We start from the raw sequence: 66,282 nt of genomic DNA, 5'->3' as shown, positions 1-66,282 counted from the left end.
AAAAAGAATTGAAATTTATTCTTCTTGCTTTAATCCTCTCTCACAGTTCATTTTTTTTTTTCTTTTTCTCTTTTTAATCCACAAAAACCAACCAACCAACCCAGAAAACTACAAGATGAAATAAAAATAAACCACCCAGGGTAGAATTAACCAAAGGAAGGTCATGGGTTGGTGTGAGACTCTTGCATCAGCCAAAGCCCAGACTGAAATATCAGAGGCCCTCCAACACCTCAGTGCCTGAAACACCTCAGATTTAATACTGGGAGAGCTTCAATCCTGCTAAGGTTAAGAGGATTTAAGGCAGAAAACCCAGCCCCAATGCCTGGAATGAGCCCCTTGGCTTGGGACTTCGGGCTGCAACACTCAAAAAGTTTATAACAAAAAAAAAGAGCTGCTCATTATGTAAAAATAGCAATGGGGTGTTCCTTTTGTGAGCTTTCACTTGCAAAAAAAGCACTTTAAATCTTCCCTCAGTGTTATACACTCACTATTTATAAATGGCTGATAGAGAGAGATCTTCAGCTGAGGCTTTGATATGGTGATTAAAGCAGCCATGATAATTTGATTGATAGGTTGATGGATAAATTGATAGAGCAAAGGCATTATCCATCCTGCAGAGCAGATTCTATCATTTCCTCTGTGACACATTTCTGAGCCTAATTCATCAAAAGCTTTCCTGATAACCACCAATCTCCTGTGAAATTCCACTCATGCAAACAGTTTGATGACTGCCAAGCTGAAAGTTCATTTTTTTTGCAGGAATTTTCCCCCCTCCCTTACTGAAAAAAAAAATCTGTCCTCAAGTATCCTTCTCGAAGGGCTGCCACTCTCAAAAGGCTCATGGGGCAGGAGATGCTGCTGCAGCAGCAGATAAGAATCTGAAAAATGAGCTGCTCAAAAGGAAATTGCAAAATAAGCCCCAAATATCAGCAGCTTCTGTGCTGAGATGGGTAGGGTGAGATGGAGGCGCTGATACAGGGTGGGTATTGAAAAATCTGACTTGAGACAGCAGCCAGTGAGAGCCTGGCACCAAATGGGATTTTTTGGGTGTCTCAGGGAAATTCTGACAGCCTGAAACCCCCAGGATTTCTCAAGAAAATGCTGAAATCAAGGTTTGCAAGGAGCTGCTCCTCGGCTGGGCAGCCAGGGAGGTGCCTGAGTTCTCCCAAAAATGAGTGAAAGCTCCAGAACACCCCAAATTATTTTAACCCAGCTTGAGCCAGGCCCAGCTGGAGTCTAGAAATGCAGGGACGTTTCTCTGTCTCTTCAATTCTTCAAAAAATACATCAATCATATATAATACTGACAGAAAGGCTTCCAAATATCCCTGAGCAAGCTAAAGTTTGTAAGAAATTAAATAGAAAATAGAGAAATGTTTATTTTATCACTGAGAAATATAGATTTTAAAAGGGTTGCACACATGGAGTAAAGATGGAGGAAAAAAGGTGAGGTTTTTAATCCTTCCTCTTCCTTCTCCTCCTTGCTTCTGCAGTTTTTAGAAGCACAAAGAATGATTGGTTTAGAATTAGTTGAACTTTTAATTACGTGAATAGATATATTTGTTGAGATATAATAACAATACACGTGTCTGTAGTTAATAGGGTAAAAATTGGTATAAAAGTGAAAAGACAGCGTGGTTTGGGGGCATTTTGTATCATCAGAAGGAAATGAGCCAGGCTGTGGTGATTTAGGCTTGTGCCAAGTTTTTGTAAGGATCCTTCAATAAAGACAAGAAACCAGAATCTAATGAGGCTGGGAGTTTTCTTTTAATAATAAGGAGATAAGTGGGATTCCCCACGAGGGAGGATCCCAGGGGAATTCAGCCCAAAGGAGGCTGAGAGAGAGAAAAGTTATATTCACTGAGAATTCAGCCCAAAGAAGGCAGAGAGAGAGAGAAAAGTTATATTCACTGAGAATTCAGCCCAAAGAAGGCAGAGAGAGAGAGAAAAGTTATATTCACTGAGAATTCAGCCCAAAGGAGGCTGAGAGAGAGAAAAGTTATATCCACTGAGAATTCAGCCCAAAGAAGGCAGAGAAAGAAAAGTTATATTCACTGAGAATTCAGCCCAAAGGAGGCTAAGAGAGAAAAGTTATATTCACTGAGAATTCAGCCCAAAGAAGGCAGAGAAAGAAAAGTTATATTCACTGAGAATTCAGCCCAAAGGAGGCAGAGAAAGAAAAGTTATATTCACTGAGAATTCAGCCCAAAGGAGGCTGAGAGATCAAAGTTACAGACTGGAGCTCAGGGTGGCACCAAGATGTGTCCAGGGGGATTCTCAGCCCAGTTCTCCTCCCGCTGTTCCCCCTCTGCTCCCGCGGCCGGAGCGCGGTGCCCAACGCGGATTTACCTGGGGGTCAGAGCTCTCCACACCGTCCCTTCCCCACGGCTCTGGGGCAGCTGGGGCTGTGCAGGCAGGATTTGGGATTTGGGGTTGTGCAGGCAGCAGGATTTGGGATTTGGGGTTGTGCAGGCAGCAGGATTTGGGATTTGGGGCTGTGCAGGCAGCAGGATTTGGGATTTGGGGTTGTGCAGGCAGCAGGATTTGGGATTTGGGGGTGTGCAGGCAGCAGGATTTGGGATTTGGGGGTGTGCAGGCAGCAGGATTTGGGATTTGGGGCTGTGCAGGCAGCAGGATTTGGGATTTGGGGCTGTGCAGGCAGCAGGATTTGGGATTTGGGGCTGTGCAGGCAGCAGGATTTGGGATTTGGGGGTGTGCAGGCAGCAGGATTTGGGGTTGTGCAGGCAGCAGGATTTGGGATTTGGGGTTGTGCAGGCAGCAGGATTTGGGATTTGGGGGTGTGCAGGCAGCAGGATTTGGGATTTGGGGCTGTGCAGGCAGCAGGATTTGGGATTTGGGGTTGTGCAGGCAGCAGGATTTGGGGTTGTGCAGGCAGCAGGATTTGGGATTTGGGGCTGTGCAGGCAGCAGGATTTGGGATTTGGGGCTGTGCAGGCAGCAGGATTTAGGGCTGTTTCAGCAGCATTTTGGCTGCAGAGCGGGGTCCGGCGGTGCCGGATGCGGTCACGCTCTACGCCCAGGTCAGAGGCACCAAGGAGCGCACATGAGGTTCCATGACGCCTCCTCTTTGTCAGTGGGCTCATTTAAATATTTTGGGGTGTTTCTCTGCTGTTTTGCAGCTCTTTTGCTCCTGCACCCCTCCATCAATTCTTCCTCTTCCAGCAGCTTTGTCCCAAAATTCAGCTGATCTTCCTTGGAGCCAAGCGGTGCCGAGGGAGCTGTGCCCAGCTCAACTCAGCTGCCACCCAAACCGAGCTCGGGGTGCTTCCAAGCAAACATTTTCCATGGGGATGAAGGATTTCCACCACCTGGCTCCGTGTCTGCTGGGGGAGGATGGGCCTCCACCTGCCCGCACTCAGGACGATGTTCTGCAGCCTTTGGGGTGCGAGCAGCAGCCTGGCAGATCCCATCCTGAGAGTTCCCAGGAGGTTTGGGGAATCCTGGGCTGCTGGTTCATAAGAACTGTGGGGTTTGTAGCTCTGGAGGTGTCCTGCAGCAGCCCAGCCTCTTCCCTGGCAGAAAGAAACAAGAAATTGCCTTTTTTTCAAGGTCCCTGATGCTTTTAAACATCTCCACCAGCCCAAATCCTGTCCCAGGGGTATAACATCCCAAAGAATCCCTCTGGATTATTTAAAACAAAGATCTCAAAAAGCATCACCTACCCCAGGAGCTGCATCACACATTGGGGTGACTTTCCAAATTCCCCTTCCTCCCTGGAACTGCTCCCACCATCCACCAGCTCCACCAGCACATGTTGGTCCTGCTCTCCTCACAGCTGCTGAGCCCCAGGTAAATATTTTGGGGTTTATTTAACTGAAACTCGCTTGTTTGTTGTATTTTTTTTCAGGTGAGAGTTTGCTGCTGCAGCGCTTTCAAGTGCTGGGTGGTGGATAAACAGATTAACAGGTGGGAGAAGTGTCTGATAAAGGGACTAAAAATGGGTTTTGTAGAAAACCCAGCTGATGCCAATCAGATGGGGCAGGCAGTGGCTCCCCTAAAGGAAATGTGTGAAAGGAAACACAGATAACACATTTTTAGCCTGAGAACAGGTTTTTTAAAGGAGGAAAGTGCTTCAAACAGAGCTGGTAAAAGATGTATTTTCCACCCAAGGGAAAAAACCGATTTCTGATGCACCTAAGGGTAGGTGTGTGGCCCTTCAGGGGTGGGACACAGCTGGGGACAGCCCCTGCCTGGCAGAGGTCATTCCTCTCTTACCTGGAATATTCCAGGAGCTGGGGTCACCTTTCCTCAGTTTCCCCAGAGCAGCACAGGCTGGCCCTGCCAAGCTGAGGGACACCAAGGCTTGGAAATTGGGCATTTCTTACCTCTGCCTTCCACACATTGAGGTACAGCTGAAATATGTATGAAACAAAGCCTTGTTGACCCAATTTTCCGTGCAAATCCAGCCCAGTTGCTCCCAAAACATAGGGGGAAAAAACCCCACGTTGTTCTACTTGAAATAAAAATTTTGAAGTGCCCCTAAGAGTTGAGATTTTAAAATTGCTTCTGAAATAACTCAAAAGTCGAAATAGATTTGCTTAGCTGCAAAAATTTCTAAATGAAAGGTCTGGCCTCGTTATGGCTTTCATCTTCCTATTTTAATGCTGAATCTGCTGCCAGGAGTTTGCAGATTATGATGATCCAATTGGGGAATCTTTTCCACAAAATAAAGTATTTCACTTAAAGTGTTTGGCATGTCTGTGCTGCTGCTCACCCTCACATTTATCTCCAAAGCCCAGTGACCCTTCAGGCTGGGTTTTCTGATAGGATTTTTGGGTTATAAACCATGTCTGGAACAATCCACTTGCTGTTTTTGGCTGATCTGGCACTTGCTGCAGCTGCTTTTGTTTTAGGAAGTTTCTTTCTAATCCATGAATATGTGATTAGGATGAGGAGGGAGGATGGTACATTAAACTGCATCTCAAAAGGGGAAATAGAGAATAAATTTGTATAAAAGTCACTGGGTTAAAAAAGAAAATTGCAGCGTGGGGGAATGCAGGGAATTTTCATTTGTTTAGGAAAAACAGCTTCATTTGCCATCGGCATCAACTGTGCTGTGCCCAACATTTTCCTGCTCACATTGAGAAATATTTGATGGATTTTTTAAAGCTTAATCTGCCCACAAAGCTGGGAGTGGAGGGGCTTGGCAGCATCTCCAGGGATGGGGACACAAGATCCCGGTGACAGCAGGACGTGACTCAGCTGTCCCCAGCCACCCTTGCTACCTGTGTCTCATGGATTTAATTTCCTGGGCGAGGGCTTTAATTAGATAAAATTTAATTAGATAAAACAGGCTCGCTGGGACAAATAAAAAATCGATTAGCACAGTGCTAAACCCCGTTAATCACGTGAATGGGGCTCACTGAGCAAAACACCCCCTTCAGCACCCGCCATCGGTTGTTTTAGTGCCAAAACCATGGAAAATGAGGAAAACTCAGCATCATCCCAGGCCTGGGAGATGCTGGCAGCAGGAAAACCCTCGCCTGCCCCCACTAACTCCTCCTATATCTGAAGGCTTTATTTGTTCATCAGCATTTTCTATTTGCACTCACAGAGGCTTTAATGAGACGCCCGGCCTGGCTTAAACAAAACTCACAGGGGATGAGTCCATTAGAGCCTGCAGAGCACCAGGGAGCTGTCTCCCATGGAAAGCTGCTCATTCCCGGCCTTGGGAAGGGAAAGCTGAGGATTCCCGAGTTCATCAGCACTAATTAGTCTTTGTCTTTTAAAATGAGGTCGGTGGCTGATGGTACAAACACATGCCTGCAGCTGCTGGGGTTTGGGGTACCCCATGGCCACGGGGCTGTGGGGCCAAGGAGAAGGGAAATGTTCCCCTAAAGCATTTTGGGGGGTTTCCACTGCTGGATAAGGGGCTGGTGCTGGGATGGGGACCCCATCCAGCTCCCTCTGCGGGACCTCCACTGCCCCAAAATCAGCCCAAGCCAGTCCTGCTCAGCTCCCACGGTTCCCCCAGCACCGTCCTCACCCAGAAAAGCAAACGTGACCCCGGGGTGCCCCTCAGCCTCGCCTGGGCCGTGGCCAGTGATTCATCGTGCTGCCCGAGCCCGCTGTTGACTCTGGCAGGGCCGATATGGAGGTTGGCACCGCGGGTATAAGAGCGGCACCGCGGCGCTGCCGGAGCGGGCACAGCCACCGAGCCACGCCATGAGGAGCCTGCTGCTGCTCGCCGCGCTCTGCCTGGGCCTGGCCGGAGCCCTGAGCAGGTAAGGGGGACCCCAGGGTCTTGGGGATTCCTCTCCAGGGCTGTGTTGGATGGCAGAGCTCAGCCTGGGTACCCCAGGAGAGATGGCACCATGCTGGGATTTCTGGGGTCTCCATCCCTTTGGGCAGAGCCTGGCAGCAGCAGGAGGGGTCTGCAAAGGGGTCTGTGCAAGCAGGGAGGGCAGAAAAAAACAGCCTGGCCCTGCTCACCCTGCCCAGCATGAAGGTCCTTTCCCTCAGTGACAGAGCTGCCTGTCCTGTCACTGCCAGGGCCTGGATGCCCTCCTGCCAGCTCTGCCCGTCATTTCCTGTCCCCTAAAACACGTCTAGTGCCCCTCTTCTGCTGTGCCTTGGCTGGAAATTGTTGCAGTGGGGGGATGTGGGCTCTGAACCTTCATTGTGGCAGTGCTGGGACCCTCAGGGTGGGCACAGGGACTGCAGGACAAGGGCAGCACCCACAGCAGTGACCATGGCCCTGAGGGTGGACACAAGGACATGAACAGCACCCACAGGAATGACCAGGGCCCTGAGGGTGGGCGCAGGACATGAACAGCACCCATGGCAGTGACCAGGGCCCTGAGGGAGGGCACAAGATGAGGGCAGCAACCACAGCAGTGACCATTGCCCCCAGGGTGGGCACAGGACAAGGGCAGCACCCACAGGAATGACCAGGGCCCTGAGGGTGGGCACAAGGACAGCACCCACAGCAGTGACCAGGGCCCTGAGGGAGGGCACAAGATGAGGGCAGCACCCACAGGAACGACCAGGGCCCTCAGGGTGGGCACAAGGACAGCACCCATGGCAGTGACCAGGGCCCTGAGGGAGGGCACAGGACAAGGGCAGCACCCACAGCAGTGACCAGGCCCGTTCTCGGCAGGGTGGCCCTGAGCCGGCGCCGCTCCCTGAGGAAGGTGCTGCGGGAGCGGGGGCAGCTCTCGCACCTCTGGAGAGCCCAGGGAGAGCAGGACATGAGCAGCGAGGCCTGCGACGCCTTCTTGGAGACCAACGAGCCCCTCATCAACTACCTGGATGTGAGCAGGGGGGACAGAGGGGTGGGAGCAGCCTCGGTTTGTCCCAGCAGTGCCCAAACGCTTCCCACACATCCCACGGCTCCAGGCTGTGCCGGGGCTCGCCGCCTGCCCGGCCCTTTGTCCCCGGGAATGGAGGATGGGGACAAGGGAGGATTCATGATTCATGGCAGGCACTGCCTGCCCCCTCCCTCCCTCCCTGCTGTGCTCTGCCCACCCCCCCAGAGACAGATTTACTCCAGAATTCAAGTTACACTGAATTTTGCCCCCTGCTTTTCAGGGCAGAGCCCACCACAGAGCATGGAGAGGTGAAGGGATTTCCCCAGGAGAATCCCATTCCCCAATTCCCCTGTCCCCCAAAGCCCCTGCCTGGTGATGAGGGTCCCCTTGCCTTGCCAGGAAGAGGCAGGGACCTGTACCTGCCCTGCCTCGAGTTATAGGGTTCCTTTTATTCCGCAAATCACTGCCTTTTGTCCTCAGTTCCCATTGCTGTTCCTTAAATATTTGTCTCCTTTATTGCACCTGGCACGGCACAGACCAAACACTGAGCCCCATCTGTGCCCTGCAGACACCCCAGGCTCTGTTTTGCTGGCATTTCTGCCTGTGTTGGTGGCTCACGGTGCTCTTTTTGGCAGATGGAGTATTTTGGGCAGATCTCCATTGGGACACCCCCCCAGAATTTCACCGTGGTGTTCGACACGGGCTCCTCCAACCTCTGGGTGCCCTCTGTCTACTGTGTCAGCAAAGCCTGTGGTGAGTGGGGACCCCCTGACCCCAGAAAGGCCACAGGCCACCAGCCCCAAGACCTTGAGGACCCTCCTAAGAGAGGTGACAGAAATGCAGGGGTGAAAGCAGGGGGTGACAGCCCAGCAGGGGACAAAGGTGGCTTTTTGGAGCTGTCAGTGATCAGCCAGCCCCAGAGAGCCCAGCTGTGGGACCAGAGCAGCCCCAGAGCTGCCCCAGAGCCCAGCAGGAGTTGGGACTGGATCCTGCAGGGAATTGGGGAATGGGGCTGGATCCCACAGTGCCTGTGGGGCTGCTGCTGGCTGTAACCAGGGACAGCAGTGCTCATCTCGGGACTCATTAAATGCTGCTGATCCTGTTCCCCCTAACAGCCCTTGCACCCTTAATCAGATTGAAAAATGGGAGAGGTTTTCTCTCCCTCACAACTCCAGCACATCCCTCAGCAGAGCCCCCATAACCAGGAGTTTTTATGACACCACGCTGCACCATCTTTTTGCCTCGCTGGGGGCTCCTGGCAGCTGTGGCCATGCAAAAAATTGACATTTCTGGTGACAGATCCCATCTCCTTCCCCAGCTGAGCACAACAGGTTCCAGCCAACCCAGTCCAGCACCTACCAGGTGATAGGGACCCCCTTCTCCATCCAGTACGGCACCGGGAGCCTGACGGGGATCATCGGATCCGACCAAGTGTCCGTGAGTGACCTTTGGGTTCCCCTGCTCTGGGCAAAGAGCCTGGGACTTGCCCATGGGCTCAGCACCCCCATGGAACCCCCTCCTCCCTGCAGGTCGAGGGTCTGACCGTGAGCAACCAGCAGTTTGCAGAGAGCACCAGTGAGCCGGGAAAAGCCTTCCTGGATGCTGAGTTCGATGGGATCCTGGGGCTGGCTTATCCCTCCCTGGCCGTGGATGGGGTCACCCCTTTCTTCGACAACTTGATGGCCCAAAATCTGGTGGAGCTGCCCATTTTCTCCGTCTACATGAGCTCGTACGGACATGGCTTTGCTCTGGGATGGTGCTCGGAGTCTGGAATTGCTTTAGGGAGCAGGAGGAGATGTGAAAATACAGATATTGTACTGAGATAATGAAGGGGGTTTGGTACCAGATTGAGCATCACAGACTTCTGGCCTTAGATCATTTGTGGGGAGAAAGGTGGGGTAAATCCATGCTAAATGGATAAAAACCCCTCATGTGTCCTCCTCCTCCTCCTCCCTGCAGGAACCCCGAGTCCCCCCAGGGAGGAGAGCTGCTTTTTGGGGGCTTTGACACCTCCCGCTTCACAGGGACCCTGAACTGGGTGCCAGTCACCCAGCAGGGGTACTGGCAGATCCAGCTGGACAAGTGAGTGGGGCTGAGCAGGCAGGGAGGGCAGGGCTGGGCTGGCAGAGCAGGATAAATCCCTGCTGCTCCTTCTCCCCTCTTCCAGCATCCAGCTGGGTGGGACGGTGACTTTCTGTGCCAACGGCTGCCAGGCCATCGTGGACACCGGGACGTCGCTCATCACGGGCCCCACCAAGGAGATCAAAAAACTGCAAAACCTTATTGGGGCTGTGTCTGTGGATGGAGAGGTGAGAGCCAGGGTGGGGACAGGAGGGGACAAAGCCCTGGGGACCCTTCTCTGCTGGAAGGGACCCCCTGGGCAGCCCTTGAGCCCCCGGATGTGTTCCAGTACTCCGTGGAGTGCAGCAACCTCAACGTGATGCCTGACCTGACCTTCACCATCAACGGGCTGCCCTACACGCTCAGTGCCCAGGCTTACACCCTCATGGTATGGCTGTGGCTCCCTCAACCCCAAATCCCAGCTGCTCCAGTGGCAAAAGTGGCCCAGCCCCACGCCGGGAGCAGGCAGTGTGTCCCCAAGGGTGACAAACCCTGCTGGTTTCTGCTTCGCCACCGTTCCTGGGTGTTCCCACGTGCACGAGGCTCACGGCTTCACCCCCAGCTTTCCTCTTCTCCTCCCCCAGGAGTACAGCGATGGCATGGCCTTCTGCACCAGCGGCTTCCAGGGGACCGACATCCCCCCTCCCACAGGACCCCTCTGGATTTTGGGTGATGTTTTCATCCGTCAGTTCTACGCTGTCTTTGACCGTGGGAATAACAGGGTGGGGTTGGCCCCTGCTGTCCCTTAGGGCTGTGACATCCATGGGGCAGGAGAGGAATGGACCTTGGCAGGTCAGTGGATGTCACCACGTCCTCCTCGGTGTCTCCAGGGGGATGAAGACTCCCAGGGGTGCAGCTGAAGAGCCCAGCAGAAGTTCAGTCCACAACAGGACACTGTGATATAGAAATGTCTCGAGCAGCTCTGTGATCTGCTCTGCACATTCTCTGTTTTTAAATCCTGAGCCAATAAAAAATTTAATAAACCCAAACTTCTCATGCTTCTGTTGGCAGCAGAAATCCTGCACATCTCAAAGGGCTGCTCTGGGGGTTAAATCCTCCTTGCCCATGTCCTGCCCTCCTCCCTGGGTGACCCATGGCACTGCCAGGGCTGCACTCCCAGCGTGGCCAGAGCTTCCCTGGGATTCCCACAGGGGCAGAAAGAAGAGGATGCTTTGCTCAGGTGGAGCAGAAATCCCTGGAGGTGGCTGTGGCCATCCCTGAGCATCCCAGGGGCCTGTGAGCAGGGCAGGGGCCGGGGGAGCACTGGGGATGCACCTTTCCTCAGCTGGTGCTGGTAAACAAGAAGGTAACGGGGACTGGAAAGCCCCAGGGGCTCTTTCTGTGCCACAAAACTCCTGGAGCAAGCGGTGATTTCCAATGAATTTCGCTTTGATTCCCCTGGGGAGTTTAGCACGACAACAATGTGCTTGGTGGGTCCTGGAAGGGCAAAGCAGCTGCTGAGCCCTGGGCTGGGCTGGGCTGGCTCAAAGCCTGGGGGGCTGCAGAGGGGCTCCTGGCTCTGGGGGTCCCCGGGGGGTCACAGTGACACCCGTGCATTGCTGACGGGAGTGTGACACTGCACGAGCAGCTGTGGCTCACGAGGGATGCACCCCGAGGCAGCCAGAAAGGGAAGCACAGAAAAAAAGGTTATTTTTATCCCAGCCTTTGCTCTGTTTTCCTCACTGACCCTGAAGCGAAGCCAGCAGTGCCAAGGCCGGGGTGCTGGAGTGTCCATGTCCCAGGCCAGGCTTGGTGGCTGCTCCATCCTTCCCAGAGCAGAGCAGCCTCCAGGGCTGGGTCTGGGAGCTCTGGAATATTCAGATCTGGTTGTAAACTTTGCAGCTGAGCCTCGTGGTTTGCAATAAAAGGAGATATCTGCCTTACCCAGAGGCACTGATTGTGCCGCTGACCAGTGTGGGCTCTGTGACGTTTCCTGTGTTGACTTCACCCCTGCTGCAGCCCCAGATAAGGTGCTGGGGCAGCTGGACAAAGGTCTCCTGTCCCTCTTCCACCTTAACCCTTAGCACACCAAGGTGCTGCTGAGCACGAGCCCGGGGGCTGGAGGGAGCATCTAGCATGACAGGGGCCACTCAAGTGTCCCCAGATGGCAGCTGGCACTGAGAGCTGGCCTGGCCTGGAGTTGCCCAGGACTGCTCTGGTGTTGTATTTTTGGGATCTCAGAGCGTTCTTGACAGGTTTGGGTGGGAAGTTGCTCAAACAAATGTGAGCACCCCAATAAAGAGCGATCCTGCTGTCCCCCAAGGAGGCTGAATGTCGCAGGGAGAGCTTGGATGCCCTTTGCTTCCTTCCCTTTCCCTCACTCCCCCAGCCCTGCAGGGCACAGCCCGTCCTCTCCTTGTTCCCCTCAGCCTTTCCCTGGCTGTGTCAGCCCCAGCCTGGGTTTCATCACCTTCCTCACAGTCACAGGCCACAAAACCCACGCCTTTTCCTCGGAAATGCTGATGTGGGGGAGCTGCCAGGACGGGACTGAAGCTGTGGTGGCTGGAGCTGCTGAGTGACACCTTGGCCATCACCTCCTCCCCACCACTGCTCCCACTGCCTTCATCCAGGCAGGATCTCAGCCCAGAGCGGATTAGGAGAGCAGGAGCTTTGGGAAAATCCCTTTTCCTGTGAAATCACACAAAAGCCAGAGCTGAGGCTGACGCACCCTGGTGGGTACAGCCTCCCTGGCCGAAAGCAGAAGTGGCCGTGGGCATCAGCTGCAGTTTGGGATTGACCACAAAGCCCAGCAGCGTGGAGAGGCTTTGATCATCTGACAGGGTGAGCAACCCCTGTCCCACCAGGGACACGCGAGAGGAACGAGGGCAGAAGTTGTTGCAGGGGGAGGCTGAACAATAAATTCTCTCTGTGAGAGCAAAGGTGAAGCAGGATGGTGAAAAGGGGCTGAAAACAGGGATTAGGAGAGAGCTGCTCTCTCTCCTATGGAAATTTCAGCTTTTTGCCCCACTGGTGAGAACTGGCTCAGGTTCTGCTCCCTCAGCCCAGCTCCTCCCAGCGCCTGCCCTCTGGGGGGGGAAAACAGATTTTTCTGGCCAGACAGGTCCTAAAATTACATCTGGAGAGGAGGGGGAGGAGGGTTTGTCCTGCTGAGTGCAGTGATCCTCCCTGAGATCCCATCAGGGTCTGTGAGGGGAAAGAAAAGTCTACAAAAATGCTGGAAGTGGAAAAGCAAAAGCCAGAAGTCTTGGAGGGATCCCGAAATCCGGGCATGGGGACCACCAGGAACTGGGGGGCTGCAGGTTTAGGATGGGGGAGGGTTCAGAGATGGGGGACACCCCACTCCCAGTGCAAACCCCAGATCCTACAGAATGCTTGGTAAAGGTGCAGGACCTGCCCTTGCACGTTGGGGAGCAGAGCTCTGCCTTTGCAGCCGTGGCCAAGCAGGTTTTCCCACTCCAAAGAGCCCTGGGCACCCGCCTGCTGCTGGGATTGCTCCATGGGGGCAGCTGAGGTCCCCAAAATCCCATTTACTGATTGAACACGTCCTCCTGCAGACGTCAGCAGCTCTGGCCCCTCTTTTTGGGGTGTTTCTGGGCTGTTTCTGGGGTGTCCGTGCTGCCTGTGGGTGTTGGCTGGGACCCCTGGGGGCTGCAGGGATGTGGCACCGAGGGGCTGGAATCGCTCCTGATTCCCACCCTGCTCCTCTCCTGCCTGGAAAAGGATCCTCAGAGGGATCCCAGCCCCTCCTCACCCCTCCCCAGCTCCCAAATCCGCTTATCCCACCCCACCACATCGGAGCAAAGTCCGGGATGGCTCCGGGGATGCTGCCCACAGCCCCGCCCGGCTTTTATCCTCATCCCTCAGTAATTCCCCAGCGGGGACGCAGATAAAGGGTCCCGAAGAGGTGGCAGAAAGGAAACGAAGGAATTCTGAGCCAGAGGAGAGGCCAAAAGTCAACCCCAAGCTCCAGCAGAGGAGGAGAACCTTGTTCCCCTTCCCCATCGCATCCCGAGCCGGGGACAGCGGCAGAGCCCCGGAATCGAGGGAAAATCCACGGAGATCCCAGCGCCCGCCCGAGGCTCCTCGGGATCGCGGGATCTCGGCCCCTTTCTGCTGATGTCACGGAGCGGGGCCCCGCAGGCGCCTTCCCCGGGAGGGCAGGGACCGGCCGCCCCTTCCCGGATCCTCCTCTCGCTCCTCTCCCCTCCCCGGCCCAGCGGAGCCGGCAGCCGCGGATGCCCCGGCAGGTGAGCGCTCCGCAGGTGAGTCCCGGGGGCAGCCGACACCCGCCGAGCGAGGGGAAACTCCATTTTCAGTTTAAAAAACATCTGGCCTCTCTAAAAGCTGGCGAAAGGGCCGGGAAGTTCGTGTGCGCTGAGCCACGAGGCTCTGCCGGTGCCGAGGATGCTGCCCGCGGCTGGGCACGGGGGGCAGAGCGGCCCAGGGGGGCTGGACCCCACCGCTGGGAGCTCCCCGCTGCTGTTCCAAGGGGGAATGGCGCAGGGCTGGCCAGCGCATCAGGGAAAAATGCAGGGATGAGGCTGCCAGTGTTCCCGTCTGTGCCTCGCCCGGCGGTGTCGGACGCTGCTGCGGGGATGGGGCTGCTGGAGGATGCTGCTGCCGCATGGGGAGGGGGTTTCGGGGGTCCTGGCCGGGCTCAGAGCATGTGGGGACGCTGGGACATAATGGGGACACATCCTGCGGGGAGATTTCGGGGTGCTCCTGGGCGGGGATGCTCCCTGGGCTGTGCTTGAGGCACCCAGGAATTCCGCCTGGCTGGGGTCTTCTTGAATAAATTTAATTTTCAGCAGGACCCCAGACGTGTGTGCCAGGCCTAGGGGGAGGGACTGCGCTGGAGACGGGGTGGGAGAAGCAGGGAAGTGGCTCCTGGAAGTTTTGAATGGTGATGAAGCGACGGGTCCGGGCGTGCTCCGGCTCCTCGGGAGGGATGTGGGCCGGGCTTGGCACGGGAGGATTTCTGTCCCCACCATGCCTGGAACACAAGGGCTGGCATGGCACGGGCATGGTGACAGCACGGTGAGGACACAGCGACATCCGTGCTGGGAGCAGGGACAACACCAGAGCCATCCCCACAGCCGTCCCCACTCTCCCGTCCCACAGGGCCTGCCCATGGATGCCAGCAAGAAGGTGGATCTGAAGATCATCATCATCGGAGCTCTGGGGTAAGGAGCAGGCAGAAAAGCGCCCTGAGGGTGCTGGGTGTCCCCTGGCCCTGCCCACCCCCGGGTGCTGCAAAGCCTCAGCGGTGTCCCTTTGCTGTCACCAGCGTGGGCAAGACCTCTCTGCTGCACCAGTACGTGCACAAGACGTTCTACGAGGATTACCGCACCACGCTGGGCGCCAGCATCCTCACCAAGGTCCTGGCTGTGGACAACACCCCCCTGAAGCTGCAGGTGAGCGGGGTGAGCTGGCACTGCCCACCCTGACCCCGGATCCCAGGGCTGGGTGTGTCCCAAATGCCCACCGGGGTCATGAGGTGCAGGGCTGCATGTGCAGAGCCCCATTTTCAGAGCCCAATTTCAGAGCTGAATTTCAGAGCCCCATTTTCAGAGCTGAATTTCAGAGCTGAATTTCAGAGCTGATTTTCAGAGCCCCATTTTCAGAGCTGAATTTCAGAGCTGAATTTCAGAGCCGAATTTCAGAACCCAGTTTTCAGAGTCCGATTTTCAGAGCCGATTTTCAGAACCCAATTTTCAGGGCTTAGTTTTCAGAGCTGATTTTCAGAACCCAGTTTTCAGAGCCCGACTTTCAGAATCCAATTTTCAGAACCTGATTTTCAGAGCCCGACTTTCAGAGCTGATTTTCAGAGCCTGATTTTCAGAACCCGATTTTCAGAGCCCAATTTTCAGAGCCTGATTTTCAGAGCCTGATTTTCAGAGCCTGATTTTCAGAACCCGATTTTCAGAGCCCAATTTTCAGAGCCTGATTTTCAGAGCCTGATTTTCAGAGCCTGATTTTCAGAGCCCGATTTTCAGAACCCGATTTTCAGAGCCTGATTTTCATCATCCATGAACTGCGCTGGAATCCCATGGGAATCCTGGGGGCTCAGCACCCCCTGAAGCTGCTCCTCTGGGCCGCAGCCCCCACCCTGCCCCTGGGCTGTGTCCATCTGTGCCCTCCTCTGCCCTAGATCTGGGACACGGGCGGACAGGAGCGATTCCGGTCCATGGTGTCGACCTTTTACAAAGGCTCGGACGGCTGCATGCTGGCCTTCGACGTGACGGACAGGGAGTCCTTCGAGGCCCTGGATAACTGGAGAGATGATTTCCTGGAGAAGGTCATTCCCAGGGAACAGGATTTCCCCATGGTCGTGCTGGGGAACAAGATTGACCTCAGTGACCGGCAGGTAAGGGTGGAGGAGGGAGAGGGGGATGAGCAGCGCTGGAGTCACCGGCCCTGGGGGGATTTAAAAGTTGTACAGATGTGGCACTTGGGGACATCGTTTAGTGCTGGGTTGATGGCTGGACTTGATGATCTTGAAGGACTTTTCCAACTTAAACAATTCTGTGACTGGGATTCTGGAGGGTCCTAAATGGCTTTGATGGCTGATCCTTCACCTCAGAACCAGCCTTTTCCCTGTCCTCACATGAAAACCAGAGCTCCAGGCTGCCACCCACCCCAGGATTCCTGCAGGGGATAAACAACATCCTCCTGCTGCTCTTTGGGGACTGTCCCCAGCAGAGGCAGCAGGAATGACAACCTCAGGCACTGCCAGCAGACGGCTGAGGAGGGTCCCCTGTCCCATCCCCGAGCTCTGGCTCCATCCTCCCGTCCCCAGGTGCCCAAGGAAACGGCCTCAGCCTGGTGCAAGGAGAAGGACATCCCGTATTTCGAGGTCAGCGCCAAGAACAACATCAACGTGGCCGAGGCTTTTGAGACGCTGGCGAAGCAGGCACTGAGCACGGTGAGCATCCCCCGGTGAGCATCCCCCAGTGAGCATCCCCCGGTCAGCATCCCCTGGTCAGCATCCCCTGGTGAGCATCCCCCAGTGAGCATCCCCGGTCAGCATCCCCCGGTCAGCATCCCCCTGTGAGCATCCCCCGGTGAGCATCCCCCAGTGAGCATCCCCCAGTGAGCATCCCCCTGTGAGCATCCCCTGCTGAGCATCCCCTGCTGAGCATCCCCCTGTGAGCATCCCCCTGTGAGCATCCCCCGGTGAGCATCCCCCTGTGAGCATCCCCCAGTGAACATCCCCCGGTCAGCATCCCCTGGTGAGCATCCCCCGGTGAGCATCCCCCGGTCAGCATCCCCCGGTCAGCATCCCCCGGTCAGCATCCCCCTGTGAGCATCCCCTGCTGAGCATCCCCTGCTGAGCATCCCCCGGTCAGCATCCCCCGGTCAGCATCCCCTGCTGAGCATCCCCTGGTCAGCATCCCCGGTCAGCATCCCCCGATGAGCATCCCCCGGTCAGCATCCCCCGATGAGCATCCCCCGGTCAGCATCCCCCGATGAGCATCCCCCGGTCAGCATCCCCCTGTGAGCATCCCCTGGTGAGCATCCCCCGGTCAGCATCCCCCCGTCAGCATCCCCTGGTGAGCATCCCCCAGTGAACATCCCCGGTCAGCATCCCCTGGTCAGCATCCCCTGGTGAGCATCCCCCTGTGAGCATCCCCCGATGAGCATCCCCCGGTCAGCATCCCCCGGTGAGCATCCCCTGCTGAGCATCCCCTGGTGAGCATCCCCTGGTCAGCATCCCCCTGTGAGCATCCCCCGGTCAGCATCCCCGGTGAGCATCCCCGGTGAGCATCCCCGGTGAGCATCCCCCGGTGAGCATCCCCCGCTGAGCATCCCCCGGTGAGCATCCCCCAGTGAGCATCCCCCGGTCAGCATCCCCCGGTGAGCATCCCCGGTGAGCATCCCCGGTGAGCATCCCCCGGTGAGCATCCCCCGGTCAGCATCCCCCGGTGAGCATCCCCCGCTGAGCATCCCCCGGTGAGCATCCCCCGGTCAGCATCCCCCGGTGAGCTGCGAGCGGTGTTTGATCCCAAATCGATAAGAAAAGGATGGGAATCGCCTTTTCCTTTTCCCGCAGTGCCGGGAAGGCGGCGTGTGGCACCCAGGGCGCGCCAGCACTGTCCTCTAGCGGCCGTGCCACGGGGACATCCGTGTCCCCAAGCCCGGCACTAGGTGGCTTTTCCCTGGATTTTTGCCTTTAATCCCAAATCAGGGCTGAACCCCAGCTCCGCTGGGCTCGCTCATCCTTTCCCTTCTCCGGTTTGTTTTTCCAGTATAAAGGGATTTTTGAGAGTTATTTAACCGACTCCATCAAGCTCACTCCCAACGACAAGCCCAAGCAGAGCTGCTGCTGACCCTGGGGCCGCTGGACCCCCTCGATGCCCACGGCTGGAGCCCTGCCCGGGGGTCCGAGCCCCCTGCCCACCCCGGCCTGGCCACGGGGACCGGCTGGACACAGCAGGACCTGCACATCCAGGGATTTGCTGCTTCCCACGGCTCTGGAGCTGCTGTCCCGAGCCTCCCAAAGCCTGGGTGTCACGGTGTCCCATTGTCTGGGTGTCACGGTGTCCCAATGTCTGGGTGTCACGGTGGCCCTGTCCCTGCTGGGTGTGCTGCCGTCGGGCTCCCGATGTCCCTGCGGTGACAGTGCCAGGGATGTGGGCACAGCTCCTTGGCGTGACCCTGCCCGGTGCACGGCCTGGTGGCCCCACGGCTCTCAGGGTGGGCACGGGCTGGCCTGGAGGGGACACTTGGGGCTGGTGGCCTTGGCACAGGGCCCTTCTGTGGAGGCAACGATTCCGTGCCTCAGTTTCCCCTCCTCTCACGCATATCCCCCATCAAACACCTTCCCCCCCTCCCTCCTCACTGGGGAGGATTCTCAAAAAAAGCACTTTGTCAGGGGTTCTCTCTTTTTTTAAAAAACAAAAAAAATAATTAAATATTTCATTTTTATTTGTATTTCTGTGTTGCAAAACGCTCCCCAGGTCCCGCAGCAGGAAGTTGGGGAGGTGGGGGCTCCAGCCTTTCCTCTCTGAGCGTGTTCTCAGGGCTGGGGGGATGCATTTTGGGTCTGGCTTTTTTTTTATTTTCCCCCAGTGCAGATTTTGGGTGAGGGGAGAGAGGAGGCCGTGCAGAGGTGGCCCGGGGGCGGCTGTCGGCAGAGGGAGCCCGCTGGGAGCGGAGCCCGGCTCCCGCTTCCCTTCCAGCATCCATCCCGCCCCGCTCCGGGCTCCTTCCAGCAGGAGGATGCTGCAGCATCCCCCCGGCCGGGCTGGATGGATCCCGATTCCCAGGGGGCTCAGCAGGGACCCTCCACACCCCTCCGCTCCCGCTGAGCTTCCCGAGGTTTCCGTGGCATCCCCGGAGCCGCCCACGGGGACAGCGCCCAGGGCTGGGGACCCAGGACAGCGGCAGGGACTGCCAGGACAGGAACAGGGGACAGCTGAGCGAGGGCTGGCACGGGGGATGCCAGGACAGGAACAGGGGACAGCTGAGCGAGGGCTGGCACGGGGGATGCCAGGACAGGAACAGGGGACAGCTGAGCGAGGGCTGGCACGGGGGATGCCAGGACAGGAACAGGGGACAGCTGATGGCACGGGGGATGCCAGGAGAGCCCCGGAGCGGTGAAAGCTGAGCGAGGGCTGGGCACGGGGGATGCCAGGAGAGCCCCGGAGAGGTGAAAGCTGAGCGAGGGCTGGGCACGGGGGATGCCAGGAGAGCCCCGGAGAGGTGAAAGCTGAGCGAGGGCTGGGCACGGGGGATGCCAGGAGAGCCCCGGAGAGGTGAAAGCTGAGCGAGGGCTGGGCACGGGGGATGCCAGGAGAGCTCCGGAGCGGTGAAAGCTGAGCGAGGGCTGGGCACGGGGGGCTGCAGAGCCTCGGCCGGACCGCCCGGAGAGGAACGGAGAGTTCCCACCCTGCTCCTTACGCAATGCTCCGCCTGTTTATTTGGGCACCGGGCCGGGGAGAGGATTTGTCCCTTCCTACTGGGAGGAGAGGGGCATTAACTATTTCCTCCCCACGTTCTGCACGGTCTTTCCCCCACCCTGTGCCTGGCCGAGCCCCCCTCACACGCAGCATCCCCCAGCCCCATCCTGGCACGGGAGCGGGTGCTGAGCGCTGCCCGGGGCAGCAGCGCTGTTTTTTATCCTCACCCCCTTCCCCCAGCAGCTCCCAGCGCTGGCAAACAAAAACCTGATCTGTTTTACCCCGGCAAGCAGCAGTTTGGGCTCCCGGGGCTGAGCGGGTCACACAAACACAGCCGGTGGAGCGGGTGCTCCCTGAGCCGGGGCTGGGCAGCCTCTGGCACAAAGCCAGGGCTGCTGTGGGTGCTGGAACCTGTGAGTGGCAGGAGCTGGAGCCAGGTGGGAGCTGCAGGGTTGGCTCAGGGTCCACCTGCAGCCCTGGATGCTCCGGCCAGGGACAGGCAGGAGCTGGGCTCAGACCTCGAGCCGCAGGCACAGCTCTCTCCAGAGCCCTTGGGTGGGCTCTGAGGTGCTGGGCTCAAACTGAGCAGGGCCCAGCACTTTGTGCATCCACACAACATCATTCCCGACACGGGAATTAGGACTGGGAAGGATGCTGCAGCCTCGGGAGCTGGCAGGATCTCCAGTGGCATCAGCACCCTGCAGAAACCCTGGCTGACACATCTGGCAGATGTGCAGCCATCCAGCTTTTCCTCTCCCTCCATCCCTGCTGGGCAGGGTGTCCTGCTGGCCAGGCAGGATGGGGACAGCCAGGAGAGCAGGGCAGGGTGGCACAGTGCCAGGCAGGATGGGGACAGCCAGGAGAGCAGGGCAGGGTGGCACAGTGCCAGGCAGGATGGGGACAGCCAGGAGAGCAGGGCAGGGTGTCCTGCTGGCCAGGCAGGATGGGGACAGGCCAGGAGAGCAGGGCAGGGTGGCACAGTGCCAGGCAGCCCAGGGGACAGGCCAGGAGAGCAGGGCAGGGTGTCCTGCTGGCCAGGCAGCCCAGGGGACAGGCCAGGAGAGCAGGGCAGGGTGGCACAGTGCCAGGCAGGATGCTGGCAGGAGCAGCCAGAGGTGCTGAGCTGGTAACACTATCCCACAGCCGAAACCCGATAAAGGACAGGGGGAGGTTTGCAACACGTGGGATTAACAAGGTCAGCTCGAGATTTTCTCAGGGTGAAAATCAAAGGGGAAAATATTTGTCTTGTGTGACTCAGTGAGTTCCTGAGCAGCCACCTGAGTTCCTGAGCTCGCCCTGGTGGAGAGCCTGGCCTGTGGCTGCTGCTGAGGAACCAAACCTGAGCTCTCCTGCCCGCAGTTTAATAACCACAGACATTTGATTATGTCCTGTTTAATAACCAGAGACTTCCCAGAATCCCTACAGGTTTTCATTCACATCCATTGAAACAACAAAAATCAGTAAAATCCCACCCTGCTCACCAAACAGGGACCATCCCAACCCTCCTGCAGAAGATCTGCCCTCACTATTTGAGGAATTAGCCCCCCCAAATCCCCGACTCCCAGTGTTGTGGGGTTCAATTTCCCCTGAGAGCTGTTCACCACCCCTCATCCCACGTGGAAACCCAGCGTGTGCTCCGTGTCAGCCGGTGGATCCAGCCCTGCTGAGCTCCAGCTGCTTCCAGGGGTGGCAGCGGTGCTGGGGAGGGGGAATGGAATCACAAATCCCCCGTGCAGGGCTGGCAGAGAGTGGCTCCTCCGCTGCTCCTTCCTCAGACACGTGCCAGGCACAGGCAGCAGTGCCCAGGAATCATGGAATTGATCATTTAGGTTGGAAAAGCCCTTTGAGATCATCAAGCCCACCATGAAATCAGGTCCCTGAATGTCCACCTACCCCAGCCTGTGGCACCCGGAGCTGGGTGGGATTAACTTCTTTTATTGAAATGTGAGAATTTAAATAAAAGCTCTGGAAAATACCTTTAAAAGACAATAAAAAACCCTAAGTTTTTCAGTTTGGAAGCAGCAGCCCCATTAACCTGGAGCTGGGGCTGGGAGTAACGCAGTGGCTTCAAAGCCGACCTGATAAACCCCAGAGGTTCAAAGTTCCAGGTAACCTTTCAAAGGCGTCAGACGTGAAAAACAAAGCCACGGCATCACGCAAAGCCTTATCTCTGTCCCCTGGTGCCACCGGGCCGCAGGGCAGCAAACACCTCTGGAGGTGTCACAGCGCTCTGCAGCCTCCCTGCGCCACCAGGGCCACTCCTGGTCCCTGTCACCCGCTAGCCAAGGGCTCGGGGGGCTGGCCTGGCCTGTGGCACACTGGCATTTCTTTCCAAGGGCACTCCCGGTGCTGGGAATTATCCAAATTCTCCCTTTCCTGCTGCCCCGTTCTGCCCGTGCTGAGGGGTGACACCGATGGGGTTGGTGGGACTGTCCCCCCGAGGAGGGGCTGTCCCCAAAAGGGACTCACAATCAGCCAGGTTTGGAGCACAAAATCCTCACTGCCCACCCAAACACAGCAAATGTTGCTGTTTCTCCTTCATCCCCAGCCCAGGGGAGGTGTTGTCACCATGTCCCACCCCAGAGGACACCCAGGTGTGGGGTGGTGTGGGGCCACAGGGCCCTGCTGGCCCCTGGCTGGGGACAGGGGGGTCTGGGGACACGGCAGGGCTGAGAGGCAGCGCGTACAGAGGGTTAGGGGCTGGGGACAGTCCGCAGCCAGCTCTGGGACACGCTGGGGTCAGGGGGCACCCCGAGCCTCCAGCTGGGGCCAGCAGCAGCATCAGGGCTGGGCAGGGTGGCCCCAGCCAGGCCCCACTGTCCCACCCCTCCCTGCCCTCCCTTTGGTCCTGCAAAGCCCCACAGAGGTGCTGAGTGATGTCAGAGGATCCCAGAGAGGGAAAAGCTCCCGGAGAAATCCGTGAAGGGCTGGTTTTATCGGGATGGGATGGGATGGTCCCCGTGCCAAGGGCCGAGGCAGGACCGAGGCACAGCCGGGCTCACACGGGAGGGCTGTGTCCCTTGGCACAGGGATGGACAGACACCCCCTTCCCATGGGAATTCCAGCGTGGTTGGTACCTGGAGAACAGCAGCAGCCTCCTGCTGCCCCAGGAGGAGCTGGCGACCCCAAATCCCCCAGATTCGGGTTGGGGATAGGCTGCACTCTGTCCTGGGTGAACAAGCAGCTCCTCAGAGTGTGGGCAGACACAAACAATGGGGATCTGCAGCTCCACTCGTGCTGGGAAAAGGGAAAAGGGGGATTTGCCTCCTCTCACCGCCCTGGCTGAGCTCCCGCAGGTCTGCAGTGATAAATAATACAGAGAATCGAATTTTTCAATTTTTTCTGAGGTTGCTGAGTGGAGTTGAAAGATTAAATGCTTCAAATTGTGTTAGAAAGTTTATTCTGGCCCATTTTGGTATCAGCAGCATCCCTGGGGATGGGGTGGACCAGGTCAGGGCACCAACAGAGCCTCCCTCGAGCCCTGGGAGAGGCTCAGGGCAGAGAGTCCTTGTCCCACCAGAGTCCCTGTCCCACCAGAGTCCCTGTCCCACCAGAGTCCCTGTCCCACCAGATTCCACCTGACCACTGCCTCCCTCTGGCCCCAAATGCTTTTATTTAACTTTAATGCCCTTTAACCAGCGACTCTTTCAGGGCAGGCTGAGCTGCCCCCTGGCCTCAGCCACAGCTGCAGCACCAACACTCCTAAAACTCCTAAAAAAGGCAAAGCTTTCATCTAAAATCTGTCTGACCAGGGGCGACAGGACCTCCTCCAGGTCCTCACGTCCAACACCTGAGCTCCTCTGCAGGCACTGACCTCAGAACAATGAGCAGCTTTAGTTCAGGCTTTATCTCCCCCCCATCCAAGCCTTTGGGCCTTAATGAGTTGCCCAAGGGCAAATAGCAGCAGTGATGGGCCCAGGATCACTTTCCCCTCCTTGTCCCACCTTGGGGAAGCAAGGAGAAGCCACACGTTCCTCTCCACACACCTTCCCACTTTTTTTTCTTTTTTTGAGGGAAAATTCTTTTTTTTTTTATTTTTTTTTTCAGGTTGGAAAACCTCCCTTCTCAGGAATTCAAAGGTTTAAGTGAAAAAAGCCTGGTTTGGGCTGACTCTGCTGGGTCAGAGTGGGTAGAAAGCCTTGAGGGGTGGGGGAGGCAGTGCCTGGAGCCAGCCCCCAGCCTGAATTCCAGGGGAATGGGGTGAACCCCTCGGCCTGGGGGCCCCCAACGCTTTGGGGCTGCTCCAAGGGCAGGAATTTTTGATGCTGGGGCTGCTCCCAGCCCCAGGAGCTGCTCGTGTCCCTTGGGCAGACTTTGCTGAGCACATTTGGAGTTCCCCTGGAGAAGGCAGATATCTTACACCTATTTTACAAATAAGATAACAGCCCTTGCTCAAGGTGACCCGAGGTTTGTCCAGGCCGGACACACAGCCCGGTGCCAGGTGCTCTCCACGGCCTGGCCAGGGCCTTTTTGGGGGTGAGGATTTCTCTGGAGGTCCTTGTGGTGCTCCAGACAGAAATTTGGGTCGGTGGGGTTGGCTCTGAGCAGCAGAACATGCTCTGCTCCCCAAGCCAGGGGTCCTGCCCCACAAACCCTTCAGTGTGGGGATGTGCCGTGGCTGTGACAGGGCTGACCCCACACACACGGTCTCAGCAGAAGGGTGGCCCTTCCCTTGCCTCTGGAGATGTCCCCACAGGGCTCAGGCAGGCTGGGAAGGCCTCGAGCAGCTGTGACCCAGCGATTCCTCGGGCAGACAAACCCCAAATCCCCAGAGCCTCTCCCCAGCCCCGAACGCCCACGGGCAGCCGAGCCACGGGGGCAGCTCCCGGAGCCGTCCTGCCGTGCAGCCTTCCTTTTGGTGCTGTAAATAACCCTGCTGCCTCCCTCTGGGACGTGGTGTTCCTCATTCCTGCCCGGATCAGGCCCCTGGGACAGCGGGTGACACCGGGCGGGGGTGGCAGCGCCAGCGGGTCCCTTTCAGGTGCCACCTGTGGCTCCAGCCCTGGCACCACGGAGCCACAGGTGCCACCTCTGCCAGCGGGATGGTGGCATCCAGCCCGGGCCCTGCGTTCCTGGGTGAGCAGGAAATGGAGATAAGCAGCCCTGGGAAGCTCAGGGCTCCAGCCGGGCTCTGTGCGGTCACACACGGGGTGACACCGGCAGTGCCAGCCCCTGCCCACCCTCGCAGCAGCTCCGAGCATCCTGCAGCGCTGGGCCTGTCCATCACCCGCTCCAGGAGCGGCCACCTCATTCCTGTGGGATTCGGGCAGCCCAGATCTCTGCTTTCCCACCCGGCTGAGGGATTTCAAACGCTCCTGAAGGGACAGACAGACAGACAGACAGACAAGCAGGACACCCCGCCCTGGCTTCACCCTGTGCAGGTGTCACAGTCACATCAGCCGGGAGGAAAAACTTCCCAGCATCTCTCGATGTGTTCAGCACCATCCCAGACTTCTCCAGAGGCTGCCCCGCTCCACCTGCAGCATCTCCATCCCCAGCCCTGCCTCCTTCCCATCGCTCCGTTTCCTCGGCAAAACCACCCCAAAGCGAGGAGCAGCCCTGGCTGCAGGGCTGGGGATGGGAGAGGGAGGGAGAGAAGGAGGGAGGGAGGCTCCCTGCAGGTCCCAGCATCTCCCAGGAACCGTTCCCCTCTGCCCCAGGGCATGGGCCGCCCGTCCCTGCTGCCCCTCGGGCTCCCACTGAATTATTGCCCCCATTAACTGCAGCGTATCTGCTCAAATTAATCATCTGCAAACAAATCCGCACATTCCAGCGCATGGAATGCCGCTATCGGCCCGGGAGATAACCAGCTCAGCACCCCAGGCTGACCTGGGGAGTCCCTGGGGTGTCTCTCCGTGTCCTGCTGCTTCTCATCCATGCCTTGCACACCGTCCTGGATGCTCTGCTGGTGGCCACATCCTCGGGCCACACCTGGAGAGTTTGGCCAGAGCAGAAAGAGGCAGAATGAGTTGTATTTATAATTACTGCAAATGGAATTTGACCAGGACTGCGCCTCCCACGCCAGAAATGCCCCAGGAGCATCGGTGGCTGCACGGGGCTGGGTTCTTTGTAGGGCAAGACCTCGTTTAATCCTGATCACACCCAGCAGGACTTTGGAATAGCAGCAGGAAACAAAAGGGAATCCGTCTGTGCAGGAGGGACACTGGGGCTGGGGACAGGGAGAGCCTGAAGGTTTCGTGGAAGTCATTCCCTGTGGAAAAATTACCTTGCACATGCTTGAGAGCTCCACTGGGTTTTGCCAATGCTGGGAGGACAAAAACCCAACCAGCATCGCAGTCCAAGCCCAGCAAGTGCAGCACTGAGTCCCTTTGGGGTGGTTTTGTGTCCCAATGTGCCCACACAGCCCTTTCCTGCCTGTGCCAGGGGTCAGTGGCATTCCCAGGACCTGGAATCCCGCTCCTGAGCTCGCTGGGCCCTCCAGGGCCTGCCCAGGGCCTGATGCACACAGCAGGTCAGGGGATGAGCAGCACCAGCTGCTCCTGCTTCCCTCATGCCAGGAGCCAGCTCTGGACTTTTACCTTTTGTCTTTCTTTGGCGGAGCCTCACTAGGAAAAATGCCCTTTATTGATGGCAAAAGTCCCTTTTGGCACGACCATTCCAGCTAATTAACCCCGCACATTAGCCCTGGATGTTAATTAGCATCGTCCAGGATGCTGTTCCCTCCTTTCCCGAGGTGCAGGATCCCTGTGGATGCTGGAGCTCCGCATTCCAGGGATTTTCCCTGCGACAGTTTCCTCTGGGAACACTCCTGGGCTGCCCTTCCAAAAAACCCCGCTCGATATGAGTTATTAATGATATTTACGGGATAACTGCTGGGCAATTATTGCCTGTGTCGGTCAGATGGTGATGAATCAGCCCCTTTCCCCGGCACCTCCGGCAGGGTGTTCCTCTGGAGCACAGAGATTGATTTGCACACCGTCAGCTTTCTTGGCAGTGGCTGCTGATGCCTCGAGCATCAAGGGTACCGGGAATTTTTACTCTGGGAGCGAGCAAAGGCCACACCGCTGCCTTCTCCCTTCTCCTGGCCCCAGCCCTGCGTTCCCTGCCCTCCTGGCTCTCTCCCCTCTTTTCCCATCATCTCCCAGCACATCCCGGTGCCACCCGGAGGAGGGAGGGCAGCAGAGCCACCCCCGTGAGCTCCCTGTGCCAAGCTGCCCTTGGGGACACCGGCAACACCAGAGATCAATTCCTCCACAGCAAATAACCCCCTGCAGCTTCCTTCTGCTGGCCAGTTCCTCTGGGGACATTCCCTGACCCATTCCTCATCCCATTCCTGATGTCCCTGTCCATCTCATCACCTGCAGCACCTGGCTGGAACCTGGCTCCTGCACTCTCAAATCCCTCTGGGAGGAGAGGAGTCCAGGAGCCTGGAGAGGAGTTCAGGAGCCTGGAGAGGGGTTCAGGAGCCTGGAGAGGGGTTCAGGAGCCTGGAGAGGGGTTCAGGAGCCTGGAGAGGAGTCCAGGAGCCTGGAGAGGAGTCCAGGATCCTGCAGAGGAGTCCAGGAGCCTGGAGAGGAGTCCAGGAGCCTGGAGAGGAGTTCAGGAGCCTGGAGAGGAGTTCAGGAGCCTGGAGAGGAGTCCAGGAGCCTGGAGAGGAGTCCAGGAGCCTGGAGAGGAGTCCAGGAGCCTGGAGATGAGTTCAGGAGCCTGGAGAGGAGTCCAGGAGCCTGGAGAGGAGAGGAGATCAGGAGCCTGGAGAGGAGTTCAGGAGCCTGGAGATGAGTCCAGGAGCCTGGAGAGGAGATCAGGAGCCTGGAGAGATCAGGATCCTGGCCCCAGCTCAGCACAGTGGAGCTGCCATGGGTTGGACACGATGGCAGCACGGGATGAGCCTCGTCCCCTACTCTGAGCTCTCCCTGAGCTGTCACAGGAGCTTTTCCAGTTTCAGACGCTGCCTGTCCCCAAGCCCTGGCAGCTCCCTGGCCGGGCCATCGAGCAGCACCTCAGGGGTGGCTCCCAAGCCGCAGCTCCCGGCCGGCCCCTCCCGGCTCATCGCTGTCCCCTGCCAGGGGCGGCAGAAGAACCTGTCAAACCCTCTGCTGGTGGCCAGGTGTGGCTCCTGCCCGGGGCCCGTGGCTGCGATGGCAGACAGAGCCCGAGAGCCCATCCCGAGCCTGCCGAGCATCCCCGCACCGCGGGAGCTCCCAGCGCATCCCCGCCCAGCCCAGCCCGCTCCGGGGGGCGCATCCCCTCTCCTCCCCTCTCCTCCCCGCTCCTCTCATCCCTTTGAAGCTGGAAACGAGAGACACTCCGCTTTCCGCTGCCGATCCCTTCTCGGCCACAAAGCCCCCCATTGTCCACCCCGGGGGCGGAGAGCTCAAAGGCCGGGCGGCCGCTGCCCACCGAGGCCACAAAAGCATCCTCTGCACCCCCGGCCTGGGGCAGGGGAGGGAGGTGAATGTGGGTTATTGTCACCCTGAGCACCGAGGGACCCGCCGAGGGGATCAAACGGCCCAGGCCGGAGCGGGGTGAGGGGGGACATCCAAAAAAAGCTCTTCTCCCTCTTCAGATCTCCCTTTATCTCCCCTGGCTATCTCCTGGGCTTAGCCCGGGTGTACCTGCTCGCAATTACCTCCCCAAGCCAATCAGGCGCCGAGCACAGCCCTCGGTCCCCTTGACTGAGGTGATTTATAAATGACTCACTGGCTGCTGTGAGCGCAGAGCTCTGCACACCTCGTGGGCAGCAGCTCCTGGGCAGCTCCTCCTGCCACATCTGCGCCCCCCTCGCACCATCGGCCCCTCTCCCGAGGCGCAGGTAACTCCAACAATCGGCCTCTTTGTCTGGGTGGGCGTGGGGGATTTACACTCCGCTTGCACAGCCACTGGGTGTGAGGCGCAGTATTTGGAGAACTGCTACTTCTTTTTTCTTTTTTTTCCATTTTTTTCCCTTTATTTTTTCTTTTTTTTTCCTTTTTTTTCCCTTTTTTTTTCCTTTTTTCCCTCCTTTTTTTCCTTTTTTTTTTCCTTTTTTTTCCTTTCTTTCCTTTTTTTCCCCTTTTTTCCCCCTTTTTCCCCCTTTTTTCCCTTTTTTTCCCCTTTTCCCCCTTTTTTCCCTTTACTTTATCTTTTTTCCTTTTTTTTCCCCTTTTCTCCTTTTTTTCCCCCTTTTCTCCATTTTTTCCCCCTTTTTTCCTTTTTTTCCTTTTTTCCCCTTTTTTCCCTTTTTTCCCCTTTTTTTCCTTTTTTTTCCCTTTTTTTCCCTTCTTTTTTCCTTTTTTTTCTTCTTTTTTTCTTCTTTTTCAATTTTAATTTCTCCCTCCCTTCTCCCCCCCTCTCTCTTTCCTCCCTCCTTCCACCGAGGGGATTTACAGCAGCAGATTTACTCAGGAATTAGCAACACCAACGACCCAGCAGCTTGATTTATTACGAAGAGAGAGACTCTGGAAGAGCCAAATATGCGAATTAATTATTGCTAGAATAAATCCTGCCATTTTATCCCTCCTGGTTCCTGCTGAGACGTGTGGAGGGATTTGCCTGACACAGGACAGGCACCACTGATGGGAAACACTCGCTTTCCAGAGCCTTGTTATGAACTTTCTGTGCCTGGGACTGTGGAAAGCGTCGCTGCCCTGAGGATGTTGCAGCCCAAATCGGGTGTTGCACATCCTGGGATAGAGGGAAGGGATGTGGAGCCCAGAGGTTGGGAAGAACAGGAATCCAACCCAGGAAAGGTTGGATTGAAACCCAGATGTCAAATCCTGCTAGCAGGGAGGTTAGGAGGGAATTTTAAAGCTGGGAATGAGGAGTGACCCCAGGTTGAGACCTGTCCCAGCGGGCGCAGGGTCTCCAGCTCCTCCAGTGCCGTTTCAAAGGATCTTTGGGTCCAGCATGAGCAGGCTGCCTCGTGTATAAACAAGGGGAAATATCCCCTCAGTCTTGCTCCGTGGTGGAAAACCTCAGCTCCAGCAGCTGGGATGCTTTCTGCTCTGCCCTGATAAAATTTGTCCACACCTTAATTGTAAGCAGGCTGAAAGCTGGAGCTGGGGACCTGTCCTTCTCTCCCTCAGAGATAAGTCCCTGTGGTGACATTTGTCCTGGTCACGCAGTGTTTCTGCCCCGGGTCAGAGATTCCCGGTGCAGAAATGCCGTCCCATCCTCCACCTCCGGGACAGGATGGACGGGGTGACCCCAGAGGTGTTTTTCCTTCTCTGAGAGTGGATCCACCGGGGCGGGAGCATGTGGAGGAGTGAGATTTCAGCAGGCATCCCTGATCAGAGCTGCCAGGCCCTGCAGGAACGCTGCAAACTTTTTAATTCCTCTGGATTTGTGCTGCCCACCTGCTCTTTGAAAGGTCAGAGACACGTGGAGAGCAGAGGCTGCGGCGCTGAGGGACAACAAAATCTCACTTCTCCTTCCTTTAAATGACATTTTCAGCTCACTCCTGCCCATCTCAGCTGCCTTTCCCAGGGGAAGGGGATGGAGACAGCACTTCAGGGACTGGGCTGAGATGCTGTTGGGGTCAGGCAGTGCTCTGGCACACTCAGCCCGGGAGGACAGCAGGGCAGGGAAGCTTTTGGAGGAGCAGATGGGGTTTATGGCCATCCCAAAGCACAGCACCCCGGGCCATGTGCCCAATGCCTCGCCCCAGCCAAGCCCTTCCTCGCGGAGCTGCGGCGCTGATGCGGCTCCAGCAGCAATGGAGGGTTGGGGTGGGGTTGGGGACAAGTGGACAAATCAAACAAACCCCAGGAAAAGTGGGTCCAACCTGGGCATTGTGCAGGGCACATCCCCCGTGCCCACAGCACAGCGCGGGAGCCGAGCTGCTGAATCAAAACATTTCACTTAATAAACACCCTGTGAGCCAAACACTTTGGCTTCACCCTCAGTAGCTGGCAGATGCCTGCAGATTTTATTATTCTGGTTACCAGTCACAGAGCTAGTTTGGTTAGAAACTCGTGTGAAGTGGTACATCAAACATTGGCACCGGCCCAGCTCCCGCAGCACAAGAGCTCTGCCCGCTGCCTGCGCTGGGCTGGGTCACTCACAACGAGACCAGGGCCATCTGCCTTATGGAAATCACCTATTTAACACTCCAAATATGGGATCTGAGCAGAAAGAAAACATTGATTTAGTGCCTGCTGTTCTGTGGGAATGGGGGAATGGGACGGCAGCTCCCGGGGGATGAGGGGCAGCTCAGGGCAGAGGGGTGGGAGGTGGGAGCTGGAGGGAAGCAGAGATGTCTCCTCCCGGTCCCTGTGGCACGGGATCCATCCCATGCCTGCCCAAGATCCATCAGAGCCCGCTAGCACCTCCTCTCACCCCCTTCTCCCTCTGGCTTTTATTGCACCAGCCATCACGGTGGTTCCTCGTGGAAAACAGACTGGAACAGCAAAGTTCTGACTGAATTTACGGATTCTGGCATTTTGCCTTTTCTGAGGCGTGGATATTTTTCATTACTGATTCATATGCTCTTCTGGTGTCATCCCCTTCTGTTTCTGATGGGTAAAGGTTAAGAAAAGGTTAAAGCCCAGGGACAAATGTGTGTGCCCAGTGCACGGCATCAGCCCCCTGAATACGACCCCTGCTCCCCTGCCCCTGCTTCTTCCCCCTCCCCAGATTACTGGGAATGATTTTTTTCCCCCCAAAATACCAGGAATGTGGGACTGTAGATGTGTCTTTGTCACTACCAGCTTTTCTTCCTGAATCACTTGTAGGTGAAGGCTGTGGCCATCCAGAGCCAAAGGTAAAACAAATCTAAATCAACCAAATTTGAAGTGTGGAAAAGAATTTGTGCCCAAACGGCCCGGCTGAAGCCCCTGGGGTCCCTTGGTGGCGAGTTCCTGGTGTTGTCCATCAGCTGGACTCGGTCCTGGCACGTTCCCAGTGCCAAGAGGTTGCAGGGAGTGACCGGGGAGGGCGGGGGCGAATCCGCCGGTGCCCGATGGCAGAGGTGAATTATACAACATCTCCTGAAATACCTGAGCTGAGGGAGCCCCAGCAGGAACCTCCCTCTCCTCCTGCCTGGGCGTCGCGGTGTGCGGCAGGAGGGTGAGGGACAGTTCAGTCCGGGGGAGCACCTGGTGCTGCGGAGCCTGGCATGGCCAGGTCTGGCACGGCCACATCTGGCATGGTCACATCTGGGCACGGCCACATCTGGGCATGGCCACATCTGGCACCGCCACACCTGGGCTTGGCCACATCTGGGCACGGCCAGGTCTGGCACGGCCACATCTGGCACGGCCACATCTGGCACTGCCACACCTGGGCACGGCCACATCTGACACGGCCACACCTGGCACTGCCACACCTGGCACTGCCACATTTGGCACCGCCACACCTGGCACCGCCACACCTGGCACTGCCACACCTGGCACTGCCACACCTGGCACTGCCACACCTGGCACGGCCACACCTGGCACCACGAGACCAGCGCCCGTGCCACGCAGGTCTCAGGGAGGACCTGGTGGCTTCCCCTGCTGACCCTGCAGGAGCTGGGCCCTTTCACCGCGTTGCCCCAGGGCTCGTGTGGCACCTGCAGCCGCAGCTGGGCCGACGCGGCGCTGAAGGCTCCGGTCCAGGGCACAGGAGTCAAGACCTTGTCCTGGTGTTGCAACCAAACCCTTGCACCTGTGCCTGCGTTCTCCTGGTCCGGGGGATAGGGGGGAGCTGCTTTTATGGCCCTTTCTTGGGCAATGGGGCCGGGAGGGGGTGTTTTGGATGGAGATTCACACGGGATTGGGAAAAGGTTGGACCTCTGAACCCAGTGCCGAAGCAAACAGCACACAGGGCTGGGTGTGCCTTGCACAAGGGGAATGGGGATGGAGAGGGGCAGGCAAAGGTGGAAGCGTTATTTCATTCAAGAGCACTGATTTTTAATCCTTAAAATTAAGAAGCAGCTGGTTGAATGGGACATTCATTCCTTGAATCCAGTTTGGGATGGGTTTGGGGCCGTGTGTCACGCCTAAGGCAGGGATCAGATGGCTCTCTCACCAAATTTTGACTCATTCCTTGGACTGGAGCTCCTGTTCTCTGCCTACGTCAGTGCAGGAAAGTGGCTTTGTGCCAATGGCTCCTATCAGCCGCAGCCAGGAACCTCAATGTGACTTTCCTCTTCCCAAGCACAGCTCTCACCAGCACGGGGACAGCAGATAAGAGCTCAGTGAGGCTGTTTGCAGGACGAACTCTGGGAGAAAAGGTCCGTGCCTGGCGTGCACAGCCTGGTTTGGGACTGGCAGGGCTGGGATCAGCCAGGTCTGGGCTGAGGGGACACTCGTGACCTGCTGGGACAACATTGGTCACCCACATCACCTTGCTGGAGCAGGGCAGTTCTGCTCTCAGGTGCTCCGAGTATCACATCCCATTTGTGTACTCAGCAGGGTCAAACTGAACATTTCAGAGCATCACCCACTGCAGGAATGGGCTGCCTGAACACCTGTGAGCACCTGGAGCTCCTCTCCCAGACCCTGTCCCTTATTTCTGTGCTCACACTGGAAGAGAGATGTTGAAGAACCTGGTCCCAGCAATGCAGCAGCTGGCTGGCACTCCGCTCTCCCCTCCTCTCTCGGGAATTGCTCCGGGCTCCTGCCCCAGCTGCAGGGTTTAAACCAGCTCTGCAGCTTGCCGTGGGCTCACCCCACCAGCTCTGGGCCAGCTGGCTTTGCCTTTTGTTCCAGGAGCAGCCACGCAGCTCCTCGTGCTCTTTAATTCCCAAATCTCAGAGGTTTAAGCTGCTGTTTGATCTAGGGCAAGGCCGTGATAAGCCAAGTCAAGAACTTGACTCTGTCCGAGACGCTGACATCACAAGCCTGTTTGTTTAAGATGGAATTTAATCATGGGGATATTTTCTCCTCTATACCTGCTCTGTTTATTATTTTTTTCCTGATTGCCAGCACTTTCTCTCAGCTGGGAAAATTCATTAAAGAGCTGGGATTTAATTGGTGGCAGAAGGATGGAGATCAGAGAGACCACCAGGAACTCGGGTGGGTTCATCAGCTCTCAGAAGCTGTTGCTGAGTCTGGACCTACAAAACACTCACCAGGGAGAACTGGAAATTCCAAGCAGGGCTGGGAGAAAGGCTGGGGACAGCCTCGGGAACACGGGAAATGTGGGAAAACCATCAGGGAAGAGCCCAGGACACGGATCAGTTCCGTGATCCGAAGGCAGAGCTCGTCCTTGCTCTCGGAGGGGAATCTCCAGGGGAGAAGGAGCAGCAGGGATGCCCTGGGCACTGGGTCAGGCACCTGGCGCTGCAGGAAGAGGGATGGGTCTCCTCTCTGCTCCAAAGCCCTGGGCTGGGGTCTCTCCCGAGCCCCGGGTGTGCAGATCAGAGCTGGAATCACAAACTGCCCAGGGCCGGGGCAGTTTTACAGCAGAGTGCTCCAGATGTGATCTCTAAAGGAGTGGGGTTGATGACCTCCCTTTCTCGACCCATTAGCTGCTATTTGCATAATGATGACCTAAATTCTCCCCAAAGTTTCGGCTCCCTGCATCATCCTTTCCTTCCTGCCCTGCTCTGCTACAATCTCCTGCTCTCCCCCGCCCCAAGGTATCAGCCAGGGCTCTCTCCAGCCCTGTGGAGGGACATTTTGCTCGTCCCAGACTCGATGTCAAGGTGTGCCCTGACTTTCAGCAGCTCCCGGAGAGGGGAGGAGAGGTTCTGGCACGTTCAGATCGCTCCCTAAGCTCTCAGCAACCTGGATGTTGTTTCTGGATACATTCTCCTGCCTGAATCACCGGCTTTTTCCACCCCCTCTTCTCCTCCTGTGTTGGGCAATGACCCACTTAGATACACGCCAAAACACAAATAATTACCGAGATCCTCGTTTTATACCTGACCACTTCCTCCCTCCCCTCCCAGCCCGGCCAGCTCGGGGTGATTCTCCCCTCTCCCCAGGCATCTCTGGGTAAAAAAAGGGAGCTCATCATCCCTCTGGTGAGACCCAGATCCCGGGCAGGACTGGTCTGCCGGGATATTTCGGCATCTTCATCACTGCCGTGAGTTAGCAACAGTTATCTCCCCGAGCATCGCTTCCTAGAGAAACCCGGGCTCTCAGCCGCGGCCAGCGAGGATTGGGAATGCTGTGGGATGCTGTGGGATGCTGAGGGATGCGGGATGGGCTGGGAATGCTGAGGGATGCTGGACAGGCTGGGAATGCTGAGGGATGCTGGACAGGCTGGGAATGCTGAGGGATGCTGGACAGGTTGTGGAATGCTGTGGGATGCTGTGGGATGCTGGACAGGCTGGGAATGCTGAGGGATGCGGGACGGGCTGGGAATGCTGAGGGATGCTGTGGGATGCTGAGGGATGCTGGACGGGCTGGGAATGCTGAGGGATGCTGGACGGGCTGGGAATGCTGAGGGATGCTGGACAGGCTGGGAATGCTGAGGGATGCTGTGGGATGCGGGACAGACTGGGAATGCTGAGGGATGCTGGACAGGCTGGGAATGCTGTGGGATGCTGGACAGACTGGGAATGCTGAGGGATGCTGAGGGATGCTGGACAGGCTGGGAATGCTGAGGGATGCTGAGGGATGCTGGACATGCTGGGAATGCTGAGGGATGCTGGACAGGCTGGGAATTGCGGCAGGAGCAGCTGCCATGGGATCCAGCCCTTCATCCCAGTACCAACCACCTTTCCCAGCCTGGCAGAGCCTTGCCAGCCCCACCGACGGTGAAACCCGGCCATGGGAAAGGTCAAGTGCCTCGCCCGAGGCTAAAAGGCACTCCCGGAGCCGGGATTAACCCCCCTGCCCGCCTGCCAGGCTATCCGGGTCCCTTCGCACCGCTCATTAGCATCGCTCATTAGCATCGCTCATTAGCAGCATCACCTCGGAAGAGCTGGGAAAGCTCCCGGGGAGCTGCAGCAGCCCCTGGAGCTGGGAGAAGCCACTCCCAGGACCTGCCTCTCCGCCACGGGGAAACTATTTAGGGTGGAGAAGCTCGGGGAGGGCTCCAGACGCTGGAGGTGTCCGCTCTGTTATACCGCAGGTGGGGCCAACTCCAGCCACATTCTTGGCTTTGCTGTTTCTGTTCTTTTTTTATTATTATTTATTTATTTTTTTTTTTATTACTATTATTTATTTTGGGAAAAATCCAAATGATCCAGAGATGAGCCAGGCCAGGCCTCGCTATGCCATCGAGCGTCCTGCCTACTCCGTCAGCCTCTTCGACGAGGAGTTTGAGAAGAAAACCAGAACTTATCCCGTCGGGGAGAAACTGAGAAACCTCTTCAGGTACCAGGGAACGCTGCAGGACATAAACCAGGTTTATTTTAAACCAGGTTTAGACATAAACCAGGGAATTGGGGGGTTATAATTGAGTTCTGGGAATACAGATCCCATTTTTATCCCGGGGAACCAGATCTTCGGGGGTTTGATGGATGAAAGGCGTGGGAGAAATGCAAATTGGGATGGAGAAAATGAAATTGGTGGCTCTTTCCTCAGCAGAACAGTTTGCACGGAGTGCAGCTGGGATTTGGGGTCCTGTTTTCCAAGGTTTCTTTTTTTTTAGTAGTGGAAAAAGCACAATTGGTGATGTAGGGATGTGCGGATTATTTTTTTTTTTAAGCTTTCCAGCTGGGATTTTCTTTTTTCAGCTTTCTGACTGAAACCAACAGCACCTTAAAGAAAGGTTTATAATTATGCAAATAAAGGTTAATAACCCTGCTGATTTCTTGGAAATCTATCTCCATTCCTCAGAAAAAGGAAGGCAATAATAGGAAATAAGAGGAAAGAGAGGGCTCTGAATCTGGCGAGGGAGAAAGGTTGAGACATTCCTGGGAAGATCCTTCCTTATGTCATTTGCTTCTTTGCTTTTATTTTTTTTTTTATCTCTTGCAGATGTTCAGCCTCCAGGTTCAAGCTCACCCTCTTCTGCCTGTTCCCAATACTGGCCTGGCTTCCCAAGTACAAAATCAAGGATTACATCCTGCCCGATGTGCTCGGCGGGCTCAGCGCGGGGACAATCCAAGTGCCACAAGGTGAGCAGCGGCGCTCTGGGGGTGTCCAAGAGGGAATTACACCTCCCCAGCCGGGCTGAAGCGCTGCAGGTGATGCTGATGCCCGGCTGGGAGGGGTTTTGTTGTTTTCCTGATCACCCCAAGCTCTGCCTCCAGCCTGGCGGTCTCTGGAATTCCCTGCCCGTGTCCCTCGTGTTTTGCAGGGATGGCCTTCGCCCTCCTGGCCAATCTGCCTCCTGTCAACGGGCTCTACTCCTCCTTCTTCCCCCTGCTCCCCTACTTCTTCCTCGGGGGCATCCATCAGATGGTGCCAGGTGAGGAATTGTCTGCACAGGGCAGTGGAACGCTGGCTGGCAATGCTGGCGTGTCCCAGAACAGGACGTTGGCTCTTTGTGGGATCGCTGATTCTGCAGGATGTCACCCCAATGTCCCTGTGGGGCTGGGGCTGGGCTGAGGGACTCGTTCTGCACAGCCCAGGAGCCGTCCAGGCCAGGGCTCTCCCCAGAGGGAGCTCCTGACCTCCCCGTGCTGCCCGCAGGGACTTTTGCTGTCATCAGCATCATTGTTGGCAACGTCTGCAACGAGCTGGCCCCGGAGTCGGACTTCCAGTACTTCAACCACACCACCAACGAGACCAGCGTCAACAGCACGGCCCTGGAGGCTGCCAGGCTGGAGATCTCAGCCACCCTGGCCTGCCTGACAGCCGTCATACAGGTGAGGGCTCTGCTGTGTCCCTGAGCCACGTGAGAGCCAAGCTCTCCCTGGAGCACAGGTGTTGCTGGCAGGTGCTCGAAGAGGCCTCGCTTCTGGGTGGATGATGCCTCAAAATAGAGATTTTTTTGGTCTTGGGGTGGAATTCTCCATGTGGGCAATCCAGGAATGGCAGCCTCAGCCCTCCTGTCCCCATCCCTGCTGCGGGACACCCCTGCCATGGGTGGGAGAGCTCCCTCGGGGCTGGCACTGCTCTGACCACCGCTCCTCTGTGCCACCCTAGCTGTGCCTGGGCTTCCTGCAGTTTGGCTTCGTGGCCATCTACCTGTCCGAGTCCTTCATCAGGGGCTTCATGACGGCGGCGGGGCTGCAGATCCTCATCTCCGTGCTCAAGTACGTCTTCGGCTTGACGGTCCCGTCTTACACCGGGCCCTTAGCTATCGTCTACGTAAGTGGGGGCTCTGCACAGCGACCTTCCCCCCAGCACCGCCACCCTGCCGGGGAAACGGGGCCCAGGAGACCAGGAAAGGGTGGAGGGAAGGGGAATCCCTGCCCCAGCACAGCCAGGCTGCTGCTGTGCTCCCTGCCCAGCGTTATCTGAGCCCTGTCTGTGTGGTTTTAATGAGGAATCGTGAGATGGGAGTGGGATCTGGTGGGGGATATGAGCTGTGGTGCTTGACAGCAAGAGTCTTGCAGAGTTGGTAGCAACAGGAACGTTTCCTCTGAGCAGGTTTGGCCATTCCTGGGATTTCCTGCACCTTCTGTGGATGGATCCTGTGCTGATGCAGCCAGAACTGCATCAAATCAGCAGCACAGGCCCAGGGCTGGGGGCTGATCCCTCAGCAGAGGGTTTTTAACTCTGCTCACAGAGTGTTGATTGTGGTAACAAGTGCTGTCCATTGTTCTGTCCCTGCTGTCCAGGCTTCCTGTGACCCCTTCCCCTCTTCTGTCCCCTCCAGACATTCATTGACATCTGTAAAGGTCTGCCCCAAACCAACCTGGCCTCCCTGGTCTACGCCTTGGCCAGTGCTGTGCTCCTGATCGTTGTCAAGGAGCTCAACCTCAAGTACATGAAGAAGATCCGGATGCCCATCCCGATGGAGATCATCATCGTAAGTGACCCCTGGGCTGTCCCTGGGCCCTCCCCTCACCCCAGGACACCACACAGAGCATCTGCACAGTGAATGTGACACGTGCTTTGGGGTCAGAACCTGGGCCATGCCCGTGCTCATCCCTGCGCTGCAGCCCGGTGATGCCGAGGGTGAAGAACACAACCCCTGCTGTTCTGGGACTGTTCTGGCCTTCCCCAGCCCAAACTCGGTGCTGGTTTTACTCTCCCAGCTCAGCAGGGTTAAAGCTCCGGGCCAGCTCAGCTCTCCCTGCTCTTTATTCCCTGTCCCTTCAGGTGATCGTTGCCACCGCGGTCTCCGGCAGCTTCAACATGCCCGACAAGTACGGGATGCCAATCGTGGGGAAGATCAGCATGGGGTAAGTGCTTCTGCAGGTCTGATTCACCTCCCAGACGGTTTTCCTTCCTCCTCCTCCTCCTCCTGCAGCCTGGAAAACACCTCACTCCTCCCTGCTGCACCAGAACCCCCTTCCAGGAGTGAGTGTTCCCTGTGACACAATCCCCCGGAGTGTGGGCATGGATTCTGTCCTTCCTGGATCCTCCAGCTCCCTGTCCCACCGCCCCAGCCCCTGGGCAGCGCTGTCACATCTCCTCACCTGTGCTCTGAGTGCAGGTTCCCAGAGCCCACCCTGCCCCTGGTGAGCAAGTGGAAGGACATGGTGGGCACGGCTTTCTCGCTGGCCATCGTGGGCTACGTGATCAACCTGGCCATGGGGAGGACCCTGGCAGCCAAGCACGGCTACGACGTGGACCCCAACCAGGTATGGCTGGGGCTGGGGCAGCCTGGGGCTGCTCCCTTTGCTCTCAGGCGTGAAGGGAAGAGCTCAGACGTGCTCGGCTCAAAGCGGACGTGCTGCTCCCGCGGAGGCTCCGTGGCTTTGTGCCATGTGGGGGGCGAAAGGAGGCAGCAGAGCCCCGGCCCGTGGGCTGGAGAGAGGCTGGGAAAGGGAAAGGAGCTTTAGGCTGGGCTCTCTGCCTTGCTCCCCCTCCAGACCCAGTGTTTTGGCAGCTCGCTGAAGCACGGTGAGGTGCGTGCATGTCTCAGGGAGCAGAGAAAGACCTGGATTCCTGGTGTGTCACCTGGATACTGTGAGAGGCAGGACATGAAATAATCCTCTTTTGTCATCCCTGGCACAGTGGCAGCTTTCAACAGCAGCCACACATACCACATGGAGCCCTGCCCTGAGTGTGTCAACAGATGACAACGTGTTTATGTGGAATTGTGCTTCCAGGTTTCCCTGCTGCACCAGAGCTTATCCCAGACCTTACTGGAAGGAAAGAGCCTGGGATGCACTGCAGGGAAGCCAGAGCCTGCCCTGGCCACACAAACCGGACTCAGAGCCCTGCCCTGTAGCCGTGTGTCAGCAGGAAGGGCAGCTCTCCTTTCTGATGGACATTCTCCTCATCTCCACAGGAAATGCTGGCCCTGGGCTGCAGCAACTTCTTTGGATCCTTCTTCAAAATCCACGTGATCTGCTGTGCTCTCTCTGTCACCCTCGCCGTGGATGGGGCAGGAGCGAAATCCCAAGTTAGTTCCTCCTCTTCATCCTCCTCCTCCTCTTCCTCCTCCTCCTCTCCACATTCCCTCTGGAGCACAAGGTGCTGTAGCTGCCACGTGCTGCCAGCCTGACTGTGCAGCTCTGGAGAGGTCTCACACACAGGTGCTTCAGGCTGCTGCTGTTACAGCAGAATTTCCTCCCTCCCCAAGCCCGTTTTGCTCCCTGGTTTGGCTCTCTGGGCTGGGCACAGCAGCAGAGCTGTCGATCTGCACTCCCACTCTGGCTCCCGAGCAGCGAGGGGAGTTTGGGGTTATCTGTGAGATCTGCAAACCCCTGCCTGTTTTCAGAGGCAAACATCCTCTCCCATAAAACGCTGCAGTGCCCAGTCGTGCCCCTGGCTACACCCAGGCGAGGTTTGGGAAGCCCTGATATTTGCAGAAGTGACTCTCTTTCCTCTTTGCAGGTGGCGAGTTTCTTTGTGGCTCTGGTGGTCATGGTGACGATGCTGTCCCTGGGAATCTACCTGGAGCCTCTTCCAAAGGTAACACAAACATCTGTGCAGGCAGAGCCATTGCAACACCCGCTCTCCACACCCAGACACGGGCACAGCCTCGCTCCAAAAAACCCCGATGCAAACGGCAGCACGGGACGGTTTGTTCCTGGCCTGGGGACCTGTCTGCACGGGCTGTCTGCAGTCACAGAATCACACAATTCCTGGCTGGATTGGGTTGGAAGTGACCTCAAACCTCAAACCCCTGCCATGGGCTGTGATGCCTTTCACTATTCCAGGCTGTCTGCAGTCACAGAATCACACAATTCCTGGCTGGATTGGGTTGGAAGGGACCTCAAACTTCACCCCTGCCATGGGCAGTGATGCCTTTCACTATTCCAGGTTGTCTGCAGTCACAGAATCACACAATTCCAGGCTGGTTTGGGATGGAAGGGACCTCAAACCTCACCCCTGCCTTCCACTATTCACCTCAAACCTCACCCTGATACCTTTCAGTATTCCAGGTTGCTCTGAGCCCTGTCCAAGCTGGCCTTGGGTAGGGATGGGACAGCCACAATTTCTCTGAGCAAATCTAAATTTTAGTGAAAGAATCACCCAAAAGACCCTGCTCAGGTCCAAGTGAGATCTTTGTGAGCATCCCCCTTGTGATGGGACTGGCCCAAGGCAGGCAGAGGCTGCAGGAAAGCATCCACTGCCAAACGTGGCACATCCTGACCCCATTCCCTGTCCTCCACAGTCTGTGCTGGGAGCCCTCATCGCCGTGAACCTGAAAAACTCCCTCAAGCAGCTGGCTGACCCCTTCTACCTGTGGAAGAAGAGCAAGCTGGACTGTGTGAGTGCCTGGGGTGGTGGGAGGCATCACCTGGCCAGGGCAGGATGAGCAGAACAAACCCCAAAAAGCCTTTTGTGGTGTTTTGGGGGTACGAGTCCCTTGCAGGTGCTGGGTTTGACTCTCCTGGGGAGATGGTGCTCCTGTCCTGCCCAGCTGAGCACGCTGCTGCTCACAGCACATATCAGAGAGGCCTGAACTCTTACCTGCTGTGTTTAAATGCCAATCAAGTGCAGAGCCTGTTTGCCCAGAACTAGCCAAACCGGCCCTGCTCAATATCTGGGAGTCATGACTTAAAAACTCACACAATGGCCCTCCAGGGTGAGGAGAGCCCTTCGGCGTGATAAGGACTCCAGGCACTGGTTGATGTATAAACCCAGGCAGGGGGTGGCGGGGGAGTGGGAACGGAATTTGGAAATGTCTGACACAAAAAGACGGTGTTTGAACAGGACTCCCACGGCTGAGTGCCGTGTGTGGACACTGAGCCAATATCCTGTCAGGGCCCGACAAACCCCCTTATCGGGGCAATCACGAGTCCAGAGGGGCTGGCCCGAGGCGGGAAGAGCTTTCCCAAAATCCTGCTCAAACAGGTGCTGGGGAAGAGCTGTGTTATCAATCTGGGCACATCTCTGCTGCTGTGGGGTGAGAGGGGAGGTCTGTGGGCTCTGGAAGTTCAGCTGAGGGCAGGGGAAGCTGCTGTCCCTTTACCAGAGCACAGATGGACCCCACAGGCTTCAGAGACCCCAAAAGCCTGACACCTGAGCTTGGACTGAGTGGAGATGGATGGCGCTGCCCAAGGAACATCCTGGCAGATGCCAATGGCGTGAACGAGATTCCCCTGACCTTAATCTCCTTGGAATCTGAACTAGATTCAATGTCCTGTCCCAAAACGGGGAGCACCATTCCTGGGTGATGTCAGACCATTGGTGTTCATCACCTGAATGCTGGTTGTGTTTCAGGACAGCTAATTCCAGCTAATTCTAACGAAGCCTGGATGGAGGGATGATGGATGGATGGATGGATGGATGGATGGATGGATGATGGATGGATGGATGATGGATGGATGGATGGATGGATGATGGATGGATGATGGATGATGGATGGATGATGGATGATGGATGGATGGATGGATGATGGATGGATGGATGATGGATGATGGATGATGGATGATGGATGATGGATGGATGGATGATGGATGGATGATGGATGGATGGATGGATGATGGATGGATGATGGATGGATGATGGATGGATGGATGGATGGATGGATGGATGGATGATGGATGGATGGAAACTCTTCCCTGCCATTTATACACAAAATCAATAAAAATTAATATATTGAAGTCACAAAGATACCTTTACTCATACACCCAAGGTCAAAGTTAGTTTTTATTAATCTTGAGGACGGGATTAAAACAACCTGATGCTGATTTTCACAGGGGATGTTAAAACTCAGGACTGATTTCACATGGAGTGAGATGCTTGAGGGCCAACACAAAAAATGACTCTGAGCTGGAGTGGGGCAGGTTTTGGTCTCCTCTGTCACACTTGGCCACCAAATCCTCTCTGTGTTCAGGCCGTTTCTAGGAGGCGCTCAGGCAGGATTCAGGGAGATGATTCCTGCATTTTTCTGAGCTGCTCTGACTGACAGCAGGAGCTGCTCGTGGCTGGAGCAGGGAGCAGCAGACGGTGGGATCTGCAGGAGCCCTTTCCCAATCCTTTTTGGATGGAACGAGCGGAGCGGGTGCTCGAGCAGCCGTGGAGAAACGCCCCGGTTTCTCAGATGGCTGGAAAGAAACTGGGGCTCCTGGCAAACTTCCCAGCAAGGATGGCTCACTCTGAAACATGCAGCAAACTGCAGCATTACAACAGCTGCAGAATTCAGGCTTTGGCCTACTCATGTTGAGCCTGGGAGGGTTGGAGAGTCTGGGATAGGAGCACAGAGCCATTTTTCCATCTGTTTTTTCCCATCTGTTTTTTTTCCCATCCCTTTCTTCTCATCCCCTTTTTTCTTCCCCTCCCCTTTTTTTTTCCCATCACTTTTTTCCCATCCCTTTTTTTTCCCATCCCTTTTTTTCCCCCATCCCTTTTTTTCTTCCCATCCCTTTTTTTTCCCATCCCTTTTTTTCCCCCATCCCTTCTTTTTCCCCATCCCCTTTTTTCCCCATCCCCTTTTTTCCCACCCCTTTTTTCCATCCATTTTTCCCGATCTGTTTTTTGCATCCTTTTTTTTAATCCGTGTTTTCCCATACATTTTTCCCATCTGTTTTTCTGTTCTTCCATCCGTTTTTCCCCATCCGTTTTTCCCCATCCGCTTTTTCCCATCCATTTTTCCATCAGTTTTTCCGGTTTTCCATCCGTTTTCCCGTCCATTTTCCCATCCCAACCCTCCAGCTTTCTAGCCATGGTTCAAACCACCAGCTTCTCTTCTCTCCCCTCCTCTCCCTGCAGCTGGTCTGGCTCGTGAGTTTCCTCTCTGCTTTCTTCCTGAGCCTCCCCTACGGCGTGGCGGTGGGCGTGGGATTCTCCGTGCTCGTCGTGGTTTTCCACACCCAGTTGTAAGTACCTGACGGCCTCGAGAACCACGGGAGATCTCCCAGGGGCAGAAGGAGGGACAGGTGATTTTTCCAGGAGCGACCTCTGGCCCGCGGAACGCGCGGCAGGAGCCCCGGGGAGCGCAGGTGTCCTGCCCGGAATGCGCAAACAGGAATGGCAGGCGCCGATTTCGCGCCCGCATTCCCGCTCCGTGCACATCCCAGGGCAAGGGGAAGCCTCCAGGAATTTGCTTGGCCCCACGCAGTTCCCAGCACCAAGTCCTGCGAGCCCTGTCTGGGTGCCGGGCCCTGCTGTGAGATCGTCACGCCACTTTTAATCCATCAAAAGCTTTTATTGGTATTTCCCAGTCTTGCTCCTCAAAATACAAACCCTTTTTAAATTTATTTTAATTTTTTTTTGCCCTGTAGACTCTGCAGGGATGAAATGTCACAAAGCAAATGTTCAGATCCTGGGATGAAATGTGAAGCAGTTTTCTTTCCCTTAATGCTGATCCCTTCTTTTCTGCAGCCGCAACGGCTCTGCCCTGGGCCAGGTGACTTCCACCGACATCTACAAGAACCCCAAAACCTACAACAAGGTGAGCTGGAGATAAAACATCCTCAGAGAAAATGCTGTTCCTTGCCACCGGTGCCCAGGCTTGCTCTGAGCTCTTGTCTCTGGTGCAGGTCCATGAAATTAATGGGATTAAAATCGTCACCTACTGCTCGCCGCTGTATTTCGCCAACTCAGAGATATTCCGGGAGAAAATTATAGCCAAGGTGAGCAATTCTTTAATAAATCCCTGCCTGAAGCCAATCTCAAGCTGCCCTTGCTCTCTCCTGTGTTGCTACAGGGGGGTAATTGAGCCGTGGGTGATCATGAATGATCATCATCCATCTTCTGCTCCTCAATCCTCCTCTCCCTGATCCTCAGGGCTGTTTGCAGAGCTCATTTTAGAGGTTGTGCCCTAATCCTGGCAGCTTCCTCCTCCGAGCTCTGCCAAAACAGGGGCATCCTGCTGTTCCAAGTCTGTCCCTGCACATTCCCCGAGTTCCAGGAGATGTTTGGATCAGGATCAGCCCACTCCAGTGCACAGCTGGGAAACGCCAGGGAAGGAACAGCAGCTCCTGACTCTTGGAATGGGATTTTTAAAGAAAAAATCTCTCTTTCCCACAGACAGGGGTGGATCCTGGCAAGGTGTACTTGGCCAGGAGGAAGTTTGTGAAACAGCAGGCAAAGGGCACAGCACAACCACCAGCGAAGCTCCCGAAATTCCTGCTGAAGGAGAGCAAGGTAACTCAGCTCCCCAGTTCCCAAAAAGGTCCCCATATCCACGAGGGACCCCGAGACCCCATCAGACAGCTCCTCTTGACATGGGATTTTCTGCACTGCTTTCCTGGCCACAGGAAAACATTCCATTTCCCACCTCTCATCCCCTCTCCTCCCCACCTCCGTCTCCATTCCTCCCCAAACCTTAAGGTGCAGGAAATCTGGGAATGGCTGGGAGCAGGGCAGCTGGAGAGGAGGCTGGAATGAACAATCTGCAGAAAGCATCCAGCTCTGGCCTCTTTCTGTGGGGACGTGTCAGCACTTCAGCCCCAAGGTGTCCTTTCAAAGCCCATCTCAGTCCCCCCGTTTGTTTTGCAATGCTGAGCAGTTTGGGAACAAACTGGTTATGTAAATTATCCTAAATCCAGCCCAAGGGACAGCCAGGCTGGAGTTAGTCCAGACTAAAACACTTCATGCCAGTGGGTAGAGGTGCAGTCACCTGCCAGGACCTCCCCTGTGCCCTGCCCTGACTCTGCCTCTCTGCTGTGCCGCAGACCTTGTCTTTGCAAGAGCTCCAGAAGGACTTTGAGAGCGCCTCTCCAACAGACACCAACAACAACCAGACCACTGCTAACGGTGCCAGCATCTCCTACATCACATTCCAGCCTCCTGCCCAGGGGGCTGGGCTGGGGCAGAGCCCCGGGGAGCTGGGCAGCAGCAGCAGCACCTTCAGCGACCCCGTGCTGACAGCACCGCCCTACATCAGCTTCCACACCATCATCCTGGACATGAGCGGGGTGTGTTTCGTGGACCTGATGGGCACAAAAGCGCTCAGCAAGGTTAGTTCTGTACTGCCAACGCTGCTGGGCAGCAGGGAGCTTCTGCTGTCTCACATGAAGGTGTTTTTGTGCCTCAGTTGTGTGGCTTTTCTCCTCCTGCGTACCTGATTTTCTCCTTCAGCCCCAGCCCTGATAAAAGACTTTATGCATAAACACAAAGCTGGAGCAGCAGTGTTTTTAATCCTCTCTCTCCCATCTCGTCCCTTCCAGTTGTGTTCCAGTTACCAGAAGATTGGGATTAAAGTCTTCTTGGCAAACGTGCATGGTAAGAATCCCCAAAGAACACATTTCCATGGCTTCTTGCCCCATTTCTGAGCTCCTGACAAACAGCAGATCTTTTTCTGCTCTTTATTCAAACTGTGAGATGCCAATCCTTTGCTGGACCAGGCCAGAACAGATAAAAGGAGAAAACAGAAGAAAGAAAAGAAAATCACTTTTCTCTGAGTGTGAAATCAGTGCTTTCATTTGGGAAGTGATAAGGCTGGAACATCTCCACACTCAGCACGCAGAAAAACAGATCCCCACACCCATTTCTGCTACAAACCTGCTTCTTCTGAGCCTTGCCTTAGCTCAGGGGACCCCAGCAGCCACAAACACCTCCAGAATTCCTCCTCTGCTTTCCTCCTTGTTCAGCTCTCTCCTTTCTCCAGCCCAGGTGTACAATGACATCAGCACAGGGGGAGTTTTTGAGGAAGGAGGCCTGGACCGAAGTCACATCTTCCTGACCATCCACGATGCTGTTTTGTTTGCACTGGCCAGCATCAGAGAATTTGTCCACCCTCCCATCTTGGAAGAGGTAAATTTGCTCCCCAGCCCACGGGATTCTCCTGTTTGGCTTCCAGGTTGCATCAGCACAGTGGAAGATTAACAAATTGCTGCTGCACCTAATGAAGCTTCTTGTTTATCTCAAGGGGTAAAGGTCTAAATCCTGCAAAATGTTTAATATTCCAGTTGTCATGTATGGGCTGAGCACCTTGTGATGGAATGGAATTGTGATGGAATTTCCATGGGAATTCAGAAGTGTCAGTGTTTTACACACACCCTCAGCTGAGAGATGAGTGTTGTCCCAGCCTGGAGGAGCCAGAGGAGCTGTTCCAGCTCTGTGCCCTCAGTTTGGTGCTGGCTCAAACAGGCAAAGGCAGAGTTCGGCCCTCAGTGATGAAGAAAAGCTCAGCTGGAACAGCCCTGGCATCCATGAATGGATGGGAGGAGAACAGGAGGAATTCTGAGGCAGGAATTCTGAGGCTGGTGGCACAGTGTGGCTCTGGGAGCAGGGGATGGTTTATTGTGTGCCAGCTGGAGCTGGCACCAGCAGCACCAGTTATCTCCCCAGGACCAGTTAAGGTATCTGCTATCAAACCAGAGCGATAGGCAAACACCAGCCCAGTCACAGCAGATAAACACCTGCAGCAGGATTCCTTCTGTGCCACTTCTTAGAGTGTGTGTGTCACCTCTTAGGCCTGGCTTAGTCATTGTTTTCATCCCTTTTGTCCCTGCTGATTTGTGGACTCGACTCTTCCCTGCACAGAGGCAGACCCAGACAGAGCTCTCCATCTATGATGAATCTGTGGACGAGAGCAGTGCAGAGTACAAGAACCTGGAGGAGGTGAGTTGTAGTTCCAGGGGTCCCTGCAGCCATGGGGATGAGGCAGAAATCAGAATTTCCACTTGGGATTGCTTAGATGGGAAATGGTCTGAAAGTAACTGCAGTGCTTCGGGAAGTTAACTGCAAATAAAGCTATAAATCCCTGCCTTGAGGAGCTCTGGAAGGCACCTGGATGAGGAGCAGGCAGGTGACCCCACAGAGGAACCCTTCAATCGTTCTGCAGCTCAGGGTCAGTCACACCTGGGGGGAACTTGGAGAACCAGGTTTGGTTCACGCCCGAAAGAAGAGGGAATGGGTGAAGATTTTCAGCACAGGCTTTGTGAAAGCTGCAGAGATTTGCAGCCCCGTGTGGGCCTCGGGAGGAGCTGGGCTGGCCTTGCCTGTCCGTGGCCAGCTGGAAGCACGGAGGGCAGGCAGGGGCTGTCGCTGTGACAATGACACCCAGCTGTGCCCTGCCACCAGCCCTGACCCCACTCATCTTCTGTGCCCTTTAGGAGATGTTTGGAAGCATGTTCCACTCGGAGAGCCAGACAGCTCTGTGAGCACGGCGAGCACCAGGAAAACCCTCCACAACTGGCTCCTCTCTCCCACTGGAGACCTCTGCTTCTACCTGGGGATACACAGCGGCTCTGCAAAGAGGCCACCACCCTCCAGAGCTGCCAGATCCCTCTCTCCTCCCTGCTTTCACTCGGATCAGGGGGCTCTGGAGCAGGAGCAGCCTGGGGAAGCTCGGGAGATGCCATCTCAGGGACTGCAGAAGTGGAGCTCGGCTCAGGGGATGTTCAGCCACCCCTTTGTCCCCCACCATCCTTCTGCCCGCGCTGGAATTGCATCATCTGGGCATCCTGCTCCCTCCCTTTCCCCGAGGAAGTGAAATACAGAGGTGAAAAGCCTTTTTGGGGCTCGGCTCCTCGAGGTGTGGCGGTGCTGCTGCTCTCTGATGTCCACCCCGAATTTCCCTGCGGGTCTCTGCAGCCTCTGCCTCTCCTCTTCTGCATCCCAGCATCCCAAAAAACCCTGCCTCAAACCAGTGCTCTATTTCTGACACCCCAAAGGCCTCAGGACTCTCTCAGCAGGGCTGAATTCTGAAATAACATGATTTTTTTTTTCCTTGCTAGCACAGGCTTGTACTCAGAAATAAGACTTCCTCATTACATGCAGGTTGTCCTGCCTGCTTGGTGGGTTGAGCACGTGAAAACAGACTTTTAAAATATTTGAAAATGCTGTTTCTATTTTAATACTCTAAAAAAAAATATAACAAATACATCAGCAAGCTTTAGTGTACGGTTTTGAAGTACACAGATATTATTGAGCTGATTGCTGAAGGCTTCCTGGGAAGAGGATGTGAGGCTTTCCTGCAGCTCCCAGATGCCTCATTTTTAAGGAAAATAGAACTTCTTCAACCATCCTTGCTAGACAGTCACTAAAGGAAACAACAGCAGCCCCCTGCCAGTTTGGTTTTATGTAACATCTCAATAACCAAGTCACCATTTCTCTACCTCAATTTCTGATTATGTGGTGCAGGAGAGAGTAATAAAACCAAAGGAGGGCAGAAAACCCCACTAGCTGATGCTTATTACTCATTTTAATATTAAACAACAGTGGTTTCTCCAGAAATCCCCATGCATATCTTGTTTTACAAGGTAAAATCAAGAGATTAAACCTCTTGAATTATCCTTGAGGGTGATTCCTCATGTCCTTTTGTAGTGCCTGAGTGCTCCTTTTAAAAAGTGCTAATTTTGAAAGAAAGGCAGAACAGAAATAGGTGCAGAGCAACAAGAAACTGCCTTGATCGATATTTTTGTGTCTCACATTAAAAAAAGGAAGTTTAAATTCCCAGCTCTTCAGGATTTATTACAGGAGGTCGATTTCCCAGCCTGGGGTCTGATGGGCCAAATGCAGAGGCATAAAGCAGATTATATTTCCTAAACTTCCTACAAGAAATGGGGTGGGATGTCACGAGAAAACAACAGCAGCAGCAAATCATGACCCAGGCAGGAGGAAATCATATTTCTGCAGCCAAATTCTGGCTCAGTTCTGGCAATAAATGTTAACACCAGCAGGCAAATGGCACTGCTGGAAGCACAAGGTGGCCAAAGTCATAATTCTCAAGTGCCTGGGCAGGGAATAAGGGGAGCTCAAAGTCGTGCTGGTGAAATATTTTCACTTCTGGTAAAAAATTCCCTTTATGGCTCTTAAGTAACAGCGAGGTTGATGTGTTTTGGATCCGAAGCCTTACTTGGTAAATGCATGATGTATAATCCGCTCAGAAATGTTTGTAATTTATTTAATTTAATGTTGGTTTCGTTCTTTTTGTTTTTATAATAAAGAATGTGTGAACAACCACCGTCATCTTCTGCTGACTCAAGGGCAGGATTTCCATGGCTGGTCTTTGGCGTCCTGGGACAGTTTATGCCATGGGAATCTGGGATAAATCCTCACATTCAGTTCAGAACAGCTGTGAAGAAGGGAATGAGAGCTGTTCTGTCCTGCTGGCTGGTGGAATCAAGGAAATAAGTGACATATTTTGGAAAGCAGGTGGATTTAAAGTCTGTAAGGAGAGGGGCTGTTCAACACAGAGATTCCCTGGGCTGTCCCTTGGCCCAGTCCTGGCATCCTTCTGTGTCACTTGTGGCCTCAATGAGCCTGGGGATGGTTATTCCCCACAGGAACTCCTTTTATCCCCATCCTTTTTAGAGCAGCATCCCAAAATATTTGGAAGAAATTCTTCCCCGTGACAGTGCTGAGCCCTGGCAGAGGTTGCCCAGAGAAGCTGTGGCTGCCCCACCCCCGAATTGTCCAAGGGCAGGCTGGAAAGGGTTTGGAGCGGCCTGGGACAGTGGGAGGTATCCCTGACCATGGCAGAGGTGGAATAAAATGGGATTTTAGAGCTTTTCCAACGTAAACCATTCTCTAACTCCGCGCTTCCAGCAGCCGCCATATTCCCTGCAAACTACAGCTCCCAGCAGCACCCGCGAGAGGGGCGGGGCCAACCCGCCCATGCTCCAATCTCATTGGTCGCCATCCCGACAGGGCGGGCGGCGATTGGCTCTGGGCCACGCTCGTCAGCTGCGGGTGTGCGGCGCTCAGTGATGGCGGGCGGGCGGCGGGCGGCGGTGGCGGCGCTGCTGGCGTTGGGCTCGGTAGTGCTGGCGCTGGCGGCCACCGTCCTGCTCCGAGCCTTCGTCCTGCGAGCCCCGGCCGGGGTCCCGCGGCTCTGGGCACGGAGCGCCGGCACCGCCGCCCTCAGCGCCGGCGAGCGGCGGGAGCTCAAGGAGGCGCTGCGAGGTGAGGGGGCCCGAGCGCTGTGAGCCCCCCTCGCCCCGGGACTGGCCCCTCCTGAGGGGGGATCCAGGGCACGGGGGGACGGGTGTGCAGGCGGCCTCGCCCCAGGTGCTTTCCCTGGCAGGAACCGGGTGTTGGCTCCCGGCAGGACTAAGGAAGTGATTGAAAATCTCTGCTGGGCGCTGCTGAGGCCACACCTCGAGCGCCGTGTGCAGTTCTGGGCGCTGCAGTTCAGGAAGGGCTGGAGAATCCTGAGGGAGCTGGGAAGGGTTTGGAGAATCCTGAGGGAGCTGGGAAGGGTTTGGAGAATCCTGAGGGAGCTGGGAAGGGTTTGGAGAATCCTGAGGGAGCTGGGAAGGGTTTGGAGAATCCTGAGGGAGCTGGGAAGGGGCTGGAGCATCCTGAGGGAGCTGGGAAGGGTTTGGGGAATCCTGAGGGAGCTCAGAAGGGTTTGGAGAATCCTGAGGGAGCTCAGAAGGGTTTGGAGAATCCTGAGGGAGCTGGGAAGGCTCAGCCTGGAGAAAAGGAGGCTCAGGGGGAATTCCTGGCTCTGCACAAGTCCCTGCCAGGAGGGGACAGCCGGGGGGGATTTGGGATGTTATCGCAGGGAACAGGGACAGGAGGAGAGGGAACGGCCTCAGGCTGGGCCAGGGGAGGCTCAGCTCGGACAGCAGCAGGAATTTCCTCATGGAAAGGGCGGCCAGGCCTTGGAAGTGGCCAGGGAGGTTTGGAGTCCCCGTCCCTGGAGGTGGCAGCTGGAGGTGGCACTCAGGGCTCAGGGTGGGCATCGGGCACAGCTCGGACTCGCTGATCCCAGAGGGATTTTCCAGCCTCAGCCATCCTGGGGTTCTCCTGAGCCAGCTCTTGCCCTGTGTTGATTTTCTCCACCGTTTCCTGCGCGTACACACAGAACTTCACCAGACACCCGTGACGGCATTTCCAGACATCCCTTTGTCCACTGGATAAGACACTGTCAGGATTTTCTCCCTTTCTTGTTCTTGCTCAGCACTGCTGTGACCAGTCCTGGGCTGTTTGTGCTGTCTGACGTAGAAGATTTGAGGGGTTTAGCTCTCAGTAGGGCTGGCACTGTGCAGGAAACCACAATCTGGCACCAAGTGATAAAACCCTGTGTGTAAACCTCATACCTTGCTGGTTCGTAGGATTTATTGCCTAGCAGATCATGTTTGCATTCTTTTTTTAATGGGAAAATGAAGGCTCACAATAGATTTTTGTGTTAATTCATGAATCACACAACCTCAAAAGAATCCAAAACCTCTCCTGGCAGCTGCTGTTTGGAAAGGCAGCTGGGACTGAGTTATCCCCACGTTCTGCAGCACAGGGACTGGATGTTGGAGAACCTGTTTAAATGACACGGCAGACCAAAAGGGCCAACAAAAGCCCTGTCTGTTTATATAGATTAATTAACAGAGCAATATGGAGGTGTAATAACCATCACAACCTGCCTTACTCTTGAGAAGGAACCTTGGACTGCCAACTCAGCTGCCTGTCCAGCTGCCAGAGGAGTCTGTGGCTCTGGGGAATCAGATCACCCGAGCAAATTGCAGCTGCTCCTGGACAGTAGCATTTCTAACAATATCATTCAACACTTCAGCATGAAAAGTGGAGTCAAATTATCTGGAGAGATACCTTGGCTGAGCTGTTAGGAAATGCTGGTGGCTGCATGTGCACGGCCCAGCTGAAGCACGCCAGTCTTTTGTTGGGTCGTGGCAGCTCGTGCTGTGCTGTGAAATAATGTTTAAAGCCTGGAAAAACACTCAGGAACATAAATGTGTTTCCCCATTTGAAGTGCAGTTTGAGCTTTGTTTGATTTTGGTGCTGAGTGATTCCTGTTCTGTGTTTCTTTGAAGGGGCCATTAAAATCCCAACTGTGTCCAGGTCTCCAGAGGATTTGAATACAACTGCCATGGCAGAATTTGGGAGTTACATTCAGAAAGGTACTGAACTTTCAGCCTTGGCAATCTCTGCTGCTGTATTTCTATTTCATAAACAAATTGAAGAGAGCATGTGTCATTCCTGGATATAAGGGAAGAGATTTTTATATTTTTGCTGAAGAAAGGTCTGTCAGAAATGTCACACACATGTCCCCTCTGCGACAGTGGTTTGGCCCCAAAAGGCTTCTTGGAATGATGTTTTTTGGTGCTTGAGATCATTAAATGCCATAAAAAAAATAAAAAGAGGATGACTGCTGCTGCTTCAACCTGATTTCTTGGCAATTCCATCATTGCTCCCTGCAAAAGAGCTGCAGCACTGCTGAACAAGAATTCTGGTTTTTTTTTTAGGAAAGTTTCAAACCCCAAGTATGAGAACTTGTATTTCTCTGCTATGTCTTATTTACAATTCCCCCCCGATGCTACCTAGGTGGCAACTCTGTGAAATAATGCTAAAATTGGCCATTATTGTTAATTTTTACTTTTACATGCATCTTTAATTTTTATTGTTTGTTTTTTCTTAACAGTCTTCCCAGCTGTATTTTCTTCAAAGTTCATCCAACATGAAATTGTTGGGAAATACAGCCACCTGTTTACAGTTCAGGGCTCTGCCCCTGGCCTGCTGCCCTACATGCTGCTGGCACACATGGATGTGGTGCCTGCTCCCCAGGAGGGCTGGGATTTCCCTCCTTTCTCGGCTGCAGAGCACCAGGGTTTCATCTACGGGCGAGGAACACTGGATAACAAAAACTCTGCCATCGTACGTGTGCTTGGTAATGTCCTTCCACAGAGACACAGCCTGGCAAGGGCCGAGGGGAGCAATCCATCCTCTTGGAATTCACTGTGTTGTCTCTCTCACCCCGCTTTCTGTTAGGGATAAATTCCAAGTCCTGCAGTTTTCTCCCAACTTTTCCTGGAGATGGAGCGGTGTGACCGCTGTTACTGAAGAAAAGAGGGTTAAAACTCGTGAAGCATCAGGAGAATCCCGTTCACAGATGCAGATGTATTTGGTTAAATGCCAGTTCAAAGTTTTATGGCACAGGTGGCCACAGAAGCTGTGGCTGCCCCATCCCTGGGGGTGTCCAAGGCCAGGCTGGAGCAGCCTGGGACAGTGGAAATTTCCCTGCCTGTGGCACTGGCTGAGCTTTAAGATCCCTTCCAACCCAAACCATTCCATAATTCTCTGTCAAATGCTGTGTTTGAGACCAGGGATAGATCTTTTCCTTTTTCCTAGGTGTCACAGAAGCATTCCAAGCCAAAACCGGCCCTTTGAAAAGGATTGAGTTTCAAATTAAACATTGTTTATTTAATAGGATAGACAAACAACCCTGCATCTTTCATGCAGCCTGCGGCAGAACAAAGAGCTTTTGTACTAAACACATTTGGGAGGAATGGATTCAGGAAAGATTGATCTGGGAAAGATTTCTCATTGGGAAAAGCTGATGGAAAAATTAACAAGGAAATTGTCCCTTTGTGACTTTAATGATGACTTCCATGGCAGCCCTGTGTTTAAATTTGAGATGTTTAGTGTCACACAGGCCACATTCCTATAAAGTTCCAGGATATTTAATCATCAATTTCAAAGCCTTGAAACTTAAAAGTTTAGGTTGGTGCTTCATTCTGCTGTGAGCTGCACAAGTAACTCCACAAATGGCCAAAAAAAAAATAAAAAAATCAGCAATTTCAGTGAACATGGCAAAAAATGGGTGTTGACAATGTAGAGGTGTGATATGTGACAAATTGAGTAAGTTAAATTGGAGAAGAGAGATGGAATAATAAAGAAAATTGGTTTTTTTAATATATATATTGCCCTAGCAAATGGTAGATTTAATTTCTAATTCTTCAGATTAAGTTTTTTGTTCTGTTTCTGTCATCTTGGCACTTCTTGTACAAAACATTCTTCTCCTTAAACTCCCTGGGTTTGGTAGCTCCAGTGAGAGCCCGTCTGGGTGTGTGAGAGGCACTTTAGGGAACAGTGAATTCCCTGGATGATTCTGACTCTGTGGGCTCCCTGTGCAGTTTGTTTGAACCAGCTGCTCTGTGTTTCACCTCCCTACCCTGACACTGTGGCACCTGTCAGAGCACTGTGGATCAAAACCACTGCAGTGTCTTTTCCAAGGAATGGGAATATCCTCAGTGGGAGCTGTAGGAATCAAGGCTTAGCTGTGAGCAGCACAAGGGCTGTGAAAGCATCGCTGTTCTCTTCCATCACACTGCATTCTGTTGCATTTATTCTCATTATTACCACACAGGGATGGTTCAGCACCTTCTGCTTTTCCTGCAGGGCATCCTGCAAGCTCTGGAATTTCTGCTGAGGAGGAATTACAGACCCCGCCGCTCGTTCTACGTTGGCATTGGCCACGATGAGGAGGTATTTTCTTTCCTTTCCTTGAAACAACAATCTGTTCACATTGTTCCTGTAGGTAACAAGGCTTAATTTTGAAACATTGTTTAGCTGGAAGGTCTTTCCTGTTTTTCTTGGTTCTGTGGGGAGATACTATGTCAGGCCCCAGGTCACAGTTATGGATTGATTGCTTGGCTTGGAGTGACATTCACAAAGGGTTTGGTGTGATGAGCAAAGAGAAAAGAACACCGGAGGGTGTCGCTTCAAATTCTTTTCTGCAAGGAAGGTGCAGCAGGAATCCAATTTTGGAGACAGGAAAAGCTGGGTTGAGATTCACATGGCTGTGCCAAATGTTCAGGAGGAACTGGCAAAAATGTTCCAGTGGTACAGAGAGACAAGGGAGGTGGGTTTGGTTATGCACTGTCAAAATAGACAAAGAAGTATTAATAGTTGAAATAAATAGGTCTGCAATTGCTGATCTGTGGAGTTTATAGCTCTGAGATATCAAAATGAAAGCAGCAGTCAGTGACTCATCAATGAGAGCACTCCTTACCATGCATATAAATTCATCTGCTATCAGGCCATTAACAATCTGCCGTTAATTTTCCTGGAGGAATCTTTCATGGTTGCTCTGGAGCCGTTCCCCAGGGCATTTTGTGCATTCCTTGTGCTGTAGCCAACAGCAAGATGTTTTCCAGTTTTCCTCCCAATGTTCTGGCTGGATCTGATCAGTTCCTCTGCCTGGATTCCACAGGTGTCTGGTCTGAAGGGGGCAAGGAAAATTGCAGCTCTGCTGGAAGCCAGAGGAGTGAAACTCTCCTTCCTGCTGGACGAGGGGAGTGCAGTGCTGGATGGGATCATTGCAGGGGTGAAGAAGCCAGTGGCTATGTAAGAGTGACCACCATGATTCATTTTCAGTCATTAATTAGTGATAAATGCCATCGTTGATGTCATTACAGAGTGTTTCCAAGACGTGTGGCCGTGCTGCTGGAGCTGCAGCAGTGGCACAGAGTGCAGGGCAGGGACCTTCAGCCTCTGCCTGCTGTCCATCACAGCCATGCTAACAGAGGCACAGTGTTCCACTGAGCATTTTAATTCCGTGCTCACAGCACTGCTTAACCCAGGCATCAGTCCTGCAGAGATCTAAATACTGTGTTAATGATTTGTTGTTGCTGCTGGAGTGGTTTTTATCATACTAAAACTATGCAGAGTAATTATTTTTATCTATACACTCTGTGCGTGTGTGTTTGGAATTGCATTAGTCATTTATTTGTTAATTCATTGATTAATTTATCATTGTCCAGGATTGCTGTCACAGAAAAAGGTTCAATGACACTGAACTTCACTGTGGAAAAAGAACCAGGACATTCATCCTTTCCTCCTAAGGAGACAAGTATTGGCATTCTGGCAGCAGCCATGTCCAGGTGAGAGCTTCCCTGTCACCCAGTGTCAAACACAGTCAAACAAACTCCTAAATCACTGATATGCGACTTTAACTATTTGTGTTTAGAGTCTTTTTCAAATTGCTGTTCTATATTTGAAATTGCAGTTTGTAGCTCACTTTAAAGGGCAGAAATGCAATTCCCAGCCAAGGAACAATTGCCAGGTGTCTGCAGAGTCTCTGCACTTCAGCTGTTCCAAGTGTCAGCCACTTCTCTAAAAGCAAGACGAGTGCTGTCTGCCCTAATTTACTCTGTAGCAGCAGAGATTCCTTTGTTTGGGTGGCAGGGTTTCTCTGGAATTCCTTCCTGCACATCCCTGCTACCTCAGCTGGGAATTCTCCAAGCCAGTGAACATGGAATAGTCATAATGTGACTGCAGAAATCATCTCTTTACATCTCTGTGTAGATACCAAATTGGGAAAGAAATAGATATTTTAGACAAACTGAGTATGTGCAGACATGGTGAGATTTGTGTGCTATTTTTCTGGTTTTCCATGTATTTATAGGAGCCAGGCTTTGGGATTTTTTTCAGCTGTTTCTCCGAGGAAATCTTTGCACGTGACTGGAATGCCCAGAAATCTGCAGAGCTGTGCTTGCACATTTACTTACCAGGAGAGCAGAGTGTGATTGCATCTCCAATAACAGGGATACATTTCACAAATCAGATTCCTGACATCCTTCTGGAGCAATAACAGCCAGAGAATTGGTTTTTTACCTTTTGAATGTTGATTTGTTTTGTAGGCTGGAGCAGAATCCCTTGCGCAACCTGTTTGGCTACGGACCAGAGCTCATGACTATGGAGCACCTCGCAGCAGAGGTGAGGAGAGAAGCAGGATTTCATTCCCAAATTTCCATAAGAGTAACCCAGTGAAGAATTTAGAGAATTTAGAATTTAGAGAAAGGATAAAAAAAGCTGTTTTTTCTCCCAGATTATTGTTTCTGCTGGAATTGTTTTGTCCATATTCAAGTGACTCCACCGCGCTCTTGACAAATAAAAACTTTCTGATTCATGGTTTTGTTTCTTCCCCTTAGTTCAAGTTTCCCCTCAACATCATCATGAGCAATTTGTGGCTGTTCTCACCTATTGTCAGCAGGTAAGAAAAGAGATCCTTGATAAACATTCCCAGCCTCTCACCCTTAAAAGATGAAGGGTTTTCCAGTCTTCCCAGGAAATCAGTTATTTTATAGTTCAGATAATTCGGTGGTTTCCTGTTAATAACCACTTCATTAATTGAATAAACCATCATTCAGCTTATTGCCTGTAGAATTATGGTGCTTATTTTTTAGCAATATTCAACTTACTTGAAAAATTCTGTTTGTTTGTTTCTATTTTTGTAGAGTCCTTGCCTGGAAACCTTCCACCAATGCCTTGATCCGAACAACCACTGCAGTCACCCTGTTTAATGCAGGAATCAAGGTACTTTGGGATTTTTCTTCAAGTAATTATGATGAGAAGATCAAGACATTTAATTTCCACCTATTTATATCCAGTTTTAAGATCAGTGTGGGCCCTGTGTGGTGCCACAGTCTCATTCTTACCTCAGATGTGTCTTGGATTTGGCTGCAGTTGCAAACCACTTCCTTTCAGAAGCAGCTGGTCTCTGTCCACCACTGTTCAAATTGTTAATATTTTAGAATGTTAATATTTTAGAACCACAAGAAAATGTGGTTTCTGCATAATCCTACAAAGTATCAAAGGCAATATTTGAAACTGCCACAGTCACAAACACTTCCCTGGCCCAGCCATTTGTAGCAGGGGTCTGGGGTTTGCCCCAGGTGGTTTAAATGTGCACCTTGAACTGAGAGATAACAGCCAGATCCTGGCCTGATAAGGAACTGGAGCTGTCCAAAAATGCTGGAGCCCTGGCAAATAAACAGGCTGTGTTTGGTGTGTCCCTGAAAGAATCTGTGTCTGAAAAGCATCACTGGACAGGCAAAGATGCAGTGGCTGAACAGTGACACGGAGTGGCCAGGAGGAAAGTGACACCCTGGTTTCTCGGGGTTTTTTCTAAAGATTACACACGATTTTGTTTAACAAAGCTGTAAATATTCAGTCTGTAGATAGGAAGAGTTACACATTCAATAAAAATCATTTGTTAAGTGACTTACGTTTACCCAAACATGAAGCATGTAATGTGACAATGAAAGAAAAATATCACTTTAAAAAAAAAAAATAAAATCCAGAGTTTTTGACTTTCTCAGTATAAATTTTCTGAAGGGAGAGAAAAACTTTGATGTAAGTAACAACTAACTTCATTTTTATTTATTTGACAAATATTTCTTTGTGTATTTATCTGCATTTTAGATAAGATTTACGGTGTTTTAACACAGAAGGAGACATCACACGTGGAGGAAACAGTGATGCATCTGAGGCCTGCAGTTGAGCAGTTTGAGTTTGCATTTGGAGTTTCATTCTGGTTTTCACTGCCTTTTAAACTTTGGCCCTTCCTTTTTTCCAGGTGAACGTCATCCCTTCCTCTGCGAGAGCCACGGTGAACTTCAGGATCCACTCAGCCGAGACGGCTGCTGAGGTATCTCAGATCTCCTCATGCCAAGGAGCACGTGGATCATCTGTGATGCTGAATGGGAGCCTTGGCTTTGTGACCTGGCAGAGTCTGGGGATCCTGCACACTTCAGGAGCTCTGACAGGCCTGGCCAGCCCAGGGCAGCTGTGAAACATTCTCAGTACAAATCTTCCCTCCCCAAGCCTTTGCTGGAAGTTTCTCTCTCTGGAAGCTTTTTCTGGAATATTTGATGCCATAATTTCCAAGAGCAGCAGGCTGAGCACTTGCCCTTCAGGGCTGAAGCAGTTCAGAAGTACCTTGAGACAATGATGTGCATCTGGTTAAAACATTCAGCTGAAGCATCAGCCATGCACTCAGAAGAGGAAGAGAGACTGACACACCTTCAGTCTGTTTGCAGCCACAACTGACAGTTCACAGACAGATGTCTTCTGGAAAGCTGAACATCTGCTGATGTCTCTAAGGGCTGCTTTCTCATTTCTTGTGCTCATTTTGTCTCTATGTTTCACCCACAGGTGCTGGAGGCAGTCAGGAACACCATTGCTGATGACAGGGTGAAGATTGATGTGGTGGAGGCCTTTGACCCCCTGCCCATCAGTCCTTGGGATGAGCAGACATTTGCAATCCATATTTTTCAAAGAACCATCCTGGACACTTTCCCAGATGTTGACAGTGTAGTCCCAGGTGACAGCAGGCACATGATGATGATTGTTTCCTCTTCTGCTTTTCCCTCCCCCAGCACTGCCTTGTTTCCATTTGCTGTGTACTCCTCCACCCCAGCTGTTAACTACTGGAAACAGCTGTTTTTTCCTCTTTTTATTCCGTTCCCTCTTTATGCTTTAAAAGTTTTGATGTTGTTTTTTAGTAGTGGAAGTAAAAAAGCAAACAGGAAGCTGACAGAAACAATGAGCCTTGACTTGGGCTCTCTGCACATACAAAGAAATCTCTTCAGGGAAGAAAGGAATTGTGAGGGAGAGGAGGAGGTCTTGCTTTAGCTTCTTCTTTTATTGTTTTCATAGCTGGCAAAGCCATTCCTGCTTTTCTGTATTGTTCCTTATGATCCCAGCCCCTTCCCCTTTTTTTTGCAGCTCCTTCCTAGCTCTGTAGTTGTTGGATTGAAGTTTGAAGCTTAAATTTTTGGGGAGGCTGAGTGTCAAGGCTCACTTGTTAGGGCGAGTTGTGTGTTCAGCTCTATTCCTGAAGCAGAGAATGTTCTCCAGGATGCACCAATCCATGTTTGCAGTGCAGGACTGTCATCATTTGCTTTTCCTCTCTCCTGGGGAAAGGTGGGTCACTTTTTAACATTCAGTTGTTCCTCTCCCGCAGAACAAACCTGAGGTTTGTTTTCCAGGCACGTGCATCGGAAACACGGACAGCAGGCACTTCACCAACATCACCAAGGCCATTTACAGGTTCAACCCTCTGCTCCTCAAACAGGATGATCTCCCCAGGTACTGAGCACGAGGGCAGCTCTTGGGGTGGGCCCAGAGAAACAGAAGATCCATGAGCAGAGGGCAGGAGGAAACCCAGCCTTGAGTACCTTGGCCTCAGATGCTGTCAGGCCACCCATTTCCTGCAGATTTGGGTGCTGGGAGTGGAAATCACCCTGGGATAGAGTCAGCCCTGGCTCCTCGTTCCTTCAAATGCAGGCAGGAGCCATTTAGTGCTTGATTCAGTGGTGCTGAGCAGATCCTTTGTGTGCTGCAGCAGTGTGAGAGGAGGTGGTGTGGTGGCTGGCCTTGTCCTGCAGATTTATCCACGTATTTGGACACTTGCCACTCTGAATTGATTTGAAATTTCCTGCAGTTACGTGATAACAACATCATCATTAAGGGATTGTTTGCTTATTTAGATTTCCTGTTTTATTGAGGTGCAGATGATGCAGGAGTTGAGTGTCCTGGCTGTACAGGACAGTGACAGAAATGGCCAAGAAAGGGGCCATTAGGATTATTTCCAGATTAGAGTTTTAGATGTTTTCCAGACATAGATGCTGGGCTCTGAGCCTTTGAATCAGTAAATTTGGGTTGGTTACAGTGCAGTTTTTGGTCTGTATTGCTGGGTTTTTCTGTTGTGCACTGCTTTATGAAGTCAACAGCCAAGCAGGATGCTGGGTGTGTGCACTTGGGTCAGAAATTGCCCCTGGACTGAAAAATGTCTTTCTTCTTTTAGGATCCATGGGTTGAATGAGAGAATCTCCATTGAGAATTACGAGAAACAGGTGGAGTTTCTCTTTCAGCTGATCAAGAACTGTGACATTGAGACACTTCCAGAACCCCACGCCAACTCCCACGAGCTCTGAGAGACTCCTGAGAGGAGCAGCTGCAGGTGGACTCGGGGACAGAAGGGGTTGAAGATCCATTTGTGTTTTGTGTATTGAGCTACAGCTGGAATTTGGGGGTTTTTTTTTTATATTGTGGTTTACATACAGGTGGGAACCTGGCAAACCCCAACAAATAACCCTGATTTCTGCTCTCCGTGGTCTGATGTGCAGCCATTAATCTGACACTAATTATTTTTCAGCACTTTAAGCCTCTGAAATTTGTAATCACTAAAATCTAAGGTCTAACCAGCAGTCACTCAGCACCAGGTGAATCATCTTGTGTGCTTCTGACAAACTCATTTTTTATGGTGAGTGGATCTTTCTCAGGTGAGGTGTCTGCCAGGAGCTCAGGGGGAGGTTTTGTGACTTGGTGACAGGGTTCCTCTCACTGGTACAGCCACACTGACAGGTTCTTGCACTGCTGCTGGGCATGGGCTGCTTCCCAGGGGATTTTCCCAGGGGATTCTCCCAAGTTACTTCCCAGGGAATGCTCTCACCAGCATCCCTGGCACTCTGAGCCAGTGCAAGTGTTCACTCCCATGGCTGCACTGATTTCTGACTCTAATTTCAGCTGCTCCAGAACTTGTATGTCGTTGTAACTGAGGAGGTGTTGAAAACTTCCCTTCCCATCATTTTAGTGATTATTTTTTTTCCCTCCCTGACTCGTGGTGTGGCTCAAGGTGTCTTGTACAACTGGGTGTCAGAATAAGGGATTGCAGCTTTAAATTAGGAATTCAGTCCCTGTTGTCTGCTCGTCTCTTTTCTCACTGAATCAGTTTAAGCTTCTCCTTTGCTCTTCTGAGAACCTGATTGTGAAAGATGGGAAGCCCTTCAGTTTCTCCCAGGTCAGAGGGGTCAGAGGTTTGTTCCTTCACTCAGTGCAAGCCATTTCCACTTTCCTGCTCAGTTTTTTGGGAATCCTGGGATAGGCAGGCCATGGATGTTGACTCTGCTTCATCTTGCACTTCTTGCCTACCTGTGACAGCACTAAAGTGTTCAGCGTTCTTTTGACCTTAACAGCTGGGGTTACCAGTATTAATTAGACAAGTAATTTATTTAATCAGTTAATTAAATTAATTCTATCAGTAAATAGTTACCAATGTGGTGTTAGCCAAAGAAAAGCCTGAAAGCTGCTGTGTGACAGTGCTGCAGGGACCAGCACAGCTCCTCCTGCTGCACAGACATTGTTCAGAACTTAAATTATGCACTGGAATGGGTGGATGTTCTGCTCTAAATTCATACTGTGAAATCTGCTGGAATGTACAGGAAATACCCTGAAATGTATCCTGAAAAACACTGATGGAGCTGTGATTCCAATTCTTTCCGTTCACCGTTCTCTTATTTATTTGTAGTCTGATCTTATCACTGTGGCCAGAGGGCTCCAACTCTATCAGCCACTGAATAATTGAAACAAAACTGACAGTTTCATCTAATAAAATGAGGAATGTGAATTCTTTTCTGATGATTATTTAGTCTTTTTATGTAGCTGTGTAATTGCAGTGAAGTCATTCCCACACCTGAGCAATCCATAAAGTTTCCATCAAAACAAACCCACCTATTTTCCAGCCAGCTTTAATCTTTGCTCCCTTTTCTGCACAAAAATCAGCTCAGCCTGGCCAGGCATTGTTGGGCAGTAAATAGTTTGCATCTTTTCTGGTTTGCTGCACTTTGTGATTTGTTCAGCCACGTGTCTGTGGCTCTTTTGTGGAGGTGTCACTGCTCCTGTGAACTCCTGTGTGCAGGCACAGCAAAAGTGATGTGTGGGCACAGCACTGAATGGAGCCCAGCCCTGGCAGTGGGAGGTGCAGAGAAGGGGTTGTTGTTGTTGCTTTTTCTCTGGCAAATCTCTGTAAAACTGAATTTAAAGCCTTTGCTTTGGCTGTGGCTGTATGGGGTCAGTATTGTTTAACAGCTGATGGTTGTGCTGCCAGTCAGAGGGACTGGAAAAATGGGAAAACAGGGAGAAAATGGGAAAAATCTCATGAGAGAGCACAGGTTATGAAAATCCTGACCTGGATCACGCTGCTGTGGTGTGGAAGGAGGGATCTGTTACCTGTTGTACCAGCAAATGTGTCCTAAAGACATAAAGCATCCTATATATTCTGTAATCTTCCCCCAAGCAAAAACCCCCTCACTTCTGTTGTGCTGAGGATTGTTTCTTTACAGGAAGAAGATTCATTTTGCTGCTGAAGGAAAAGTGAAGGGCAGAGGGTGCTGGGAAGGCAGGGCTGGGTTTGGCAGCTCCTGAGTCAATGTGTGCCATGAGATTTGGCTGGGGCAGCTCCTTGCAGAGCTCATTAAGTGCTGCTCATCAGTCAGGGCTGGGATCTCGCAGTGCCTCTGCACCAGGGACGTGCTCAGCAGAGCTTTGCTGCAACCTCAGGGGCCACTAAAATGCGTTTTCCCAGTCACTTCTGATTATCTGTTCTTTTTCCGTGGGGCAGCTTTGCCTTCATGTTCTTAAGCCTCTTCATTTTATCACATTTGCTGACAAATTGTTTGACACAATTCCACTCAATGTTTGGTGTGTGCACACCCCTCCTGCCAGGACAAGTCTCTTCCTACCCCATTTCACTGTCCCAGATGTTCCTGAGGATGTCACTTAGTTCCTAAGTGGGGTGTAAAATTCACATAAATAGTAAGAATAATATGAATGATGCCTTTTCTGTTAAGATCACCTCCAGCCTTGCATGGTGTGAGCAGCTACTGGAGAATGCCAAGCACATGATGAAAACACAGATTAACGACTCCAGGGCTATTCTTTTTGTGTTGTAGTGAGTCACTGTGCCTCGAGCAGGGAGAGCAATTACCTCTGACTCACAGAAAGAAGGAAGAGCCTGATTTTCTGCTCTGAATTCAGGTAACTCAGTCACATTGACAGCTACATTTGAGCACTGTGTTAACCCAGTTCCAGTGTGTGTTACATCCATAGCAACTTCCTTTTTCCCCTGCTTTTCCCCAAGTCTGCAGCGCTGATGTTTTTGTGCCAGCAGTGACTCAAGGGGAGGTGTTGCAGTTGTCAGGCTGCTGTGGGCCAGCTGAGCTGGGCCTGCTACAGCCTGGAGAAAAGGTCACATCCCACACCTGCATTTTCTAAAGAAAGCTCTGTTGCTGGGCTCTCTTTAATAGAACTTGGTTTATTTTCAGCCCCAAGTGGCCGTGGGGAGTTCAGGCTCGGAGCTGGAGGAACAAGGTGTTTACAGAGTTGTTTCCTCCAGCTTTGCATTTGACACTTGGATTCTTGGCTCCTCTTTTGCTATTTCGTTTGATATTCCGTGGAGCTGCTGAAATCCATTTTCTCCAGCAGGTGCTGTGAAAATTCCCCTGGATCAGTGCTGTGGAGTGAGACATCCAGTGAGAATCTGGAGGCTGCTCAGCCTCAGTGGTGCCCTTTGCTTTTAGAGAGGAGCATTCCTCACCTGCAGCTCAGCCTGTAACCCTGAACTCTCTGCTTTTCAGTGCTTTTCACCCTGCTGCTTCAACCCTGCACAAATTCCTGCCAATCTATTCAGTCCTTGCTGGTGCTCTGGAAGTTTTACAGAATTTTTGTCCCTTCAGTCCCAAATTCAGGCTCTTGAATCAACCATTTAGAGATGTGCTGCTGTGAGGTCTGTGCAGCGTTGGCAGCTCTGTGCCACCATCCCAGGGCCTGCAGTGGGGCAGAAGGGCTGCCCAGGGGATGATTTTCCTGGCTGAGCAGCTCGGGGAGGGCTGTGTGACGCTGGAGCAGGGGCTTGGCTCGGCTTTCCGCTCCCACAGCTTCCCGGGGCAGCGGGAGGCTGAGATAAAGGGCTCAGCGTGGTGGGGAAGGGAGGGCCCTGCTCCCTGCAGATCCCTCTGCTGATTGCAGAGCTGATCTCAGAGCTGTGGTGGGGGGCCCAGAGGAAGCTGCAGTCACTTCTCAGCAGGAAGGAAAATGACCACATGGCAGGGTGGTTAGAGCAGGGGGTAGGGGACAAAGGGAAAACGCTGTTTGGCACTCAGGGATTTGCCCTGGGGCAGGGGGGGGTCTTACAAGCCACATTCAAATCATGCAGCTTTTCCCAGGGTGCTTTTCATGCCTCTTTTAATTAATATTTTTAACCCAGCACAATGGTGTGGTTTATTGCAGCCCTGTAAATACTCAGATCAGTTGAAGGCTGTGTCTGGTCTTGATGCTCCTGTGGAGGGGCTTGGGTCAGATATTCTGGATCTGATATCCTTCCACTTGGATTTTTAGATGTTGGTACTGCAGGACTGCCTTGTTGTATGCAAACATGTTAATCCAAAATCCTCTTTGGGATTTTGGGAAGTGAGAGGGTCTTCATGGAGCAGGAAATAGGGAAGAATTAAGAGATTATCATGTCTTTTTTTTATCATCACTCTCTGGTCTGGCCAGCCTTGTGGTATCAGTGTTTTCTTCAGCCTGATTGTGACTGTAAATGAATTCCCTGACAGCCTATAACTGGAACAAAGCTGACATGTGAGGCACATCCCCGGTGGCTCCATGACAGGTGTCCCTGTCCCTGCTGTCCCACCGGATCCGCTGCCCCTGTGGAACACAGGAAAGCCAGGCCCAGGTGCTCTCACGTGGGAGGGACCTGCCAGGGGCTGCCCTGTGTTTGTCACAGCAGGCCCAGCACGTGGGGGACACAGGAACACAGCTGGGACCTTGGAAAAAAGGATGGAGATGGGTTTGTTTGCTTCCAGGCTGGCAAAACAGAACTTCCTGATCTGCACTTCTCCCCCAGCTCAGGGCCAGCTGCTGGCGTTGTGTCCTGCCCTCGTGAGCCGCCTGTGCCCTGCAGTGACATCTGAAGGGACAAATCCTGCTCCATAACCTGCTCAGGGTTGTTTTCCTGCTGAGATTCCTGCTTGTGAGGAATGAAGAACCCCATTCCTTCAGGATCCTGGCTCAGAAGCAGCTGGGGCTCCATTAGGATCTGTGACAGGCAGTGGTGGAGCCAGGACAGGGAGCAAAGGCACCTCTCAGGGCACTGACATTTCTGTATCAGGACTTTTTGAGTGACTTTGGCCAAACCTTTTGATTCTGTTGGATTCTCCTGTGAAAGGGCCCCCTGAGGCTATTCCTGAGTGCTGGCCCAGGGCTGGGCAGCTCAGTCCTGCCAGGATCACGTGGCTGCTGTAAAACACATGGGCACGACATTCCATGAGACATTCCACGATCCAGCACAGCTCAGTGCTCAACTCCTTCCTTTCCAAACATTTTTGTTGCTTTTGCTACCTGCTCCCTGCAATTGGAAACCCAATTTCCTGCCCTTTCATCCTCTGCTTTTTTGATCTCAGCCTCGCTGGTGGGGGGAGTTTTATCTATTTCTGTTT

At 53.7% G+C, this 66,282-nt stretch overlaps 5 protein-coding genes across 14 annotated transcripts in view; 4 read left to right on the top strand and 1 right to left on the bottom strand.

Annotated features, from left to right (window-relative positions):
* RHEX (regulator of hemoglobinization and erythroid cell expansion) overlaps positions 1-2,974 on the bottom strand; it is a 7,023-nt gene extending 4,049 nt beyond the window's left edge. For both annotated transcript variants that reach the window (XM_086861854.1, XM_086861855.1), the window contains exon 1: positions 2,349-2,974. The gene's annotated coding sequence lies outside the window, so the exon portion shown is untranslated. The remainder of the gene's footprint in view (positions 1-2,348) is intronic.
* A 2,990-nt stretch (positions 2,975-5,964) lies between these two features.
* On the top strand, positions 5,965-10,379 carry CTSE (cathepsin E). Of its 5 annotated transcripts, none has more exons than XM_023942001.2 (9): positions 5,965-6,243; positions 7,119-7,272; positions 7,905-8,022; positions 8,588-8,706; positions 8,799-8,998; positions 9,229-9,351; positions 9,437-9,578; positions 9,680-9,778; positions 9,975-10,379. In XM_023942001.2, the coding sequence occupies exons 1-9, from the start codon at positions 6,185-6,187 to the stop codon at positions 10,137-10,139; spliced, it is 1,179 nt and encodes a 392-aa protein (XP_023797769.2). In that variant the 5' UTR covers positions 5,965-6,184; the 3' UTR covers positions 10,140-10,379. The 5 variants fall into 5 exon arrangements, with proteins under 5 accessions (XP_023797769.2, XP_086717975.1, XP_086717976.1 ...); XM_086861849.1 differs by lacking the exon at positions 5,965-6,243 and adding an exon at positions 6,638-6,805 and having other exon boundaries at positions 7,097-7,272; XM_086861850.1 differs by lacking the exon at positions 5,965-6,243 and adding an exon at positions 6,656-6,950 and having other exon boundaries at positions 7,047-7,272.
* On the top strand, positions 9,975-18,285 carry RAB7B (RAB7B, member RAS oncogene family). 2 transcript variants are annotated; one of them, XM_023942003.2, is made up of 6 exons: positions 9,975-13,613; positions 14,473-14,534; positions 14,639-14,765; positions 15,503-15,718; positions 16,151-16,276; positions 17,601-18,285. In XM_023942003.2, exons 1-6 carry the CDS (start codon positions 13,587-13,589, stop codon positions 17,679-17,681), a joined length of 639 nt encoding a protein of 212 aa, XP_023797771.1. In that variant the 5' UTR covers positions 9,975-13,586; the 3' UTR covers positions 17,682-18,285. The 2 variants fall into 2 exon arrangements, with proteins under 2 accessions (XP_023797771.1, XP_023797772.1); XM_023942004.2 differs by having other exon boundaries at positions 13,547-13,598.
* A 9,625-nt stretch (positions 18,286-27,910) lies between these two features.
* On the top strand, positions 27,911-49,445 carry SLC26A9 (solute carrier family 26 member 9). 3 transcript variants are annotated; one of them, XM_086861973.1, is made up of 21 exons: positions 27,911-28,029; positions 35,320-35,446; positions 36,053-36,192; positions 36,375-36,485; positions 36,710-36,885; positions 37,166-37,330; positions 37,842-37,994; positions 38,288-38,370; positions 38,625-38,772; positions 39,426-39,539; positions 39,974-40,051; positions 40,758-40,853; positions 43,301-43,407; positions 43,913-43,982; positions 44,071-44,163; positions 44,561-44,677; positions 45,208-45,492; positions 45,703-45,757; positions 46,143-46,288; positions 47,021-47,098; positions 47,593-49,445. In XM_086861973.1, exons 2-21 carry the CDS (start codon positions 35,322-35,324, stop codon positions 47,638-47,640), a joined length of 2,388 nt encoding a protein of 795 aa, XP_086718099.1. In that variant the 5' UTR covers positions 27,911-28,029; positions 35,320-35,321; the 3' UTR covers positions 47,641-49,445. The 3 variants fall into 3 exon arrangements, with proteins under 3 accessions (XP_086718099.1, XP_086718100.1, XP_086718102.1); XM_086861974.1 differs by lacking the exon at positions 27,911-28,029 and adding an exon at positions 35,092-35,201; XM_086861976.1 differs by lacking the exon at positions 27,911-28,029 and having other exon boundaries at positions 35,359-35,446; positions 37,166-37,275.
* Positions 49,446-50,106: 661 nt separating this feature from the next.
* Positions 50,107-62,411, top strand: PM20D1 (peptidase M20 domain containing 1). Of its 2 annotated transcripts, none has more exons than XM_023941886.2 (13): positions 50,107-50,386; positions 52,252-52,338; positions 52,860-53,092; positions 54,617-54,703; positions 55,431-55,564; positions 55,981-56,100; positions 56,860-56,935; positions 57,151-57,212; positions 57,457-57,535; positions 58,578-58,649; positions 59,156-59,324; positions 59,992-60,091; positions 60,810-62,411. In XM_023941886.2, exons 1-13 carry the CDS (start codon positions 50,191-50,193, stop codon positions 60,937-60,939), a joined length of 1,545 nt encoding a protein of 514 aa, XP_023797654.2. In that variant the 5' UTR covers positions 50,107-50,190; the 3' UTR covers positions 60,940-62,411. The 2 variants fall into 2 exon arrangements, with proteins under 2 accessions (XP_023797654.2, XP_086717762.1); XM_086861636.1 differs by having other exon boundaries at positions 50,115-50,386; positions 52,860-53,105.
* Positions 62,412-66,282: the final 3,871 nt, after the last annotated feature.

The sequence above is a fragment of the Cyanistes caeruleus genome, chromosome 24 (assembly GCF_971803275.1).
Source record: "Cyanistes caeruleus chromosome 24, bCyaCae1.hap1.1, whole genome shotgun sequence".
In the NCBI taxonomy this organism is placed as follows: Eukaryota; Metazoa; Chordata; class Aves; order Passeriformes; family Paridae; genus Cyanistes; species Cyanistes caeruleus.
Note: the sequence above shows the minus strand (reverse complement) of the source record. Positions and strands in the feature narration are given on the sequence as shown.

Coding starts and splice junctions, on each gene's coding strand:
- RAB7B (XM_023942003.2), top strand. CDS start 13,587: ATGCCCCGGCAGGTGAGCGCTCCGCAG. Junction 13,614..14,472: donor GGCAGGTGAGCGCTCCGCAG/GTGAGTCCCGGG, acceptor CCCGTCCCACAG/GGCCTGCCCATGGATGCCAG. Junction 16,277..17,600: donor CGAAGCAGGCACTGAGCACG/GTGAGCATCCCC, acceptor TTGTTTTTCCAG/TATAAAGGGATTTTTGAGAG.
- SLC26A9 (XM_086861973.1), top strand. CDS start 35,322: ATGAGCCAGGCCAGGCCTCGCTATGCCATCGAGCGTCCTGCCTACTCC. Junction 35,447..36,052: donor AAACTGAGAAACCTCTTCAG/GTACCAGGGAAC, acceptor TATCTCTTGCAG/ATGTTCAGCCTCCAGGTTCA. Junction 43,408..43,912: donor GTGGTTTTCCACACCCAGTT/GTAAGTACCTGA, acceptor TCTTTTCTGCAG/CCGCAACGGCTCTGCCCTGG.
- PM20D1 (XM_023941886.2), top strand. CDS start 50,191: ATGGCGGGCGGGCGGCGGGCGGCGGTGGCGGCGCTGCTGGCGTTGGGC. Junction 56,101..56,859: donor CTGGCAGCAGCCATGTCCAG/GTGAGAGCTTCC, acceptor TTTGTTTTGTAG/GCTGGAGCAGAATCCCTTGC. Junction 57,536..58,577: donor TGTTTAATGCAGGAATCAAG/GTACTTTGGGAT, acceptor CCTTTTTTCCAG/GTGAACGTCATCCCTTCCTC.
- CTSE (XM_023942001.2), top strand. CDS start 6,185: ATGAGGAGCCTGCTGCTGCTCGCCGCGCTCTGCCTGGGCCTGGCCGGA. Junction 6,244..7,118: donor CTGGCCGGAGCCCTGAGCAG/GTAAGGGGGACC, acceptor CGTTCTCGGCAG/GGTGGCCCTGAGCCGGCGCC. Junction 9,579..9,679: donor CTGTGTCTGTGGATGGAGAG/GTGAGAGCCAGG, acceptor GATGTGTTCCAG/TACTCCGTGGAGTGCAGCAA.